Source organism: Coffea eugenioides, chromosome 11, assembly GCF_003713205.1.
Source record: "Coffea eugenioides isolate CCC68of chromosome 11, Ceug_1.0, whole genome shotgun sequence".
In the NCBI taxonomy this organism is placed as follows: Eukaryota; Viridiplantae; Streptophyta; class Magnoliopsida; order Gentianales; family Rubiaceae; genus Coffea; species Coffea eugenioides.
Genome location: NC_040045.1, coordinates 711259 through 783347, shown reverse-complemented (window position 1 = coordinate 783347; position 72089 = coordinate 711259). Strand labels below are relative to the sequence as shown.

Below are 72089 nucleotides of genomic sequence, written 5' to 3'. Positions count from 1 at the left end.
TAGGGACTTCACCATCGAATCTTTTGTATTTCATTTTTCCCTTTTGCTTTTCCGTTTTCTTTTCTTTGATCTGGTGAGTTTTCCATGGTGAGTAGCGTCAGCCCCCATACTCAAGCAATTCAGAAATACAGCTAAAATTTTCCAGCATCAGAAATTTTCTTGACAGGGCCATTGCAAAGAACAGAAGTCAGGACTTTCGATTTTTGTAATGGGGTCAGGTATGGTGTTTTAGAAAAGTTAAGGCTTGAAGGCAGATTTTAAAAATGGTTTGAAGAATCTGAGATCGCATTGTTGCGCCAACCCTATTTTAGGGTTAAATCAGAATTTTGCCCCAGTTTATGCTCAATTGAGGCTTTTTCTCTTTCATTTTCTTTCTTTTTTGATTTTTTGGCTTTCTGCCATTCTTTGAAATTTCACAAAATTTGCCCCAGTTTATTTTTTGAACCGAGGTTCACTTTTCTTCTTTTGTCTTTCGATTTTGTGGCTTTTCACTTTTTCACTTCTTGAAATTTTCCTTTTTCAACTCAACTTGCCCCAGTGAGGGGTTTGCGACTCTCAGGGGTTGCCAAACGAAGTATTTCATTCTAAAGGCTCAAAAGGGATAACTAAGGATAGAATGTTTGATTGGAAAAGAAGATGGCCTGACTTTAATTCCGTTCCCTACATTAACTCTGAAAAGAAATTTTCATTAATGGGAAATTTTTGGCATGTATTTGAATTAACTGACTGAGGAAGACCCTTGTTCATCCATATTTGCGAAACATAGGCGATCCACGCGGACAAATCTCTTCCCCCCTTTTTTTTTGAATTGGAACCCAAGTGGAATCGATTTTCCCCAATTTGTAGTTCCCTCTTTTCTTTTGATTTTTGCTTTTCTCTTTTTTGAAAAATTCCCAATCTCCCTCCCCAATGTGGGGTGCGATCACAAGTGCATTTGAAAGGAACCACCTATTTGGCTCAAATGAGGATGCAAGGGATAAATAGTGTTTGGATTGTAGAAGCGATGGCCAAAGTATCATTCTTACACTTCATGACAACCAGAGTAACGAAATGCTCATTGACAATCCATTCTTCTTTTTGATATTTTGAAAATTTTCCAATGAAGGATAGTGATCATCAAGGCGTTTATTTGGAACGAAATTATTCTTTTATAAGCTCAAATGGGAGAGCAAATGATAAAAATCTGTATAGGTAGTGAAACGAATGCTTGAAGTAACATTCCAAATTTTCCAAACAAATAAGGATAATGCACATTTTTGCTTTCACTTAGATGTGATTGAATCGGATTAGTCACCGCGGACATTTTCAAACAAAAGTTGCCCCAATTTGTAATTTATCAATCAATGTGACTGATTTTATTTTGGAATTAAGTGAAGGAGAAAGGTATCTCATGGGCCCTCTGAATGACCTCTTTCAATTTTTGAGCACTCTTGTTGTGTAGCTCGGGTCACCAATCTGGTGTATACATTTGTGAGTTTTCAAGCCAGAGGTTGAAAAATCTCAATTTGAGCTTATTTCTTAAAATTCACCATGAAATCTCTTAATGAGCCCAATAAAGAATGAAATGTACATGAATATACACAAAACAATAATTGTCCAAAAATTTTATTGCTGAAAAAGTTTGAAACAAAATTTCTCGTTCAATTATGATACAAATGAGAAGAAAAAACTTCTAAAGAGCTCCACATATATATCCCTTTTGTTTCCTTCTCTTTTGACACAAAAATATATTAACAAGTCAAATATACAGAAATTTCCTTGAAAACAATTATGAACTCTCTTAGAAGCTCTTAACCTAGAGCTTTCAAATGGATCTTTCAGGTTTCCATTGTTGGATCTGCCCAAGAATCAAATAATACTTTCCAAACTTTATCGGATCAAAAATTGTTATCCAATATAGGGAAATATTTTCATCTTATTGCAACATTTTTTTATGAATGCAGGGGAGGGGGGAAACAAAAGAAAAATACCCCGAGTTAGTGAACAAGAATATAAAATCGGTATGTATGTCCTATGGGGGAACCCTTTTATGCCAAGGGTAGGCCTAGCATGAAGATGCAATCCTCTGAGGTAGGCACCATACCATACCTGATGGATCTGATCAACTCATTGAGTGAAAAATAATTTTGAAAGAATTTGGTCAATTGGAGTGACGAGAGATTTGTCAAAATGAGGACATCGTCCGAAGGGATTGACCACTTTGGATCGAGACAAGAACTTGCAAAAACGCACGGGTTTGACCTTGACGAACTTCCTATCGAAAAGATGGGAATTCGTTTTGACAAATTTTCTCAGTGAGTCAAAACTCCAACTGATCAAATGACTGGATGCAATGGATGCTTTTCTCAAAATCGACTAGGTTTTCCATTTTGAAATTCGACATTGAAATCCTAATTGGTCAAATGAAATTGACAATTTATTAAAAAATCGACCGGATTACCCTAAAAAGGGAAACAGGTCAAATGAATTGAATGAAATTTAATTTATTCAAAAATTAATCAGATCACCCTAAAAGGGTAAATTGATCAAATAGATTGAACGAAACTTGATTTATTCAAAATCGGCTCGGTTGCCCTAAAAATGGGTAGATTGGCCAAATGAATGAAATTGAATTAGTGATTTATTCAAAAATCGTCCGAATGACCCTAAAAGGGTAAATTGGTCAAAAGAATTGATGATTTATTGAAAATCGACCAGGTGACCCTAAAAAGGGTAAGTTGGTCAAATGAATTGATTATTTATTGAAAATCGACCAGGTGACCCTAAAAAGGGTAAATTGGTCAAGTGAATTGATGATTTTTCAATGAATTGGCAAAATGGATTGGTTGAATTGTCCGGCCATTGGTTATTTCAAAATTATTGAGGTGCATTAGTCTATGACCTTCTAAAAATCAAATTTTGGCCTCAATTTATTTACCGTCTCAATAGGAGGAATCATTTGCGAATTTCTTCAAATTAATGTCCTTCATGCAAGGGATTTTTACCAATTTTTCATAAAATGGCCAAAAAGTGATTATTAGATGCTCATATTCCAAAGATCACTCTATGAAAATGATCGGATCCTACCTTACCTTGTGCACTACCCCTTTGGATGGTACAAAATGTAAACGTGCAAGTCTCACTGGATTAAGTATCCGAAACACAAGGTGGCTTATTCCTAAACACGGGATTCCCTATGTGGCATTCCCTTTCTATGGTTTGTGCATGATGCCATTTTATTAAAGCAGTAAAATATGCAATCCGAAATGAAACATGACCTAAAAGGACCTTTTATACGCCAAGGTAGGCTTAGAATGCCATGCAATTATTAATCTATGAATGCAATATACCAAAATCTTTAAACGTGCAATAACCTATCTACGAGGGTAGGTTCTAAAAGAAGGTCATACCAGACCTCTTATTTGCTAGGGTTTGTGAATGCAATGGGGACACAAAACCAAGAAAGGTTAGCTCAGCCAGATAAATACACATAACACATTGGCAACGAAATCAGCACAAAGAAATAAAGCAATAAAAGGGAGAAAGGGGTTGGACCCCTCCCCTCGTGAATAGTGTCCCTAATAGGGTAAGGTCGACTCTACCCTAGGCAAGCTAAAATGGATGCATGAGGTTAGGGTTCACTAATGCATCTAGACTCGATAAGTCATAGGTCCCCGAGCCTTCAGACTTGGAAACCAAGGGTCATCACTCCCAAGGTTCCTTGTCGGTGGCTCGAGCGATTCCCCAGACGTTGCTACGCACACGTCGTGTTACGGCTACCCGTCTGGGCGAATCTAAAAAATCCTCAACCTTCGACTAAAAACTAATAGGTTATCAACCTAATGTTTAAAGCGGAAGATCGAGTGACCCCTCGGATCATGCTACGCACACGTCGTGATACGATCACATGTCCAAGTGGGTCGCCTAAAATCCTAATAAGGTGGAGTGGCGTGACAAGCCACTAAAAGAAAAATAAATGAGGGGTAAAAAATAATTAAAGCGTATGCGCGTATGCTAGTGCTCGTTTGGAGGGGAGGGATCAAGAACCAACGCGAGGCTCTAGGGTACATCCCCCACCCAAATGCAATGCAAAGCGCGAGATAAAACGAGTAAAATATACATCCAAACAACCAATCATACATACGTGAGTGGGGAGTAGTTTGGTACGTGCGCGAGGCAAAAAGTCCTAAAAAGGAAAAATGCAACCCTAATATCCAAACGCTATGCATAAAAAGGGTAGAAAAGGGAAAAGAATGGCCAAATCAAATGCTCGGACCCACTTAGGAAGTCCCCAGTGGAGTCGCCAACTGTCGCGCCCCACTTTTCGATTCGAGTTGAATGTGTGAATGTGTTGTGTGTGTGAAGTGTAGTGTGAACGTGTGCAAAATGAAAAGTAAAAAGGCCATGGGACTTTGGAAAGCGACGATTTGGCCAAATGAAATTTTAAAAAGGGTTTTTTAAATATGAAAACGGAGTCGCCACTTGGTATAGATTTGGGGTGTACCAAGTCACCCAAAAAGTGTTTTTTAAAGACAAAGTAGTAAAACCCTTTTTAAAACGACTCCTAGTCCACGTAAGCCAAAGAAAAAGGTTCGGGGGTCACGTTTGACAAAGGGGAAGGCAAGGATAGAATCCAAGGCACCCCTTTGACCTAGCCAAGGCTAGTTGCGCGACTTAACCAATTTTTCCTAATTTTTCTACCCAAGGTATGTATCGCGTATTGGATATGTCTATATGAATGCAAAAACCTAGACCTAGGGGGATTGGGGGAAATTTCTCTTCAAAGGTTGAGTGGTGCCAATCACATTAATTGTGAAGCCCAATAATGATCCTTTTGAAGAGGTCACACCTAAACCCAAATGACGTGAAAAATGAGCGGAATGCATGCCATGTGAAAGTGTGAGTTTGTGAAGTGAGAAAAATGATAAAGGTAATAAGACAAGAGTGAAGGTGTGCAAATGTAGATGAAAGTACTCGTGTGCGAGTGAAGACAAAATGCTCGTGTGCAAGCGAAGATAAAAAGTGTTCGTGTGCAAGTGAAGGCAAAAAAAGTGTTCGTGTGCAAGTGAAGGCAAAAAAAGTGTTCGTGTGCAAGTGAAGGTGATAAAAGGTGCATGTGTGCAAATGAGACAAAAGTGAAAGTGTAATGATAGAGTGGATTGAGAATGCATGAGCCTAGGGAATTCATGCAAATTGGGTACGGGGAGACCTAAATCGTGACTTGATTTTCCCTTTGATTAGAAGGCAAAACTAGCGTGCTAAGGCTATTGAGTAGCCACACTCGCTCGTTTCCCTTATCGGAAGGGGAACACTCAAGCAAAATGAACCCTATAGCTAGTATGGGATGCAAAACCTAAAGTGACGGGAAAGGGGAATCGAGGAGCATGCCAGATGATAAAACTAAGAAAAAATGCATGATATGTAGTGAACAGGCAAATAATGCATTAATGAAAATCCAAGGAAAAATCCTATTGGGTCTAGCGTTGGACTAGCCCATCTATGAATTCCGACTAGCGTTGGACTAGCGGAAACGTACATTCATCCATTCCATTCATTCATAGTTATGAAAGCAAGTAGACATGCCAAAACGCTCGTAAACACGTAGCACGTAGCACTTAGCATGCTCGACTAGATGCAAGAGCCTACTAAAGCAATTTAACATGTAACAACAAAAGCAAGCAACCAGGGGGAAGGGGAAGTGGACCAGATGCTCTCCGAGCCCTATCTATTACAAGCCAGGAGGTGTACACATACCCCATGAAAGCATAAAGGGAAAGGGGAAATGGACCAGATGCTCTCCGAGCCCTATCTATTACAAGCCAAGAGGTGTACACATACCCCATAAAAGCATAAAGGGGAAGGGGAAATGGACCAGAGGCTCTCCGAGCCCTATCTTAAATAAAAGTAAAAGCCAGTAAATGCATGCAAGGAGGTAAGGAAAGCGGAGTAGACAGGCATATTCACATAACAAGTAAGATCACATAGGAGAGACAAAAAGGGATAAAAGAAATTGTACCTCCCTTGAGTTGATGCCTTAAATTGAGTGAAACCACTTATTTACCCTCCAAAAATAATAAATGAGTCAAGGTACCAATTTATTTATCAAATAATCATAAAAAATAAAATGGCAAACTTGAAATTGAATCAATTGAATCATGTAAGCAAACAACATTCAAGAAGTCAAAAGAAGAAAGGACTTGATTGCAAAAATGAACAAAGTTTTGGGGTCAAAATTAAAGAAAAATAAAGTTCAGGGACCTAATTGCAATTACATTAGGGACCCAATTGAAAGGAATGGAAAGCTTCCAGGGCCACGGTACAGTTAAGGGAAAATGCAGGGGCTGATTTGCAATTTCGTTTCTGGTTTCTTCATGGACCAGGCTATTGGGCCAGTTTATTTATTTGTTTGGGCCAAAGCTTCCCAGCCCAATGGAAATCCCAAAGCAAAAGGGAATGGGCCGTTTTATTATTTGTTTGGGCTAAGATCACTTGGCCCAACCAGAAATCCAAGGAACAGAGAGTGGGCTAATATATTATTTTGGCCCAAAAATAAACCAAACAAACAGATGGGCCATGACCCTCTAGCCCAAGCCAAAAACCCCAAAATCATGAACTAAATCCACTTTCTAAAACCCAAACAACAAAAAAACTCTTAGCCCACATTACTTGTTTTCTTGGACCCAACATGATAAAATCAAATAAAATTATTAAACCTCAATTATAACCTACAAACAAGATTTTGGGTCACAGCAAAACAAGGAGGGAACTTGGGGTCCAAGTGCAATAACAACAGGGATTTGATTGAAAGAATTATGAAAGATTTAAGGTCAAATTGGAAAGGCTTGAAACCTTGGGGGTCAAATCGCTAAGAAAAGGAAATCGAAGGACCGGAATCATGAACTTAAACCAGTAATCATCCTCCTCAATCGGGCTAAACGTCTGCTGTCATCTTTCTTTGCAGAGGGAAAATCAGAGAATTCAGGTTTGGCCATTCCCAATCAAAACGAAAATCACACAAGCCCCTTCTCACAGTGTCAAGATTCAATGCGGATTCATACCAATGATAGAGTAAGAAAAACATGAAGAGCAGCAAAAGAAAACACATCAACATTTTCACAATTCTGTTTGAACTGGTCTAATTTATGCGAATAACAGAAATTGAAACAGAAATCGATTTGTCTTTGAAGCTAAAGTCTCGGTGGGGCATTTTGTCAAACACCAGATGGGCACACAAAATTGTAGCTAATGTCTGCTCAAATGAATCTATAACCCGCCCAAAATTTTATTAGCAACTCAAGAAAACACAACCTAATGAATCCAGAGAGCATTCATGCCCGAAATTGTACATAATCAATGAGAAAAATGCAACAATAACTCTCTGCTTTGAAAGTCTTAAAGAATCAGAAAAAAGGAAATCGAACATAGAAAGCTGGCTTACCTCATTTCCTTGGTGAGAATCTGCTGGTGGCAGTGGAGGATTGCCGGTGGTGGTGGGGAGTTCCGGTGATAGCAGCGGACTGGGGAACGGCAGCGGCTACGAGCCTTCTGCCAAGTCTTTTCCTTTGTTCGAAATCATTCCTCAATTTTCTTTTCATGCTCTGTTTTTTCCAACCTTGAACCTCTGCTTTTTCTGTCCGAAACCTCCCTCAAAACCGCAGCTCTCTGCTCTCTTTTTCATCCCAAAGCTACAGACCTCTCTTTCAATCTCCGTTTGGTTTCTTTTTCTTTTTTCGTTTTGCCCTGGTTTCATTCTTTTTCTGGGCAGCCCACTCAGAACCTAGCCGCTGTTGGCTTCTCCCTTTTCTCTGTTTTTCATTCTCTTTTTTCTGTTTTTACCCGTAATCTCCCTCCCTTTAGCCGTCTCCTCGGTCTCTCTCGTTCAGTACCCCAAAGATCCTCCCCATTTCTCCTCTGATTTTTCCCTTTGCTTGCCCGACGGTTTCTTCCTTGCTAATCCCCTGTCCGCCGCCTCTTTCACCCTTTCTTTTTGTTTCGTCTTGTTTTCTTTGTCCGATCCTCCTCTCCCCCCTTTGCGGCTCTCAATCTCTCTCTCTATTTATCTGGGACCTCCCCTAAACCCTCAGCCATTCTCCAAAATTTGCAGCTAAGGGGCTGCCCAGCCCCCTGTTTGCAAGCTGCGTAAAAAACGCAGCTTGCATGCCGTGACCTTTTTATTTTTATTTTTTTAAAACTAACTAAGAGTTGATAATAGTAAAAATAAATAACAAAACAATTTAATTAACATTGGATGAAAAATAAATAAGCTAGAAACAACAAAGTGCAAATTCCAATTTTTCATTTTCCATTTTTCAATTTTTCCTTTTTAACATAATGAAACTAAATCCAAAACAACTAAACATATTTTTTTGAACGCTTTTCTTTTTCCTTTGAGAAAATCTACACTAAAAATGGCTAAAATAACTAAAACTAAAAGTAAATAAAACTAAAAACTAAAAAATAGAACAAATAATAATAATAATAATAAAAATGAATAGTAAATAAATAATAAAACACCAAAAATTTGGTGTCTACAGACGTTGGACAGGGAAACGCTCCTTGCGCAAGTGTAATCAGACCCAATCACCTGGTTCAAACACCACGCGACGCTGACTCTTGTTGGCATGCTTGAGGTATTGCTGGGTTCGAGTTTCAATGTTGTCCCTCGCCTGCTGGTGCAATGTCTGGACAAATTCGGCCTTCTTCTTGCCATCAAGGTTAGCATGCTCAGACAAAGGCAAAGGTATCAAATCCAAGGGGGTCAATGGGTTAAAACCGTAAACAATCTCAAATGGAGAAAACTGTGTAGCACTATGGACTGTACGGTTATAAGCAAACTCGACGTGGGGTAAACACTCCTCCCACATTTTGAGATTCTTTTTAATGATGGTCCTGAGCAAAGTAGACAAGGTGCGATTAACAACCTTAGTTTGGCCATCAATCTGGGGGTGACTGGATGTAGAAAATAGCAACTTAGTCCCCAACTTCCCCCACAAGATCTTCCAGAAGTATGAGAGAAACTTAACATCCCTATCAAACACAATTGTCCTAAGCACACCATGCAAACAGACAATTTTCTTAAAAAAAAGATCAGCTATGTGAGTAGTATCATCCGTCTTATGATATGGAATGAAATGGACCATTTTGAAAAATCGGTCCACAATGACAAAGACGCTATCATGGCCTCTTTTACTCCCAGGCAAATCAAGCACAAAATCCATCGAAATGTCAACCCATGGTTCGGAAGGGATAGGTAGAGGTGTATACAAACCAAAGGGTTGGAGCTTGGACTTGGCACGGTGACAGGTGATGCAGCGTGACACCACTCGCTCCACGTCTCGCCTCATGCGTGGCCAATAGAAATGTTCCTGTAAAGCATTCAGATTCTTGGTGACACCAAAGTGTCCCATCAAACCACCTCTGTGAGCCTCACGGGTTAGTAACTCACGAACAGAGCATGACGGAATGCATAATTTATCATGACAATACAAAAATCCATCATGTTCGAAGAACTTACCCTGACCCGACTTAGCACAAGACTTGTAGATATCAGAAAAATCAGAGTCGGTATCATAAAGTTCCTTGATAAGGTCAAATCCAAGGAGTTTAGCATCAAGTAAAGTAATCAAAGCATACCTCCTAGATAGTGCATCGGCAACGACATTGGTCTTGCTAGCTTTGTACTTGATCACATAGGGAAATGACTCCACAAAGTTGACCCACCGCACATGTCTCTTACTCAACTTGTGTTGAGATTTGAGATGCTTTAACGCCTCGTGGTTAGTGTGGATGACGAATTTCTTAGACCGCAGGTAATGTTGCCATGTCTCCAGTGCATGAATCAAAGCATAGAGCTCCTTATCGTAGGTAGAGTAGTTCAAGGCGGCACCATTCAACTTCTCGCTAAAGTACGCGATCGACCTTTCCTCTTGGATCAACACGGCTCCAATTCCTACACCAGAAGTATCGCATTCAACTTCAAAAGTTTTATCAAAACTAGGTAAGGATAATAAGGGTGTATGTGTGAGCTTGTGTTTAAGGAGTTGAAACGCCTTCTCCTGAGCTTCCCCCCACTCGAACTTCACATCCTTCTTGATAATGGCGGTCAGAGGGACAGCAATAGTACAGAAATCCTTCACGAACTAGCGATAGAAACTTGCATGGCCGTGGAAGCTCTGAACTTCACTTATGGTCTTGGGTACGGGCCACTCATTGATGGCTTGAATTTTGCTCTCGTCTACTTTAATGCCATGTGCACTAACCTTATAACCAAGAAAAATAAGTTCATTAGTGCAGAAAGTACATTTGTCAAGGTTAGCGAATAACCTCTCCCTGTGCAAAACATCAAGGACAACTCGTACATGTGCTACATGTTCCTCAGGACTCTTGCTGTATATCAAAATGTCGTCAAAATAAACAACAATAAATTTACCTAAGAACGGGCGAAGCACATGATGCATAAGGCGCATAAATGTACTATGAGCATTAGTCAAACCAAAAGGCATAACTAACCACTCATACAAACCATACTTAGTCTTGAAGGTTGTCTTCCATTCGTCCCCTTCCTTCATTCGAATTTGATGGTAGCCACTCTTAAAATCAATCTTGGTGAAAATGACTGTACCATACAATTCGTCAAGCAAATCATCCAAACGAGGTATAGGGTGACGATACTTAACTGTGATAGCGTTGACGGCGCGACAGTCCATACACATCCTCCAAGTGCCCTCTTTCTTTGGAATGAGGATGACGGGAATTGCACATGGGCTCATGCTCTCTTGAGTCCAGCCTTTCTCTAAGACCTCGTCCACTTGCCTCTAGATCTCCTTAGTCTCCTCAGAGCCCATCTTATAGGCCGGTCTGTTAGGTAAGGATGCTCCAGGAATGAAGTCGATCTAGTGCTCGATCCCTCTAAGTGGTGGCTGACCACTGGGGATATCATCTGGGAAAACATCCTCAAATTCCTGTAATAAAGAAGAGATTTCAGGGGGTAAGTCATTGAGTGCTTCATGAGAAAGTAAAATCACCTCTTTGCAATATAAGACATAAACAACTTACTTGGAAAAAGTAATTTGCGAACTTCCCTATTCTTTGCAAGCAAGCTAGGGCGTTTACCCAATCGACCAAATGTACCAGGGTTTGATGTCCTCTCGGTCGGTGCTCTAATGATTGCCTGAGAATTGGGTGACTTCTTAGCCACCTCTCGTTCATGCTCCTGTTGCAAACGCAGTTGGTCTTCATGCACCTGCTGAGGTGTGAGAGGAACAAGTGTCATCTTCTTGTTGTGGTGCAAGAAGGAGTACTTGTTGGTAAAGCCATCATGAGTAGTTTTCTTGTCATATTGCCATGGCTGTCCCAACAAAATGTGAGAAGCTTGCATGGGGACGACGTCGCAAAGGATCTCATCCTCATACTTCCCAATCTGGAAAGGCACCACCACTTGCTTGGTGACTTTGATATCACCACTCTCATTGAGCCATTGCAAGTGGTATGGGTTAGGGTGCCTCAACGTGGGCAAGGAAAGATGATCCACCATAAGAGTACTTGCCACGTTGGTACAACTACCCGCTCCAATGATTAGACTACATACTCTTTTCTTGACGTGATATCGCGTGTAGAAGATGTTGTCAGATTGGGCCTCATCCACCTTCTTAACTTGGGTTGCAAGAGCCCGACGGGCTACTAGAGTAACACCCATTTGCTCAGTAGTGGCCTCAACCTCTACCTCGGAATCTTCACTCTCTTCAGTCAATGGAGGCATCTCGGCGAACTCGTTCTCGTTGTCAGATAGGACATTTTCGTTCGGTAGGACGATCATGGTACGCCGATTGGGGCACTGGGAGGCGATATGCCCAAATCCTTGGCATTTGAAGCACTTGTCGCGACTTCGTGGCTTGGAAGAGTCGAATGAAGACCTTGGAGTTGTCTTTTGGATCTGCTTGGGTGGCTTGGTCTTAGGGGTAAACTTGGACACCCCTGGATTAGGCCGTTCCCACTCGAATGTCGGGTTGCCCCTCCACACAGGCATGGCCGAGAAGTTAGGGTTACGAGGGTTACCCCTCCTCTTAAGTCTCCTCTCAATCTTGGATGCCTTGTCAATCAACTCAGGCATATCCACGTAGTTTTGCAGCTCCACCAATTCGGCGATCTCAGGTCTCAAGCCATTAAGGAATCTCGCCATGGTAGCCTCCCTATCCTCCACAATGTTTGCTCGGAGTATGGTGATCTCTATCTCCTTGTAGTAGTCCTCCACACTACGGCTTCCTTGTACTAATGTCTGGAGCCTCTGGTATAGGTCACGATAGTAATGGGTGGGTACGAACCATTTTTGCATAGTGGTTCGTAACTCCTCCCATGTACTAATTTGCCGTTCTCTATTGCGGCGCCTGCTAGTACGCTTTTGCTCCCACCAGACAATAGCGTAATCGGTGAATTCGAGGGTTGCCAGTTTGACTTTTTGTTCATCTGTGTAGTCCTGGCACTCGAACACCATCTCGATTCGCTGCTCCCATTCTAGGTAAGCCTCTGGATTAGACTTGCCTTGGAATGAAGGAATCTTGATTTTGACCCCCTTTAATCCATCATCGATTCTTCGGTAATCCTGCTTGGGCCAACGGATGAAGTCATCTTCCTCGCTATTAAAAGCTAGCTCCTCGCGAGGTGGCGCATCTCGATGGGCAGCATTGGACCGAGCTTGAGAAAGCTCTAAGCGGTCCATCCGTTGGTGTAGGGATGTCATGGACTCCTGAAGCATGCGTTGGAACTCTCCCATCATTGCTTGGTTGCGCAATTTGGAGTCAAATTTGGATGCGTCGATCTCCTCCGACATGATATAAGAAACCTGCAAAAGTTAGTAGCAAAGCAAGTATAGATATGGTTGCCTCACTCACTTCCTCACGTGTATATGCTCAGCTCTCGTGTATGTCACTCAAAGAGCACTCGAACAATCTTACCAATGCTCTCAAAATCTCTTGATAGCGTACCTTGAAGAAATTAGAAATCCTCCCAGGCAAACAACCAACTTCCAATTTTGGAGCACGAGAATGTGGCAATCCTCAATGGAAAAGAGAATAATGGAATGATTGACTCGAGGGGCAATGAAATGGCACGACTCAAATGAAAGGAAACAAGAAGACTAAGACACGGAAAGGAATTGAAGAAAATGACACGACCTAAAGGAAAGAAAACAAAAAAATACTCTTCTCTTTTCTTTTTTTTTATTTTTTTTTAAGAAACGCAAACTGCCAGGCTTGTTTAGTAGGTCTGGATGGCCTTTCTAAAGGCCTGGAATGGTGGCGGCTAGCTAAGGATAGTGGCCGAAAAGAAAAAGAAAGAAAAGGCTAAGGAAACTCCTAAAATGTAGGAGTAAGTAGGGCTAAAATGTAGGAAGAAGTTTTCCTAAAAAGCAGGATAAGAATGGCAGCTGGAATGGAGGTGAACAGGTAGGAGGAAATGTTGCTAAGATGTAGTAGAATAATCCCTAAAAAGTAGGTAAATAGGCGGCTTCAATATAGGAAGTGGTGAGAAATTTTAGGAGAAAAATTTAGGGTTGACATTGGAAGCCTAGCAAATAGGAAACCTTCACAATTAGGAAACTAATTCCGTTTAGGAAAAAGCAATAAAGAGTCACAGCTGACTTAAGGGTAATAATACCCTAATAGCCGTGCGCCTTAACCCCCTCAAACAAGCTGAATTTCGATTTTCCTTAGGCACAAATCACACAAGGCCGATTTAGGTTGGCTCAAGAACACGAATCAAAAGAATGGACAATCAACAAGGTGACACTAACAACCCTTCTCAGGCTCCCCCCCAACGGGTTATCCAAGATGCTCCCACAAAATTTACTCCAAAACCACGAAAACCTCTCACTACCGCAATGGAATACAAGAGACCTTTTAAAAGAAGAGCGAAACAAGTTCCTAAGACTCAAAGTGCTCAAGAATTTCAAGAAGTAGTGGATCAAAACTTTTGAACTTTGTGTTTGTTTTTTTTTTTTTTATAGTTCGGACCATTATGTAGCACTTCAATTGGTTGGCAATAAAATTTCTGGAATTTGCTTGGCCGAACAAGTGTTTTGCTTGCTGTATTTTTTTTTAAATAAAAACGGCAAAGTACAACAATGGATAGCTAGAGTTTCCCTCTTTTGGAACTTAGCTGGCCACTTTTTAATTTGGGTCTGGCCGACAAAAGGACAGCAACGAGCAACTTAGATTTCATGCAACTCAGATTTCACTTGCCAAAGGACAACTCGGATTTCATGCAAATCAGTTTTCATGCACTACAAAGGACAACCAATCAGATTTCATGCACTTGCTAATTTACACCAAATACCCCTAGGCTGTTTCCAAACTCACGACTATCACGATGACTTCAACTTCCTAATCAACGGTGTACACCCAACACAGTCCACAACTCACGGATTACAAGGACAAAATTCAGACAGCAAGGGAAACAAAGGTATGGCAGCCGTTCCTTTTCTCTTCTTCTTTTTTTTCTTCTGACTTTGCTGGGTTGTGCACACAACTCAAACTCACAACTGCTAACTCGGATAGACCACAACTAATAGCAAATAACGGAGATCGCAACCTGGACAGGCTACTACTCACGGCAACACTAGATGCAACAAGAGGGAAAAACCCTAACCGCCGCAACTAGCTTTCCTTTTTTTTTTTGAGCAAGACACGACTGACCAATCCCCAAACACAACAATATAGACACCGAATTACGAAGAACTCAGGCTGGAAAGGTCGGCCAGCAACACACAACATGAACATATTGGCAATAAGAACACACAAGACAAGGGAAACACACGCGGACAGATTGAAGACAATCACGGGCTGATATTGACACAACACCAGCAAGAGCAACGACACAGCTAATGGAGCAACAAAAATAGAAATTTCGACTCGAAGATAAGACAAAACAAATGCGACAAAGCTTGGACAGATTAGAGACACTTGAACAGATTTTTTGTTGACTCCAAAACAAGACAAACAATGGCGGACCGATTGTACAGATTAGAAACGATACCAAAAGAAAAGAAAACAAGGATATACGTGATACCTTCAACTAGCTCTGATGCCAGCTGATACGAACGGTACCAACCTTGTGATGCAACCCGTACAGAAAGGTTTGGATCTAAAAGGTAGTGACTCACGTTGAAGACGACGAACGCAGCGGATCATCTAAACCCGTTGATCACGTGGTCAACGAACCTTGGTATTTGTAGAAGACGCCACAATCTAGCACGGTTCTAAATTGATAAGTCAATTGAATACCTAAGATATGAATATAAGATATTCAAGGTGCTTCAATGAAGTTTGAGAGAACTCTCAATGTAATTTTATTAATCATCAAAAATTGAATGTAAAACATCACTTAAGGCTATTTATAACCTTGATTAAACCCTAATAAAAGCTTGGAAAATACAAGGAAATTCGGCCAGCCCTTGGGCTTCTCTTTGGGCCGACACTAGCGAGACCCCCGAACCAACTCAGTGTAGGGACTAACTACATGGTCCCCATGGCCTGGCCCATTGACTCAAAGACTAACAACGACTAAGGTCCAAATCACAGGCTAGTTGGACCTCTTTATTACACTCTACTATCTAAGGATGGGCCATGGGCCCTTGGCCGAATCTTGGGTAACTAATCCTCATGAATGGTCGCAAGTAAGATGACATCTCTAGCTTTGTTGAGGCCCTCAATGGCCTTTGGCTCTCCACTTGACTCTCGGGCCGCACGAACCAACATTTGTAGTGTTTCATTTAACCTCTTCGATCGAGCTCGTGTCATAGGCCCCAATGGCACCTTCACGTGCTCCACGTGGATAGTGCTCTCGACCTCCGCATCACAACAGGTGGGAGGTTGTTCCCCCGGGACCGCTTCGCGCCCCCCCGGGTCATCTTTTGCCCGCTCCTTTACTAATGGCGGTGATTTTGACCCGTCTACCTCTGTTCCGCCTCCTCCACCCCAGGGGCTGACGACTGGCACCAACTCCTGATGCAAGTTGAGAGACTGGAGACTCGGGTGACCAACATTGATGCTAACGTGCATAGCATGGCGCAGAATTTGGCAGCATTTATGCATCATGCGGGTCTTGTTCCTCAATTTCTGCCTAACCCGCCGCTATTTTGACGACTTAAGGGAAGTACCGTTGCCCTTTTGCTATTAGATTATCACATTGAGAGCAATGTGTGATTTAGGTGTGGGGGGGAGAATCAACTGTGGTGCTATTATTTTTAGTTTTTGGGTTCTAGAGGTTTTTCCTTTATTTTTAGTTTGTTTTTATCTATCTTGCGTTTATTTTCTTCTTTTTCATTTTTTTAGTGATCAGCTCTTATATGAATACCAAGTTTTGACGTTGGATTGTTGGCTCTAATTCTGCTATTGCCAAGTTTTAATAACAAAAGTATGTCTAGTTAAGGTGGTTGGGTCCAAGAACATCTCTTTGGTGAATATAAGTAATTGCTTGACTCTTATAATTTTTGGTTAACTTTTCTAGGTATAGGGAATGATTGTTGGCATTTTTATGTGAATTGGTCCGGTTATTACCTTTAGTTCTCCATGTTTGAAGAAATGAGGCTAGCGGCTACTGTTTTTGTTTGCTTTTGCTGTGTTATTTTGAACTTTGTGCTATTTGGCTGTGAATAAAAGTAGACTGTGCTCCGCTAGTTGTTACTATTGAGTAACCGGGGATCTTCACCTGAAGTATCGATTCTCGCATCAAAAAGTAGTAATTGCTATGAGTACGTGGTCGTATAGTGATAGGAGCTGAGTAACCGGGCTCCTTCATTTGACAAATGTTGGGGTTCGCGTCAAAAGGCTCCAATGGCTAGAGATTAAATCTTTTATTACTATTAAAAAAGGAAGAAAAAAAGGAGAAAAATAGAAAACGTGATAAAAGTGTGAAGGGTGTGTTAGTGTGTGATAAAAGTCAACTTGCCAAGTTATGGATTTAATGTTGAAATTTTGGTTAATAGCTGGACCATTTGCTGATAAATGTTGAGTGATCATTCCTTTTCCTTAGATTAGTTTGCCTTAAATTGCAGGATGCTGTGATTTAGAAGCTAATCAGGGTGATGTTTCTTGGATCTTAATCACTGATGCTTGATATATGTTTTTCTTGGTACCTTGGTAATATGATAGTTGGAGCAATAGCCATTGTCAAATTTTGGTGTTTGATTGCTGTTCTCATACTTGAGAACAAGCATGATTCAGGTGTGGGGGGAATTGATAGGGTGTTAATTGTTAGTTATTTTATTGTTAATTTTCCCATTTGTCCTTGCCAAATATTGCTTTAGTTATGACATATACTTATATTTGGTATTTGGACCCAATTTCAAGGAGTGTAGCGGAAAAGTGCAAAAAGAAAAAGGAAAACCTTCTTGAAAATTTCTCCATACATGGGAGGCTTCTAAAGGCTCCACAAACCTGGCCCACATGGAGAGAAGAAATAGACTTCCTTTTCCTAGTGCTGATGAAGAGTTGCTGACTAGGAGTCTTCCTATAAAGAGGAAACGAAAAAAGTAGAAGTCGGCAGAGCTCTCTTTTTGTACCCTTTCTCTCAATTCGGCAGGCACGACGTAGAAGAGCATTAGTCATTGTTTAGAGACAAACGTACAGAGACTTGAGTGATTGTTTAGCAATAGGATAGTTTTCTTTCCTTTTCCTTTCATGCATTCCTGGTGTTCGACGATATTTCCAACTGGAGAAACATCTTTTACTTCTTGATTATCTAGCGAAAAACGTGATGGCTTTGCAATCAATTAATTTGCATAGAGATTTACTTATGCGGCGTGGTTAAGCTTTTCATCTTGTCAAGGTTCAACGCAACGACGCAGTCGCGAATATCTGTGAGATCGAATTAGTTTTCACGTGTTTCTTAATTTGTTAATATTTGCACGTTGTCTACTTGAATTTTCTTGGGATTATTTTGTTAATTGGATGTCAAGGGCCTAATGTTCAATGTGATTTATTAACCTCCTGCCAAATTAGTCAATTAAATCCGTAATTGTTTAATCGATTAATATCAGTGGCAACTAGTATTTTTACAGACTAGGGGGATGTGCAATCTGATTTAAATAACCCTCGTAGTGTGTTATTGATTGGGGTTAGGTTTTTCTAGTTCTTAATGCAATTGGGAATTAATTCCTATGGTCGTATCTAGGAGTATTTTCTAGTTAAGGGTAATCAATAGTCGTACCTTAGTTATCAATAAATTAAAGAGAAATTGGTCGTCACAGCTCGTTGGCGACTATAACTAACCTATTAATAAATTAAGTAAATCTCCCTTGCATCAATGATCGGATGAATGGACTGTGTCTGAGTAGTTGTGTCCTTGGCTAGAATTGATCTATTCTTGATTTAATTCCTGTTTACATTCGTGCTAGTTAATTATTCGTTTTAGTTGAATTGGTTAATTATTTTTAGCCTTATTCTGATAAAACCCCCCTTTTATCAATTGGAACCTCAAAGAGATAAATACCCCTAGTCCCTGAGGAGATGACCCTGCTCGCCACTGTCTACTAGTTAATAAATTTTGTCAACTAATTAATTCTGATATATCGGATTAAGCAAATTCTTCGGGAACAGGGTGAATCAAGTAACCCATTGCACACCTAGAGTCCCTGCTCCAGTACTCAGAATTGATTATTGACTGTTTTTAGTAGTAGTTAGGTTTTATTATTATTATTGCACAGGCTCGACACCTGTCAATTTTTGTCCCTAGTACCATCTGATTTATATTTAATTTTATACACCCATTTACAACCAATTGCTTTCTTTCCTATCGGCAAGAGTGCAAGATCCCATGTATGATTTGCAACTAAGGCATCAAGTTCAATTTGTATGGCAGACCTCCACTTTTCATCTTGACCAGCCTCAGAGTAAGTAGAAGGCTCAGTCTCGATTAATAAAGCTGCAAGAATAAATTGATGGGGAGGAGAAAAACGATTACTGGAGAGGTAAGAATTAAGAGGATAGGGAGTACCTGATACTCTTGAAGTGGAAACTGAGTTGGAGTCGGAGAAACTATTAGGATAATCACAGACATAGTCTTTTAGGTAAGCAGGTGGTCTTTGGATCCGCAGTTTTTGGCGTGGTGGAGAAGTCTGAATCTCTTCAACACGATTATCCATAGCAGAGAGCTCATGATTGGGAATTGAGGAAAAAGTGACATCGAAATTATGCACTTCATGACTAGAATTATAAAAAGAATCAACACATTGATCATCATTGTCAAGAACAAGCGAGGGAGTGTTAGGTGTTAAGGCGGAAGACAACGTCGAAGATGATGTACTAGAAGAGATTTTGAAAGGAAAAATTGTTTCATAAAAGCATACATCACGGGAAAAGAAAAAAATTTTTGTCTCTAAATCATAAACTTTGAAACCCTTTTTATTTTGAGGGTAGCCTACAAACACACAAGGCCTTGACCTGGGTTGAAACTTGTCCAAAAGTTGTAAAGGATTAACAGCATAACACAAACAACCAAATACTCTAAAATGATTATACATTGGTGGCTTGCCAAAAAGCACTTCAAAAGGAGTTTTACTTCCAAGTGCTGATGTGGGAGCCGATTGAGAATATATGTAGCAGTTAAAACACATTCACCCAAGAATTTAATAGGCAAGTTACTCTGAAATCTAAGAGCATGAACCACATTAAGGATGTCTCTATGTTTACTTTCGACGACCCCGTTTTGTTGACATGTACCAACACAAGAAGTTTGATTAACAATCCCTTTATTTCTAAAGAATAATTTCATGTCATCTTCAATAAGTTCTAGTGCATTATCGCTTCTGATTTGTTTAATTTGAAATCCAAATTGAGTTTCAATCAAAGAAATTTTTTTTTGAAAAGCATGACAAGCTTCATTCTTGTGTTTTAATAAATATGTCCAGACTGTTCTAGTACAATCATCCACAACAGTTAAGAAAAAGTGAGCCCTAGAACTTGAAGGTATTTGATAAGGTCCCCATATATCAATATGAACCAAATGAAAAGGAGTCACAGATTTATTAATGCTTGGAGAAAAAACTTGTCTAGAAGCCTTTGCCAAAGGGCACACAGTACATTCTTGGCAAATTTTATCAAAACAAATATGAGAAAAGTTGGGTATTGATGCCAACCAATCGTGTAAAGGATGTCCTAGCCTTTGATGCCAGAGAACAACGGATCCTGAAACTGTATTAGCTTTGCCATGATGAGACTTAGCATAATCTGTGGTGAAGTAGTAAAGACCATCCCGTTCCTTACCTACCCCAATCAGTTTCCTCGACGTAGGTCCTGAACAACACAAAAATCAGGAAAAAATAGGGCAACACAATTGTGTTCTTTGGTGAGATGACTGACAGAAATAAGATTACAATGAAAACTTGGAGCATGCAAAATATTATGCAAAGTAATCAGGGAGTTCAAATGATGACTACCATATTCGTAAAGTTGTTTCATAGTGCCATCAGGTAGGAATATATTAGTGGATTTTTTTTTTGATTTAACTAGGTCAAACAAGAAATTTTTATCACCTATAAAGTGATGAGTAGCACCTGTGTCTAGTAACCAAGTGTAGCAAGAGGACGAGGAATTTGGAGTTAAAGAATGGGTTACGTTACTAGCAAAATTAACTGAGCCAGAGCCAGAGTTTTTGTCACTATTCAACAATGAAAAAATTTGCTCATACTGTGCAGCTATCAAACCACTATCTGAAGTAGTGGAAATTGAAGAATTTGTTGTATCATCCGAGCACACATTTGCAGCAGTAGGATTTTTCCTTGAAGACTGCCAATTATTCGGATACCCTATAAGCTCCTAACATCTATCTATTGTATGGCCAGCCTTATTACAATGATCACATCATAATTTGGGCTATTTCGAAGATTGATTTCCATTCTGATGTGGTTGGCCTTGCTGTCGCCGAACATGAAGCATCTCAGAACCGTATTGAGATGGTTGCTGTCTAACAAAACTAGATCATGGCTGCTGCTGCTGTTGCTGAACATAGAAAGCTCCTACCCCATCAGAATCTTGTGGACCAAGAAGACTCAGTTGCTTCTCTTCCGTCTTAACCATGTTGAATATACAATTAAGTGAAGGAAGAGGCTCAGTTGCCAATAGTTGAGATCGAATGATTTTAAATTTTTCATCCAATCCCATCAAAAATTGGTGTGAACGCTCTTTATCCCTTTCAGCAAGCCATTCTTTCAATCCCCAACATGAGCAATTTGGAAGTTTTGAATAGGCACTCAACTCATCCCATAAGGCTTCAAGTTTGGAGTAAAAAGTGGTCACCGAAGCTGTTCCTTGAGTAGACAAAGCAATGCCCTTTCTTATTTCATAGATTCTGGGTTCATTGCTTTGACCAAAACGTTCTTCCAAATCCACCCAAAGTTCCCTAGCCGAGTCATGATAAGTGATCGAATCATGCAGATCCGGACTAATTGAATTGATAAGCCAAGAAAGAACTAGCCCATCACATTTACTCCAAAACAATGCTTCACGGCTTCCAACTTTCGGTTGCAGCAATTCTCTATTAACAAATGAGATTTTATTTTTCCTTCTCAAAGAATTCAAAATATTTCATTTCCACCGTTGATAATTGTCACCGTCAAGCAACGTTGGGACCAACGAAGCATTGGTGTAATCGGCAGAAGTCAAAAAATATAGGGAACTTGGATCACGGAACAAATCACCAGTCGATGAGTATCTTGGATTCTGTGATTTGATTTGCTCCGCCATTATTCCAAGAACATAACAAGAAGAAACAAAAAAAATCAAAATATGGAGAGAAGAGCAAGAAGGATCATTGTTCTAATACCATGATAAAATGTGGCAATCTTATTCATAGAAAAAACTAGTAAGTGCCATGTACAACTAAAAGTTTATGGAAAAATATATAACAGACTTCTAGCCTAACGTACGTACTGGAATACAACACTAATTCTATCATTATCATACAACTAGTTTTATATAAGAATACAAAAACTAATTCTATCTTAATCATATAGTTGTCGCAAGAGATAACAAGCTAAGGAATAAGGACGATGTACGCTAACAGGTTTTTATGTTCTCGCATGAGTTGAGTGAGAAAACCCAACGGTGGATACAAGTAGCCAAGATTTGTGTAGGCACCATTTTTGGAATAGAGAAGTGTTTCTATGAGAAAATTTTTAGAGATCTGGGATTATCTGAGGATTCTGCTGCTAACGGTTTTGTGCTCATAATAGAAGGGGCTCCTTCCGAGTTGCTCGACTTTCCAGACTCTCTATTAGCCAGTCACTGATTGCCCCAATGACCAGATATTTTGTTGCCCTTATGTCATGAACTAACCAATCTAATTCCACATCTGATAGCATATTTTGACCAAGATGCATGCCCAGCGAAAGCCATCTGCAATTTTGCCGCTAAGATTACGCTTGACTGAAATAGCAAATGACAAATAGCCTTTCTGCTACAGAGAAACAAGTCATGAACACGACAAGATTTGACTCTGCCGTCTGACCTCCTTTTGGCAACTATTATTAAGTTTCTTCCAATCAGATCTGTTAAGTAATCCTCCGCAAGATCCTTCAAGCTCTTTGAACCTTTCTCCTGGATAAACCCTTTGAAGGAAATTAAACCAATCTATTTTAATATTTAGTTTTCTAATTCTTTTTGGTGTTTTATTTGTTTAGTTTCTATATTAGATTAGGAAATCTAAAATCAGTTTCCAAGTAAGTTTTGGTTTACAATTGTATTTGTCTTAGAAAGTTTTAGAATTTACAAATACTGTTAGTCTAGTAAGTTATTATTTGGAAAGTTGAGTTGAATCTAGAGAGTGGGTTTGAAATAAAGTCTCATAGTTGTAATTTGTAAGTTGTAGTGAGCGAAAGCTACGACTTAGTATTATTATTGTTGAGTTTTGAGTCAATTAAATTATTGAGAATTTATTGAATATTTATTCTCCTCCTCTTTCCACATATTTTTATGTGTCAGAATTACTTCCGCTTCACGTTTTTTTTTGTGTCTACAAGTGCTATCAGAATCTAGGCTTTAATCCTGGAGATTGTGGTTTGTTCGTGAAATTAGAGTATGGATCCATATTATTTAACCACACTGTGGCATTTTTATCTTTGATGGTAAAAACTCTTTTGAAATTTGGAGTTATATCATGAAAAGGTTTTTTTGACTTATTGGAATTTAGAATATTATCCAAAAGGGGTTCACGGAACCTATACGAGGCATATGGAATCATCAGGTGATGCAATCAAAGAGTTAAAGAGGAATAGTGTGACAGCCCCACCTTCCCCTGAGGAGGACCAAAGGGTTCGGCGGACCGCCTGCCCAGCTCTCGCCGGGATTTAGTCATACCTCAATCAAATTCGAAATAAAACCTCAAGATCAAATGAAATAACAATCCAAAACTTAAAGTGAAACTTATATACATCGTTGTCTCAAAAGGGAGTGCAAACACCGAATACAAAGGTTCTCAATCCTTCATACATCTAGCCCGTGCCAAGCACTAAGGCGAAAACCATTACAAAAATCTGAAACTAGTCTAGGCTAGTCTATACCGAGCTCTCGTCCTTGCTCGCCTTCCCCTATTAAGGAAAACAAAACTAAAGGGATGAGCTAAAACTCAATGAGGTTCCGAACACATAATCAAACAATAAGTTCAATGCATTAACCATAAATAACCAATAATTCAAGAAACATTTACAATGGAAAGCAATACTAACACATTCATTAAAAAATACGTGCTCACAGGGAGCCATTCATTCGTTCATTCTCCTTTCATTCCCTTATTCCTCCAATCATTTGAAAATGCATTTTGATAAGTAAAATCCCTCATTTGCATTGACATTCGTTTGTTCATTTCATTCACCCTCTCCTGGACGTTGGCCAGGCTCCACCAGACTACAAGGTAATACTCGAGTATACCAAACGTTCACCCAGGGTCACCAAATCACTCGACCGAGTCCGCTTCTGACTCGAGTCGACCGGCAACGAAGGGCAAGGGCCTAGTTCAGCCAAACGGCTTACATTCATTCGCAACTAGCATTTAATTATTTAATCATTGAAAATTTCACATTCATTTAGGTCGAGTGTGATAAAGTACACACTCGCCTAGAAAACTCATTTTACGCAATCATTGAAAACATTTAACATGTTGTCATTCGTTCATAACAAGTCATATAATAAAAAACAAGCCACATAGTCAATGAAAATATAACAAACAAGGAACACTCACCTATTTACGTAAAATAACGTCCAAAATATCCTTCCGGATAATACCCTCAATCACCAAGGAATCCTAATATAATCAAAAGAAGACATTATGCTTCAACCATCAAAGATGTAAGTGATTCAAAGAAAATTTGAATACGTACTAGTACAAAGTATAAATATGATTTTGGTAGTGAAAAGAGTACATTTAAACCAAAGGACATAAGTAAAATATTTGTAAAACTTATGCTCACTTGTAAAACTTTAAAATCGCTATTTGAGTCGAAGTGGCAAAGAAAACGTATTTTCATTAGTCGTAAATTTTATTTTTTCAAGGGTACAAGTTTTGGCCGAATTCTAACTTATATACCTCGATAAAAGAAGACGTAAATATCCTAGATGGTTCACGTGGTATTCGCTCTCAAGCCTTACTCAGGTCGTAAGTATCTCTTTCTAGTCCTCAGGCGTAAATTTGGGCAGCACGCCCTTTGTATTTACCTATTTTCCAGTCATTTATGACTTCATTAATTTCCTCAATCAGTCCCAACATTACACACAACATAAATAGCTGTTCAATAGGCTCAATGTCATATGATTACCAAACCAAGCTAGAAAAATTGACCGGAAATGAAGTTGAAGGCCTAAAATCAAAGGCAGATTTGACGTCACTTAGCGTATCGGACACAATCGAAGCTACGCTTATTGGAGTAGGGTGAAATTTATACTGTTTTGAAGCTAAGACAGAGTGCTACAACTTTGATGAAGACTACTCAGTCCAGTTCATAGTGTATCTAGGTCAAAAGTCCGGATTACAGAACCAAAATCTCACATTCAGGCTAGTTAACCGTATTATGCGTAAATGATAATAACTCAGGCTACCGAAGTCCGATTGATGTGATTCTAGGGGCGTTGGAAAGCTAAGACATAGAAATACAACTTTCATGTTTTGGCTAAATGCTAAATCAGTACGGATCATGGTGAACAGACACGGTTAGTTGGTGAAATGTCAAAACTGCCCATTAGACTAAACCTATGAGAGTCAGGGGTATTTTTGTCTTTTCATAAGTTACGTTACTCTGATTGAGCTGAAATTTTGTAGGCACCTATAAAAACATCATTATTTACAACTTTCATGTTTTATGCTAAGTCTAATTCAGCCTCTAACATGGTGAACTAGAGTTGGGCAGAACAGGGGAATAATAAAACTCAAATCTGGAATTTGAACTTTTCCTCTAGAATTTCATATCCAACAAGTATTCTATCATCAACCCACCAATTACTAACTCAATAATATCCATTAAGAGGTAGATAACCATAATCAAGGCTGAGAATATAAACCCTAGCTCCATATTCCAACATATCATTCCAAGCTAACAAATTTACCATCATAAGGCAATATTAAGAGCTTCTAATTAAACTTTAACAAGATTAAATGCAAGGAAAGGATAGGAAACCATAATAACTCACCAAAGCTGCTAGCAAGAGAGAACCACAACCTTTCCCTCCAAAGTTTCACCACACAAAGGCTCTTAGGTACTAAAGGAAGGATTTAATCGGTTTAGTTTTTCGGATTTTCACTCAAATTAAGCTAAAATCAAGATGAAAATTGAATGGTTTCTTCCCTCTTTTCTCTCTCACTCTCACGGCTGGAATGTGCAGAAATGGTGGCTGATTTGAAACTTCAAGAAGGTTAAGATGATAGGAATTCATTTGGGTCAAAATTGGACAAGTGTCACCTTTTGATTGGAAGTCAATTTTGTTTCTTTTTCCTTGATTTTCTGGTCAAGAATTTCGGCCCTTTGAAGAAGATATTTAGGGCCAATTTTGCTAAAATAAAAGTGAGAAGATTAAGGTAATAAAGTAGTGTTCAAGTGGTGCACTCATCCGGTAACAAACGGTACCCGTCGGTTCAACCCGTTTTTCCTTAAATCGCGTATACCAGGGTTTTAACTTATAATTCACTAACTTATTATTTTCACTTCTAATCATACTCTTAATATCATCTAGAACTCACTCTTAATCACCAAATTGGATACACACTCCGTACCGAATAATCATACTACGAAAAGACGCGAAAACCCTAATTTATCATAACGAAGAAAGTAAAAGGAAACCCTTGTTTTTATAATTAGTTGTAGCTATTGGGGAAGTGAATGTATACTAAAGTTATTTTAAAGTAACAAATTCCAAATTAAAGGGAATTTTCAGAAAATATGAGGGGTTTTACAATTGCATAGATTACAATTAGGGTTTCGGTTGAAATATGAGAAATGTAAGAAAACCGACTAGTCACAAGTGAAAACTAGGGTTTTGATTAGACTTTAGGGTTTCTAGAATTTAGGGTTTCTAGTCTTTAAAACAAAACAATGTCTTAAACTAAAAATAAACTAAAGAAATCGTAATATCCTCTTTGAGACTAAACAACAATAGTATCCTAAAAGTTGGGGTATCACAAATAGACAGTTGGATTGTAAGGTATTCTACTATCTTAACACTCAACTGCAGTTGCATGTAGTGAATAAATTCATACATGCAATGACGGCAAAAGAAGGTTGAAAATTTTTAATTAATTCTTATTGTGGTCATGGTGAAAAAGAAATTTGTGACAAGAAAAAAGAAACAGAATTTTTTGATGAGTCAAAAAAAGAAGAAATTGCAGAAGTTGTAGGTGCACATAAAGATGAGGAATTTCTTCAAAAAGAAATTTCGCAAGTGGTTGATAAAGAAAGCAAAATTATTAGTGAAATTACTGATGTAATTGAAGATTGTGGTAACGTAGAAATTGTTAATTTTGTCGGGATTGATGAATTTTTTGAAAAGAAAAATCAAATGATAAACTTGGTTAAAAACAATAGTGAGGCAGACAATTAGTTGAGTTTTATGGGGTAACTAAAACTAATGTGGTTATTGGTATGGACGAATCAAAACAAGTTCATGATGGTGTTGAAATTTTTGGCAGTGAAAAGTATGATTTCGTGATTTCAAGAAATTTTCTCGATCGACATGGATGAATTGAACTATGGTGTATGCAATGAAGCATGGGTGAACATGTTTGACTTTTTGACAGAAGTGATCGAGCCAAGAAATTGTTTGAGAAATACAAGTTTTGTCAACTACCACCCGTAAAGATGAAATTGAAGATCACTTGCAAGTTGGAGTTCCGCGTCATCTATACAACAATTGAATTTTTCATGGAAATTTAAACTCATGATGGCATTGGAGATGACAACATCAAGACTTTGGTTTAAGGGAGGCAATGAAGGAAATTAAACCAATCTATTTTAGTATTTAGTTTCCTAATTCTTTTTGGTATCTTATTTGTTTAGTTTCTATATTAGATTAGGAAATCTAAAATTAGTTTCTAAGTAAGTTTTGGTTTACAATTATATTTGTTTTAGGAAGTTTAAGAATCTATAAATATTATCATTCTACTAAGTTATTACTTGGAGTTGAGTTAAATCTAGAGAGTGGGTTTGAGAGAAATTCCAATAGTTGTGATTTGAAAGTTGTCGTGATTGAAGGCTACGATTTAATATTATTATTGTTGAGTTTTGAGTCAATTAAATTATTGAGAATTTGTTAAATATTTGTTCTCCTCCTCTTTCCACATATTTTTATGTGTCAAAATTACTTCCGCTGTCCCCATTTTTTTTGTGCCAACACCCTTCCACCATCCATAGCCATGTCAAATTTTGAACTGAAATCTCCTCGTCTTCTTGAAATACTACAAGGCAAAGAAAGCATGCTTTGAGCCAATTTGGCAAATTCTTGTAACTCAGTTCTAAGATTTGCATGCATCGTCTCTGAGGATCACTGGTAATGAGTGGATTCAAACTACGTGCAATTTGTTTCCATGATTCTGGTTTCATGTTTCTCCATTTAAGGAGACCTGCAATTGCAACAAATGAAAGAGGCAGCCCTTGACAGTTCCTGGCATTGTCCTTCTCGACTTCCCATAGTTCCTCAGAGCAGCATTGTTTAGGAAATATCTTCATTCTTTGTAACTCCCACGTTTCATCATCAGAGAGTGGACGAAGATTAAAAAGATTACTTTCTAGTGTGACTTTGAAAACCACACCAGAGAGACTACTGGTTATCAAAATTGTACTTCCATTTTGGTCATTTGGGAAAGAGCTCTGTAAGTCATCCCATGCCCCAATATCCGACATGTCATCCATAAAGATAAGGTACTGATTTCTCCCCAAGCTTTGACACAACAGCAATTCCAAATCTTCATCTTCCATTGAATGGATATTATCAACAAGCTGTATAATGTGGCTCAAAATTTCAAGCAAGAGGTCTCTTTCGGTGTATACTTGTGAAACATAACACCATGCACGAGTATGGTAGTACCCGACAATTTCAGGGTCATCATACACTTTGTTAGCCAAAGTTGTTTTACCGATTCTAGGCATTCCAACAATGGAGATAGCATCTCTATGCAGTGATCCTCTTGTAAGTCGATTAACTATTTGCCTTCTGCTGATCATTGAGAATCACCACATCGTCACCAGTTCCAGTGGCTCTAGTCTGTGGAATCTCATGCCTTGTAGTCTGCACAATATTCTAGACTCCCACATCAAAGGCCTTGCTTTGAAATGTTTTGACCTGAATCTTAATGAGTCTGATCTCTTCTGAGATGTGAAAAAGCCACAGAAATTGGTTCCACTAATCACCATTTTTGACTGCCGACGAATCAATGACAGACTCTGCCTCATACGCCACATGAATAAGACGTGTACAAAGTTCCTTCGATCCTTCATTCTCTATGTCTTTCTCTATGAAATATATTAAATAAGATACCAAGAACTCAAAATCATCGCCACTCCCTCCATCCCATTAGAAGTGTAATACTTTCCTTTTTTGTCCGTCCCAAAATTAGTATTACTTACAAATAATGGCAATAAAACTTTCACCGATTTCCATTGATACCCTTAAATCTTACAGCAAGATTCTTTTATTTTAGTGGGCCCCAAAGTTCACCTATGAAATAGAGAATTTCCATTTGATGGTGTGTGAGTGTCATGTTAGATTAGAACTAGCAGGATTCATGCATTGCACTTTCACCAAAAGAACTTGAAAACATATTATAGGTATGGGTCCCACAATCTTATTACCACTCTATCCTACCTTCAATAGAGCAACACGTCAGGCTACATAGCTAATTCAAGCAGGGCATTCTTGGAACATAACCCATAACCTTTTGAAATCTGACCACTGTTGAAAAAATGTGAGATTCCCAAAGCACGACCAATTTATTGGAGTGGAGGGAGCATATAAAAAGTTTAATGAGTCTTGGCAGGGGAGTGTAAGTGTAAGCATATTTTGATTTTAGTTTTTGTTATATTTAAATTACCCTCATGTCTTTTAATTAAAGTTATTTGCATTTCAATCATAACACTAATAAGAAAAATGAAAAGTTTCAATAAATTACATCTCAAAAATATTGGTAATTAAAGTTAAAAACTGCCCACTTACAATTATATTAGCCAATCATTTTCTTCATCTCCAATTATTATATTCTTGTATGTGATAATTAAAGTTAACTATATTTTATATACATATTGGTTTAGAAGAAAATCATAATTAATAAAAAGGCAAAATATTATAAGCAGTTATTGAGAAAACAAAAGGTTAAATTGATGATTAAATTCACTATATTATATCATATGGTCTAAGAAAACTTCAAAAAATTATCGATAATTATTAAAAATATAGCAAAAAGGTTACAACTACTGAAATTGATAAAAACTTATTGTATCCAAATCATAACGTCTTAGTATGTATTTTACTCAGGTTTTGTTGTATACACTGATTTGATAGAACATAGAAAATTTCCTCTTCATACTATCACAATCCAAGCAAAATATGCAACATGATAATCTTCCATCTCCAGAGTTCAATAAATTTTTAATTGCTTTGTATCTAATAAACATTTTCTACAACTAGCAATGCTTAATTTTGCTCATTATATAGTTTTTTAGTCAATATTATACCAATAACTTAGTTTAAATATGATAATCATCCATCTTCAGAGTTTTTATAATTATAGAATGCACAATAAACTTTTAATTGTTTTGAACACAATAAACTTTTTGTACAATTACCAATTGTTTAATTTTGTTCATTATATAATTTCTTAGTTTATATTGTGCTAATAATCAAAGTTTTGCACAAAATTTAATATATTAAAGGTTTTATATTTTGGAAAAATATATTCACGTGCAAAGCATGCACTTGAGGTATTACTGGTCCTCAGAAATGGTTTGAATATGATGGGTCAAATGTGCGACTAAATCACGATTCGACTTCATCAGCTGTTTTAATTTTTGCTGTAGAAACTCAATGAAGCATGGTGCAGGATTCTTGGGGAAATTTAGTATTGGGACTTGAAGATAAAGCTCTTCACACTTTGCCTTCAAAACATCAACCTTTTTGAGCATATCAGATAGCCAAAGACCAATTTTATTCATAGGTTCTCCAATGACTTCATCAGTTGGAAAAGAATTATAGATAGATGTTAATCCAAAAGCCAATTCTTCCATACATTTCAAGCTGAGTCTCTCATTCTCTGTGATTTCTTTAAACTGAGTGAAGACAATTTCTATCACCATTGTGAGTTCCGATTTGGCACTTCATAAGGAACATGAAACTTGCATGACCTTCGAGCAAGTTTGATAAAAATTCCTTGATTTTTATTTCTCTGTCCCAATGTACTCTTGGAACATTGTAGCCAGACTCCTTCTCCTTTGGAAGGAATCCATTGGTCCAGCATGGAACCGGATAATACGTACTTTTTCTGGCTTTAGAAGACTTTGTCGATTACTTCCCTCTGTATACTGTTTACTAGCCGGACCCAGCTGACTTGCTTTCCTTGGCTCTTACTCCTGCACTCGGTGTAGTATGTTCTACTACTGAAAATGAAAATTGGAACCATGGTTTGCCATATCGGCCGATATCGATACCTATCGGCCGAGTCGTAATTGGAACGAAAGGAATCGGTACAATAGCGATCTCCGAATTGCGGATATTATCATATTCATGACAACTTTCTCTAACTCGACCGATATTGGCCGATTCAAATCCGTGATGCATGATATCAGCCAATATATCCGAATCAATTCGGAGTCGACTCGAATATTTGTTTAAATTATGCATTTTTTGGTATTTTCTAATTTTAGTAATTTTTTTCAAAATTTTTGGAAAATTTCATTTGTTATAATTTTGGAAACTGGGATGTGATGTGTGCACGAATGGTGATGGTGATGATCAAGTGCGAGTTCCATTGAGCCCAGTGACACATGCACGGGTCAAGCTCTTCAAAGAGTCTCTTCAAGCCCTTGTTCGAAATGTTCAAAACCAACAAGGGGTCCATAGGAACATTGAAGGCTTGGAAGTTGCTAAGCGAGTTGTTTACACATTGCTCCATGCCCATGAGTGCCCAAGTGATGACCACGCCTGAGCTTAATGGAGTGGCCGCATGTTAGTTTGATAGTTGGCTTTAATTCATTAGTTAGTTTTTCAATTTTTCAATTAAAGGTTCGGCCCACATAGCCACAAGCATGGCCGAACTCTCTTTCCTAGTTTAGGTAGATTTAGTAGTATGACAATCCTTGTTCCAATCGGATTTGGCATTGGTTGCTAGCCTATAAAAGGGTTCATCTTGTACGAACAAAGGGTTACGAACTTTGACAATAAAATTTACATTGTTTCTCTTACAATTTCGAGAGTTACATCCATACTTGCTTGGCAAGGGTTTTGAGCAATCCGCGTGACGTCCTTGATTGTTCATCCGGCCTATCTACTTGAGTAACCACCTCAATTGGAGTTGCCGTTCTACCACTTTCTACCAAGTTGCATTGTCCCTCTTGGTCTTAGGTTCCGCAAATCCCAAACGGTTGATCATACTTCTAAATCATTGGGCAATCGTGCTACGTGTCTCGGAACAAGTTGACCGAGGAGCGTATGAATTGGCTTCAGAGTTGGTTGAGGTATCAATCCGTTATATCCACTTTCTTGTTCTTGTTTAGTTCATTCTAGGGTTTATTGTAGTCCACTGCCGTGTTCCTTGTTGCGTCTTGAAAAAAAAACAACAAAAATCTGCCAAAGTCTTGTTTCTTCATTGCCGTAATTGCTGTCCGTTTGAGTCTTCAATTTCTGTCCGTTATTGTGCCTATTCGTTGTCTTGATATTTGTCCATAGATGTGTTGCCGTTTGGTTTAAATCTCTGTCCGAAGTTTATCCCGTCGTTGCTTAAAATTTGTGGCCGTGGTTTTGTGTTGTCGCTTGGCAAAAACAATATTCTGTCCGTAGAGTCAATTTTGTCCAAACGAAGTGGAGTCGCAAGAGTCCATTGTCGTTGTGTCTTGCTGTCCAAAATCTGTCCAATCTTGTGTCTCGTGTTATCCAATTTGTTTTACTTGTTTTCAAATCTGAAATTGGCAAAATTTGTTGGTATTTTGTGAATCTTGAAAGGACCTCCAAAGAATCTTGAGTTTCTTGAATTTCTTGACCACAACCTTGGAGTTCTTGAAGTTCTTGATAACCTCCTTGAGAGTTCTTGAAGGATCTTGGAGTTCTTGATAATTATTGTTTGTGTGACTTGGCCGAAACCAAGTCTGGAAAAAGAAAGAAATTCCATTCAGCCAACCCTTGATTTGTGTTGTGTTTGTCCGATCTAAGTCAAAAAAAAAATAGAAACGAAAGAAAAGAAAGAAAAGAAGAATCGGCAAGAAACAAAACAAGAGAAAAAGGAAAGAAAGGAAGCAACCGAATTGTTTTTGGGAATTGGAACCAAATCTAATTTGTGCAATCCTTCTTGGAGTAGAATTTGGAAGTTCCTAAAAGTTGTTACAAGAAGAAAAGATTTTCCAAAAGGTTTCCAAAACTAACTTGTTTCCAAATTCAATTAGAAAACTAAGTGGACAGCTTGGATAACTCTCCTATTCCCACTTGAATAAGTCCACTCAATTTAGGAAACTAGGGTTTTGTTCATTTCCTTTTCACATTAGCGCCACTTTCCCAAATCTGTCCACCTTTAGGAAGCATCCAAACCACACCCCACCGTGTCCAAATTGTTGCCAAAATTTGTGTCTTGTTCTTGGTTACTCTTGTGCGAGGCTTGGTGAACAATTTGAGGACTTTGTGCGGCATTTCTCAACTGCTCAAACTAGCAAAGTAAGGAATTTTGGTATGATTAGTTGAGGGGAAAATGCCGGTTTTCATCCCTAAACTTTGGGGTAAGGACACATTTCGTCCCTCAACTTTTGGCCTCAACACATTTGATGTCTGAATTAATAATTTTTGACCAATGTTATCCTTAAACGGCTATTTTGCCCATTTTTAAACGGACAGTTAAGTATTCTTTTTTTCTTTGTCTGAACAAAAACAAAATCAGGTAAGTATCCAGCTGTCTCCACTTTCCCTTCTACGAAACCAACCTGAACTTGATTTGCTCTCTTCTAACCCTTTTCTTTCACTTCGGCAACAACCAAATCGCTTTTGTCCAAGACTAAGCTTTCTTTGCAAATTTCTCCGAGAGTAAACCCCCTCTTCCAAATCAAATTCTATCAACAAATCGAGAAGAAACTAGCATAAGGCAACAGCCAGCGTTGTGGCTGCATTTCCATAAAATGAGATCGAGAAGTCTTGAGTCGTCATCATCATCAACATCAAACAACAACACCCGGCTCTGTGGCTGTGGATTGCGGGCAAAAATGGCAACATCATGGCGGGATGATAATCCTGGCAGACGGTTCTATGGTTGTTCAAGATGGCCTGTAAGAAAATTTTTATTTTTATTACTCTTTTGGCCCAAATTAATTGTGCTTTGCTGATGTTTCTGAATGGGTTTATATTTGTAGAGACCTGATAGGTGTAAATATTTTGAATGGCATGATGAACCAATTTGTACAAGAGGAAGGATGATTATACCGGGTTTGTTAAGAAGGGTGAATCGGATGGAAGAAACAATTGCAAAAAGCCGTAGAAGAGAAAAAATATTGATTGGCATCATCATACTATTGGCTATGCTGCTGATTATGTCTATTATTATGAAAAAGACTGGACATGCAATGGAGCGAAAGTTAGTGCTAAGCTTGGAGTGAGTTATTGAATTGGAGCTGCTAAATCTGTTCATTTTGGTTTTTGTACTGTTTTTGATTGGATTAGCAGCAGTAGAACTAGCATTGGATGGAATAAGATTATGGTGCTTATGATCAGAGAAACAAGGATGATAAAACAGAATGAGATGATTATGATGAGGCTTTTGTAGTTTTTTTTGTAGATTTCTTGACGAAGATAATCCTGAGCAGAATGATGGCACGACCAGATGAAGATGATCCTGTAGGACTGCTTGTTCCTTGTGTGTGTGTGTGCGAAGAGATAAAGCCAAAGAAAAGCATCCAAGCTCAAGAGTGAATGTTGTTGGTTTCAACAGCCACTAATTATGACACTAGAATGTGAAGGTTATTTATTATCTGTGTATCATTATGTACATTTAGTCTTAAACTTAACCACTATATGTAATGAGTTAACGTTTTGTCATTTACTTGGGGTACTAGAGTTTTTCTTTTCTTCCATATTATATTACTTAGTTTCTCAAGTTCAATACGTTTGACCTGTAGAATTTGTTATCACTAAATCAAGGGCTCTTGATTAAAAGCCCTTGAACAAGAGAAAGCAAGAAAACATGAATCTCATATCTCAAAAGGGAGAAAAATTACTATTAAGAAAATGTGTAATTAAGTTATAGACCATTAATTTATATCAATATATACGCAAAACCAAACATGACAAAAATGGCAATATCTGATCCTCAAAATATTCAAAATACTCCAAACACATAATTAAAGTGAGCAAATACTCAAAATATACTCTCAACATTTTGTCAGTTTTTTCAGCTGATGAAAGAGTAAAAATGGCAATATCTGATCCTTAAACGAGAGAAGGGATCACCACCATAAACAAAAAGGTGACCACCACCAAAATAAGATATCAGCATCAAAAAAGGACAATTCCTACTGTCAACTTCAGTCCATAATCTACATCAAAATAAAAGATCCATGCAAGGCATCTACTATGAACATTTATAGTAGTTTGTTTTTCCCCTTCATTCTTGAAGAACCAGCAACTCGTTTGGTAGCAGCAGTAGCAGCAGCAGCAACTTCCATGTGGACAGATTTGGCTTTGACAGGCATCTGCACTTTCTCTTGCTCTTTTCTTGAATGTAATGGTTGGCTGTATTTCACTTGAGATCTTTTTAGACCGAAAACTTCATATAAATTAGGAGACGCTGGGACAGAACTTGTAATAGGAACATCTTCCAAATGATTAGTCCCCTACACCATCCAAATAAATAATTAGAAAATACTATGATAAGATAAACTTTGTTGTTGTGGTAAACATGTACCAAACTCACAGTTGAATTTGCAAACTCTGTTGCATCATGCATTGACCCATCTTGAACTCTACTTTTTGCATGTGGTCTTTTCTGCAAAAGAAAGGAAAACATTAGTCAGTGACTCAATTTTTATAAACTATTGAATAGAAGGTGAGAAAATGAAACTGTAACATAAAAAAAGTTGTAATGAAAGGCTTACTGTTCTTTTGGCAGACTTATTATTTGGATTCTTGTCAAATATTTGGGGAGTACATGTAACCAGAACCTCAGTGCAATTAGCTTCATTGCAGTCTCCACTGTCAACTTCATCAGATCTTGCATTATTGGCAGCTTCATTGCTCTGTATACCAGATCCTGAGGCATTGTTTTCAGCCTTTTTAAGCTTACAAGATCTCACGTTGTGACCTTTTTGCAGACAGTATTTGCATCTTATTACCTGCCCTACTCTACTCATTTTCTTGGCCTTTTTTTCCTTTTCTTGCTGGTCCTCATCAGCAGTCCTTCTCCTTTGTTTTTTAGGTCTTCCAGCTGTTTTACCATATAAAGGGGGTTTTGGACCATCAACATCAGTCTTCTCCCAATTTCCTTCCCCATTCATTGGACAAATAGCTCCTTCATAGCATTTTAGGTATGTCTCAACTGTATACCAGTTGGATAGATATAACATGGGATCCTTCTTAGCTAACCAAAGTGCAGCAATTGCATGGGGACAAGGAATTCCTGTCAGCTCCCATCTCCTACATGAACAAGTGTGCTCTTTAATATTCACAGCATAATGATCACCATATGAGTTGGAAACTTCATACAAGTCATCATTTGACTTGAAAGGAAAACACTGTGTTGCCTTATCCATTCTTTTTGTACTCTCTCAATGATTCTAGGACAATACAGAGAGTCTTTCCATTTCTGTCTAGCAATGTCTCTATTCTGCTGCATTCTTTGCATCATATACAACCTTAGTATTTCCAGCATTTCAATGATTGGCTTCTCTCTAGCATCCAAAATTTTACTGTTGAAACACTCACAAATATTATTCAATAGGACATCACACTTCGAATGGGTGCTAAAGTATGCTCTGCTCCATTGAGATGGTGGTTTATCATCAAACCATTTGGCAGCATCCAAGTCAATTGCTGCCATGTCTTCCATTTTCCTGCCAAACTCTGCTGGTGTAGTTGCCTTTGCAGCAGCCCACAATTCTCTCCTTAGAGCTTCACCTTTGAACCCAGAAGTAGAAAAGTTGTTGTGTAAGTGCTTTACACAGAACCTATGGGCTGCATTTGGAAAAACATGACTACAAGCTTGAATTAGTCCCTTTTGCTTGTCACTCATGATAGTCCATTCATAATCTCTCTCAATTTTCAAATCCTCTTTAAGCAACTTGAAGAACCATGTCCAGGATTCCTTGTTTTCACCCTCAACTGCAGCATATGCAACTGGAAAAATGCTATTATTAGCATCTAGTCCAACAGCAATCAATAGAATCCCCCCTACTGTTCCTTTCAAAAATGTGCCATCTACCCCAATCAATGGCCTACACCCACCTAAAAAGCCTTGTTTCACTCCATGAAAACACATATAAAGTCTTTGGAACCTTTGCTGCCCTTTTGGAGTGCCATCCACAGTCTTTAATATGATAGAGCTACCAGGATTAGATTTCTGAATTTCATGCATGTAGGCTCCTAACTTGCTGTATTGGTCACTTTCACTACCATGAATAATGTCCAAAGCCTTTTTTCTAGCCCTATATGTTTGTTTTTTTTAGAAGGAGCATTTGTTTTCCTTCATCACTGTTTTTCTAAAATACTCCATATCTACCTTAGGATTGGATCTAAACTCCTCACAATACTTTCTACCAACCCATCCAGAATTTACAAGTGGATTTTCATAAGTAAAGCCACATTTGTGAATGTCCTCAAATGTCCTAATTTGCACACTTCCTTCCTCACCCAATTTTTTAGCATAGATCTGCCAATTACAGCCTTCATTTCTGCATTTTGCCCTCAATCTAACCAAATCCTGCTTCACAAATTTACAAGGCCTCCCCTGTCTCACACTGTAGTTCGTAATAGCTAACTTGCACTCTTTGATGGTACTAAAATACATCTTTAATTCCAATTTTGGATTATCCATGTGCTTGGGATTGAACACAACAAACCTATTACTACCATTTTCATCATCAGACCCATGTACACTCTCAAAATCTGATTCAGAATCAGGGGCTACATCATCATCTTCAGGTTGAACCAAATCAGCCTCAACCTGTCCTTGTTTTGCCGAATTAGTTTGCAATTCCTTATAGTGCTCTACACCCAACCATTCAGCATTTTTATCTATGTTACCATCGAAATCAGCATCATCTTCTTCACTTTGATTATAATCAGAATCTAACGCTGAGAAGAAAGACTCACTGGATGAATCAGCTTCATTGTTATCATTCCCTCCCCTTTCATGGTCATCATTTGCAGTTTTATCTTTACCATTACTAGGACTTTTTTCATTCTCATCAACCTCATAAGGATCATAGCCAAGTTGGTGAACCAGAATTTCATGGAATGAGACTTCAAGGTACAAGATAATTTCCCTAATTGAACCAGCAGTCCTCTGAATATATCCATTTAATTCTCTACTATTGTCTATCCTTTTAAAGCTATTGTTCTCCCAACCATAGTACACTTTGTGACCAAAGACACCAGCAGCCTCAATCAATCTATCCACTTCAAAAATACTCAAACCTATACTCTCAACGTAATCAAGGACACATACATCTCCACCCTTATAATATGGTTGAGGAGTGTAAAAAATCAACCCCCCACAGTGACATCTTAGTGTAATCAGTGAGCTACCTTGTTCTGATAATTAAAAAAAATTGTATATATCAAATACTGAATAAGTAAACAAACCACAACTTTCATATTCTAACAGAATCGGATAAACCATATGTTCTAACCATTAAAAAAATTAAACTTTTCAAACAATGTCGATCAAATATTAACAAGATTACATCTACAAAACAGGGAAAAATGGCCCATATGTATCATATTCAAAAAAAAATGTCAAACTTTGTAGCTGGACCCAAACGAAGTCAATAAAATGGACCACAAGTTTAACAGAATCATACTTTTTATTATAACATAACCATCCAAAAGGGACCACAAGTTTATTATTCAAGCATAGATGTTCTAACCATTAAAAAAATTAATCTTTTCAAACAATGTCGACCAAACATTAACAAGATTACATCCACAAAACAACGGAAAATGACCCATATGTATCATATTCAAAAAAAATGTCAAACTTTGTCGCTGGACCCAAACGAAGTCAATAAAACATCATAAACAGACCACATCTACATGCAATGCCAAAAAAGGTCAAACTTTTCATCATTAAAGCTTTAATTAACAAATACTAAACCTGGACAGCTTACCATAAGTTGGGGGTGCACAATTTTCCAACTCTTTCTTTCGCACCGACATATTTCTCCACTTTCTTACTTTAATCACAGGGCAGCAGGTCAGCTTCTTCGATCTTCTTTAGTCTTGGAGGAATGCGATTTGGTTGTTGCCGAAGTGAAAGAAAAGGGTTAGAAGAGAGCAAATCAAGTTCAGGTTGGTTTCGTAGAAGGGAAAGTGGAGACAGCTGGATACTTACCTGATTTTGTTTTTGTTCAGACAAAGAAAAAAAGAATACTTAACGGTCCGTTTAAAAATTGGCAAAATAGCCGTTTAAGGATAACATTGGTCAAAAATTATTAATTCAGACATCAAATGTGTTGAGGCCAAAAGTTGAGGGACGAAATGTGTCCTTACCCCAAAGTTTAGGGATGAAAACCGGCATTTTCCCATTATTTGAGTGCATTTGGAGTGAAACACGAGTGCAAGTGAAACAGTTAGGGAGTGAAGTGAGGATATTTGTGAATTATTTTCTGGTTTGCTAACACTTGGCAGGGCAAAAATGAAAGACATGGAGCAAGCTAATCCAACCACAGATTACAATGAAAGCCAAGCTTAAGCGGATTAGTGAACAACAAATAGAGGAAATGCACAACCGCTTCGATGAACTCTCCAAGAGCTTCACGAGAGGCTCTCGCTCTAGATCTCACAACCGACATCCAAACGATACCAAAGGGGCAAATTATGAGGACTATTTGGCAAGTGAGGATGAAGAAAGTGCCGAGAGGCCTAAAAGGGACACGTCTAAGGACGTGCTTAAGGGACTTAAAACCAAAGTTCCTACTTTCCAAGGAAAAAGTGACCCTGAGGCTTACTTGGAATGGGAAGGCCGAATTGAAATGGTTTTCGATTGCTATAACTAGAGCGAGGAACAAAAGGTGAAGGTTGCCACTGTTGAGTTCACCGACTATGTCCTCGTTTGGTGGGATCAAGTACGGACTAGAAAGAGAAGAAATGGTGAACCGCAAGTCCGAACTTGGCGTGAACTCAAGGCCATGATGCGCAAGAGGTTTGTTCCAAACTACTATAACCGCGATCTCCATTCAAAACTACAAACTCTCACTCAAGGCAACATGAGTGTGGAGGATTATTACAAGGAGATCGAGATGGCCATGATGAGGGCTAATATCCAAGAAGATAGTGAGGCCACAATGGCAAGGTTTCATAGAGGGTTGAACTCTGACCTTCAAGAGGCCTTGAAACTTCAACACTATTTGGATATGAGCGACCTATTCGAATTAACCATCAAGGCCGAAAGGGGAAAGAATTGAGAAAGGGAGGCCGAACCAATACCATTATGAATCCGCAACCTTGGAGAGGAGGTCAGCCGAGGAGAACCTCCTATGAAGCTGGAAATTCGACAACACCAATCACTTCTAGCCGAAATCAAGGTAACTTCCCTAACCGAAATTTCAATTCTACCCCTAACAAGTTTGTTGATCTATCTAGGTCAACTTCAAAGTCGGCTCAAGAGACTCCTAAGCCTAGGAGTAGGAACATTAAGTGTTTCAAATGCCAAGGATTCGGACATATCCAATCTCAATGTCCGAATCAAAGGGTCATGCTCATAACTCACAATGGAGAAGTCGTTTCTGATGATGATGAATGTGAGGAGATGCTGACCTTGACCAAGGATGACTGCTTGGAGAATGACTCGGCCGAGGAAGAGTGTTCTCCCACTCAAGGGGAAATTGGTTGCTTGGTAGCACGACGAGTGCTAACCCCCCGAGTTAAAGAAGATGAGCAATTGCAACGAGAGAACTTGTTTTACACTCGATGTAAAATAAGTGGCAAAGTGTGCAACCTCATCATTGATGGAGGAAGTTGCACCAATGTAGTAAGTTTGCTAATGGTGGAGAGTTTGGGGCTTCCTACGACTAGACATCCACACTCGTACCGACTACAATGGCTAAATGAAGATGGAGAAGTGCGTGTCTACAAGCACGTACGTCTTCCTTTTTTAATTGGCAATTATATTGATGAAGTAGTATGCGATGTTGTCCCTATGCATGCCACTCGTGATTTTAGGAAGATCTTGGCAATTTGATAAGCATGTCACCTTTGACGGTAGGTCTAATAAGTACACTCTATTGCACAATGGTAAATACATGGTCCTAACACCTCTCACACCCGCACAAGTATATGAGGACCAAATTAAATTGCAAAGGGAATGTGACTTAGACCGTCAAAAGAGGAAACAAAAGACGGCCGAACCTGGAAATTGCTCCACTTCAAAAAGTGAGCATTCGACCAAGGGTAAAGTCAACACCCCTCGTGTTCCAAATGAACAAGCATTGATTAAGTCAAGTACTAAGAAGCAAAACATGATAATCAAGGCTAAGAATGTTAGGAAACTTGTGTATTCTGATAAGCCTGTGTTACTTCTGATATGTAAACATGTGCTTCTAAATGTTGATAAACTCGATAAGGCTTTTGTGAGGACCCGAAAATTTTCTTATTTTTATAGAATATTACTGGAATATTTAAATGATTATTCACTCATTTTCTTCGAATTATTTATTTCGACCATTTTAAATCCATTTATATGGAATGACGCCTTTTTATATTTTTAAAGCGTTTTGTTGAAAAATTCACTTTTCAAAAATTTGTTTAGTCCGGAACGACGGGTGCACGTTTTTCTAGGCTATACTTGAATCGGGAGTGTATTAATATTGGAGAATTAAGAACGATCAATAATAGATTAAAAAAGGTTAATGGAGGAATTAATACTCAATTCACGTGAGGACTCGTAAAATTATTATTTTTAAAACCCCTAATTTTGGCTCAATTAATTATCTATTTGGATTTTTGCCCCGAATATTATTTTCTATCCTTATTAGACCTAAGTACATGGTTTTATAGCTTCGTTATATTTTTAAAGTATCTCGTTTCAAAAAATTATTTTCTTAGAAGCTTGTTTAGTGAAAAAGTGAAAACGTGTCTAAACACTTTAGCCAATTGGGAATAAAATAAGTTCAAAAATTTGAGACATATACAATGGTCCTAAAATAGACAATTTTAGGTTTAAGCACACAAGTGGTAGCTAGTGGTACGATCGTTATAAGAATTTCTCGAAGGTTTCATTTTATTACGCCTAAATTGGAAATACGTGTTTTCACGTGCGCGCTTAATTGAGGGACTTTGGACAATTATTTTGGGACAATTAAGAATGAATAAAATTTATATGAATGTAAGTGCCCTAGAGGTTTAGTGCACTAGTGCAACAAACGTAAGAGAAATCGAACACAAAACGCGCGCGTAGGGCACTAGTTGTAATTGATTTGACGTATTTAATATATTAGACGTCAAGCGTCTTATGTACGCAAAGGAACCAGCAATCTCATTTCATTTCTGCAAAGCTTCATGGACGGCTAGACTGCAACAAAGAACAACCGAAACCTTCAACATTTCCTCTTTCAAAGCTCATGCAAATCACCACCAAATCTTCTCAAAATTTAGCACCACTTAGCCTAAGCCTTGGAGTTCACATCTAGCTAAAAAGGGGAGGATTTGCACGGCTCACTTAGGAGCAAGGAAGAACCGAATCTCTGCCTTAAACATCAACCAAGAGTAAGTCTTAATCTAGCCTTCTAACTTTGATTTTTGGAAGTCTAGCATATCTTTTAGCTCTTGATCTCTTATGGGTTGTTGTGGATGTTGGAAAATTGTTAAACGTGGGCTCTATGAACTCCCACTTTGGGTTGATGGCTGTGATGATGTTTGATGATGGTTTTGTTGCTGAATTAGAGCTTAAGGAAGTAGATTAAAGGTGCTTTGTTACCAGAAACGTTATTGAACTCTTGAAACAAAAAGTTCCCATTTTACCCCTGCTCTGTTCGGTCACTTTAATGCAGAAATTTGAGGATTTAATGGCTTGATTATGTTGTTTACATGTTGTAGCAGTTGTGTACAAATTTTCGTTGAAAAATACTGAGTTTTGGTGGGTCAAACGAATTTATTTCCAAAGCTAGTAATCTGGGAAAACGGTTGCCGTCGTAACCAGACCAGTGTTCGTGTTTCGTCCATAACTCCATACTCCGACGTCAAAATCAAGTGCCGTTAGCGGCATTTGAAACTAGACGTTCCCATGTTTCCAACGGTGTATAATGTACATTCTGGTTTTATGTTTGTGAGCCACACCATTCATCTGAATTCAGCTGTCCTGTTTCTCCGTTCTGCCGAAATGATTTGATGATGCTGCAATTTTAGGCTTAATTTCGAACCAGTTGCATGCCGAAACTTGAAACCATTTCTTCTGTGAAATTTTAGCCCTGTGAATTTATTTTCTAACACTATCAACCATTCCCAATTCCGAGTTAAATTGAGGGAGTTATGATCAAAATACGGCGACTGCCTCGTTTTTGAAACCTTAGATTTGGACAGATTGCCTTAAGGATTTTTCCAAACTTTGGTTGATTGATTAACCACCTTTCCGAGGGTATTTTTCCATGAAATTTGATAGAGAGATACCCTTCATATGGGAGTATTATACTGCAAAATTTGGTGTCAATCCAAGTCCGTTTCGGCACTTAATAAAAGGTCCAAAGTCGGAACCAAATCTGGAAATTTTGTAACAGTCTTGAATTTTTCCCAACTTTGAGCTACCGTATCTCGGTACTCGAAACTCCGATTCTTGAGCCGCTTGTTCTGTTCAAAACTTTACTTGCACTTCTAATCGAGTTATAAGTTTCAAGGGCCGGTTTGCAACGAGTGATTTTTGCCGAATTTCCAAAATTAGCAAAAAACCAACCCCGGCTCAATCCTGGTAATCTAGAACAGCAACTTTAGGCTCATTTTTGAATACCTTTCACTTAGATTCATGGAATGGTGTCTTCTATGGACTTTTAGTACTTTGGAAGATGATTCCAACGGTACCAAATTCATCAAGTTTCGATTAGTAGAAAGAAAGTTATGATTTTTCAAAGATTTGACCAAAAATCGAAAATTCTGAAATTTCAAAGGAAATCCGCGAAGGAACTATTCCACAAAATCCGGCCTTGAATCCGGCCTTGAATCCGGCCAGTTTCTGGCCGGATTGTCGGCCGGATTGGTGGCGAAGTTTGAAAAAAAAGGAGGTTAGCCACTGCCTCCAATCCGGCCGGATTGTGACGTGGCCAGCCCTCTTTCGATTTCGATCGTTCGATTTGCAATCGTTTTGCGCATACTCGTTTCCAACCAATGATTTTAAGGATAATAATCCGATTTTTACTCGAGTCCTGCACCCTTTTGAGAATCCAACTTCAAAGACAAGTCAAACGAAGTTTTCAAATATTTCCGAACCTTACCCGTGTCCAATCTTTCTCACCACTTGGGGACCTATAGTAATTATCTACTATTCGATGTTCAGGCACGCACGAGGACCTCCAAGAGGACCCTACCGTGGAAGTTTGAACTCTCCCTCCAACCTACTTGCTTGCATAACTGGTGAGTGTCAAGTGTATGCCTACTTGAACTCTAAAGACTTGATTCATGCTTGACTTACTTGATTACATGTTTAGCCTATCTGATTTTGGAAAAAATGGAGTCGAGTGTGTACTTAATCGCACTCGTCCTCATTTGAAACAAATGACTCATGCCTGACATGCTTTGCCTGGTTTATATGACCTGAAATACATGTTTAAACCTGTCAAATGCTTGAATATATGACATGGTATGCTATGATTGCATACGTCGATGGAGTGAATCTCCTCGACATTTACATGATACATGGGGGACGCCCAAACTCATAGGCCGACCTTGGAACTCGAGCCGGCATGGGCTTGGTCGGGAACCTTGGTAAACCATGAGATTTACATGATAAGCTTGATCTATTGAGAGATCTCGCTTGGCATACTCGTAAAGTATCGCCTTATAAATGTCGTGCGGGCCCGAAGTGGTGTATGGTGGACGGATGAGAAGTAAGTGGTGAACTACGGATATGAAAATATCAACCCGGTTGACGGAGAGTCTTCACGGGGAGATATACAAATGACATCGGCAAATGTGGAAATTTAGCTCCTGAGAGCTTCTATATCCTTGAATTGTTTCTGGTTACGCTTTGTTGGCGTTATTAATTACTTGCAAGCTATTACCTGAATTGTTATTTGGGCTTGTTATCTGAACTATGTGTCTGCATGTGTGTTCTTGGCCTCACGAGCGTTTTGCTCACCCTGTAGATTTGTTTTCCTTAACAGGTTTGAACTCGGAGGTGAAATGGAGAAACCCTCTTGATGTACTTTTGTTTAGGGCTTGTTATTACTTTTGGTTATGCCTTTGGTTTTGGAATTGTACTTTTGGTATGGAAATGTGACCCTGAAAACTGTCACAGTTGGTATCAGAGCCATATGCCGACAGTTGGGACCTTAAGTCCTTCGTCTGGAAAAGCCCCGAGCCTCTCGTTCGTGAAGAGTCACGAAGCGAAACTCTCCGTAGGGGATGCCCGCGTGCGGGTGGCAAGCTGATAGGTACCCCGTGATGTGATCCTTTGGACGAAATGTAATCTGTATTCTGACGTGTGGTTTGGAGAATGGATGACTATTATTAAGTTTGAATACTTCCGCATTTATTGTATCTAAGTTATTGGCTTGTGTTGTGTGGTCCGGCTATAAGTTGAATGGAATTGTTTGAGTCCTGGCGAGAGCTAGGCAGGCGTCCCGCGGATACCCTTTGGTTCGCCTTAGGGAGAAGTGGGGGCGTCACAGCTTTGCCTTCAAGTGTAGTTGCCTTGTTGCAGAAATTCGAGGATGTGTTCCCTGATGAGCTCCCTGATAGATTACCACCCATCCGAGGGATCGAGCACCAAATAGACTTGATTCCTGGAGTACCATTACCCAACAAACCCGCCTACCGAATAGGACCCGAGAAAACTGAGGAGCTCCAAAGGCAAGTTGATGGCCTACTAGGTAAGGGTTGGGTTAAAGAAATCTTGAGTCCTTGTGCTGTACCTATTATACTTGTTCTAAAAAAGGATGGTACTTGGCGTATGTGCACTGATTGTAGAGCTGTAAATGCTATAACTATTAAATACCGTCACCCCATTCTTAGATTAGATGATATGCTAGATGAACTTGATGGTGTTGTTATTTTCACCAAAATTGATTTACGTAGTGGTTATCATCAAATTAGGATGAAAGAGGGAGATGAGTGAAAAACGGCTTTCAAAACAAAACATGGTCTTTATGAGTGGTTAGTCATGCCTTTCAGGTTGACTAATGCACTTAGCACGTTCATGAGATTGATGAACCATGTTTTAAGGCAATTCATAGAAAAATTTGTCATTGTTTACTTTGATAATATTTTGATATATAGTCGCAACATGCATGAACACATGGAGCATCTAAGATTGGTACTTGACACACTTCGAAAGGCGAGCCTCTATGCGAACCTTAAGAAGTGCACCTTTTGTACTAACGAACTTGTGTTTCTAGGCTATATTGTTAGTTCACAGGGTATCAAGGTAGATGAATCCAAAATCGAAGCCATCCAACAATGGCCAACCCCAAAGTCAATCGCAGATGTGCGAAGCTTTCATGGCTTGGCTGGCTTCTACCGGCGATTTGTCAAGAACTTCAACACCATTGCTGCACCATTGACCTCGGTGACAATGAAAAATGACAAATTTCACTGGGGAGAAGCCCAAGAAAAAGCGTTCCTTACCCTCAAAGACAAACTCACACATGCACATGTTTTAACATTACCTAATTTTAACAAGACTTTTGAAATAGAATGTGATGCTTTTGGTGTAGGGATCGGAGCTGTACTAATGCAAGACAAGAGGCCTTGTGCATACTTTAGTGAGAAGTTGGGAGGTGCAGCATTGAACTACCCCACGTATGACAAGAAATTATACGCACTTGTAAGAGCCTTGGAGACATGGCAACACTATCTCCGTCCAAGGGAATTCGTGATACACACTGACCACGAATCATTGAAATTTCTCAAGGGACAAATGAAACTGTGCAAGAGACATGCCAAATGGATAAGTTTCATTGACACCTTCTATTATGTCATTAAGTATAAAACCGGTAAAACGAATGTGGTAGCTGATGTTTTATCTCGTAGACATTCCTTGCTAGTTTTTTTTTATGCTAAATTGCTTGATTTTGAAATGCTAAAGGAGCTTTATGTACATGATCTTGATTTTGGTGAAATGTATGCATCATGTGCTAAGAGCCCTTACGGAAAATACTTTTTGCATGAAGGATTCTTGTTCTATGTTGATAAGTTGTGTGTGCCAAATTCTTCTATTCGTGATTTGTTGGTTAGAGAGGCACACGGTGGCGGTCTCATGGGACATTTTGGCATTGTTAAGACTTTAGCAATGTTGCAAGAGCACTTTCATTAGCCACACATGCGGAGAGATATTGAACGCATGGTTGGTAGATGTGCTACTTGCCATAAAGTTAAGTTTAAAACGAATCCATATGGCATGTATACCCCATTGTCAATTCCAAAATATCCTTGAGTAGACTTGTCTATGGATTTTGTGTTGGGACTATCTAGGTCACAAAGGGGTAATGATTCCATCTACGTGGTAGTTAATAGATTCTCAAACATGGCACATTTCATCCCTTGCCATAAAACTGACGATGCATCTCATATTGCTACTTGTTTTTCAAAGAAATTTGCATTTACATGGCATGTTTCAAACAATTGGTAGTGATAGGGATGTAAAATTCTTGAGTTACTTTTGAAAAATTTTGTGGTCTAAACTTGGCACTAAACTCTTATTTTTTACCACTAGTCATCCCTAAAGTGATGGACAAATTGAGGTTGTCAATCGCATACTTGGGACTTTGCTAAGGGCTTTAATTACGAAGAATCTTAAATCTTGGAAAGAGTGTTTGCCGCATGTTGAATTTGCTTATAATAGAACTGTTCATAGTGCAACACACTACTCACCATTTGAGGTTGTTTATGGATTTAATCCCCTGACCCCTCTTGATTTGGCACCCTTACCTTCCTCTGAGCATACAAGCTTAGATGGGTAAAAGAAAACTGAATTTGTGCATAGGTTATATGAAACTGTTCGAGCCAACATTGAGAGGTGCACTCAGCAATACATCCAGCAAACAAACAAGAATCGTCGCAAGATGATTTTTGAACCTGGAGATTGGGTCTGGCTACACTTAAGGAAAGAACGGTTCCCTAAGTAACGCCAAAGCAAGTTGTCCCCAAGAGGCAATGGACCTTTCCGAGTGTTTCAACGTGTCAACGACAGTGCCTACAAGTTAGAGCTGCTCGGAGAATACAATGTTAGTACGATGTTCAATGTCGCGGATTTGAGCCCGTTCCTTGAAGAAGATGATACAGATTTAAGGACAAATCATTCTCAAGTGGAGGGAACTGATATGTGCACGAATGGTGATGGTGATGATCAAATGCGAGTTCCATTGGGCCCAGTTACATGTGCACGGGTCAAGCGCTTCAAAGAGTCTCTTCAAACTCTTGTTCGAAATGTTCAAAACCAACAAGGGGTCTATAGGAACATTGAAGGCTTGAAAGTTGCTAAGCGAGTTGTCTACACATTGCTTCAAACCCATGAGAGCCCAAGTGATGACCACGCCTGAGCTTAATGGAGTGGCTGCATGTTAGTTTGATAGTTGGCTTTAATTCATTAGTTAGTTTTTCAATTTCCCAGTTAAAGGTTCGGCCCACATAGCCACAAGCATGGCCGAATCCTCTTTCCTAGTTTAGGTAGATTTAGTAGTCCGACAATCCTTGTTCCAATTGGATTTGGCATTGGTTGCTAGCCTATAAAAGGGCTCATCTTGTATGAACAAAGGGTTATGAATTTTGATAATAAAATTTACATTGTTTCTCTTACAATTTCGAGAGTTACATCCATACTCGCTTGGCAAGAGTTTTTGAGCAATCTCGCGTGACGTCCTTGATTGTTCATCCGGCTTATCTACTTGAGTAACCATCTCAATTGGAGTCATCGTTCTACCAACTTCTACCAAGTTGCGTCGTCTCTCTTGGTCCTAGGTTCCGATAGCGACTCCAATTGAGGTGGTTACTCAAGTAGATAGGCCGGATGAACAATCAAGGACGTCACACGAGATTGCTCAAGACCCTTGCCTAGCAAGTAGGAATGTAACTCTCGATTTGGAAGAGACACAAAGCAAATTTTATTATCAATGAAGTCTTCCCTTTCTCGTACAAGAAGGACCCTTTTATAGGCTAGAAACCTAGGAGCCTAATCCATTTTGGTCAAGGATTGTTTGAGTACTAATTCTACCTAAACTAGGAAAAAGGATTCGATCCATACTTGAGCCTATGTGGACCGAACCTTTAACTGGAAAAATAACAAACTAACTAACGAATTAAGCCACGACTAACAATGACTCCATAATGCTCAAAACCGACTAACAAACTAACAACTAACAATCGGCCAACTCCATTAAGCACTCGCGTGGCCAGCACTTGGCACCTCATTGGCTTGGATCAATGTGTAGACAACTTGATTAGCTAAGTCCAAGCCTTTAATGTTCCTATGGACCCCCTGTTGATCTTGGACACTTCGAACAAGGGCTTGAAGAGATTCTTTGAAGTGCTTTGCCCGTGCACGTGTAATCGGGTCCAATGGAACTCTCACTTGAGCATCATCAATCGGGCTTGACGCAAGGTTGCAATCCGTGCACACATCAGTGCGTATCACCTGATATTCAACCGATATGCCGTAACGGATATGGAACAACCGAGACCACGATGCGACCTCAACCCGCGATGGCGAACCATGATTGGAACCCGGCTGGCTTACTTTCCTCTGCTCTTACTCTTGTACTCAGTGCAGTATGTTCTACTACTGAAAACGAAAATTGGAAGAAAATAAAACACGCAGACACACAGTAAGTCAGTAACCACCCATCAGAAGCTTACTCTGACCATCTTCTTCTTCCCCTCGCCCAAAATCCCCCCTAGCCCTGCCCAAACCGAACCTCCTCTTTTCTTTCAGACTCCCACGCCACGCTTTTTCTCTCTGCAATCTTCAGTATACAAATTGCTGCATACAACAGAGATATCGCCCAAAAGCAATTTTGATGCTCTTTGTTTGTTGCCTGCCATATCCAATTCCCTTCCATCCTTTGATGACAATTTCCAACCGCATTTTTGCATTTCCTAAGCACTTCTCCGAGCTGGCATTTCCGCAGCCCCTCCTGCAACTTTTTAGCAAAGTCAAGAGACATAATTACAGTACCGAGACGTTGGGACCTTGATTTCACCCGCCCAAGTATGAATTCCACAAAAGATATACTCCCAATTCACAGTGATGACAAATCCCAAATCCCGTTTTCGCACCTCAAGCACCTTTTCCTAGACGTATTATTCAACCCCAAGTACACCATAGGTGCAGATCAATTCTTGAAGAGTTCAAATAATTCAGTATCTCTTTCAGCTTCCATTACAGATAGCTCCACAATCACATTGCACTACGAAGACTACGAGGGCCATCACGCAGTCTTTAGTGAAGAAGGTATAAAAAGGCTTAGGTGTATAGCAGCAACGTTGAGCTCCAGAAATGAATTGGCTGATTGTGCTCAGATGTATACCAAGCATCGGAAGAGTGTAGTCAACCTGGTATGTGTGAGGCTCCGTGAGAAATTGAAGGTAGAAACCGTCTGTGTTTTTACGTTCTCGGATGAGTTGAAAGAGAAAACCCAACGGTGGATACAAGTAGCCAAGATTTGCGTAGGCACCATTTTTGCAATAGAGAAGTGTTTCTATGAGCAAATTTTCGGAGATCTGGGATCATCTGAGGATTCTGCTGCTAACAGTTTTGTGTACATAATAGAAGGGACTGCTGCTGAGTTGCTTGAGTTTCCACACTCTCTATTAGCCAGGGGCCGATTGCCTCAGAGACCAGACATATTGTTGCCCTTATGTCATGAACTAGCCAATCTAATTTCACATCTTATGGCATATTTTGACCAAGATGTATGCCCAGCGAAAGCCATCTGCAATTTTGCCACTATGATTATGCTCCGACTGATACAGCAAATAGCAAACATCCTTTCTGTTACAGAGAAACACGTTCTTCGTGAGCTTTCGACAAGGCCATTTCCTGGAGGAGGAATTCACCCCTTAACTAAATACATAATTCATCACATTGACCTGATTTATGTTCACAGGGAATCCTTAACTGAGTTAGGTTCCAATGACAACCGAGATCCTCCAGAAATACCGGGTTCACATGAAATGGATGGAGGGCTAGTTTTCCTAAAAAGGCATCTTACTCGAGTTATCGAGTTTTTACTGCAGAACTTGAAATTCAAGTCCAACTTCTATGGACAAGAATCTCTGCATTGTTTGTTCATGATGAACAATGTTAACTCTGTTTCTGAGAAGATTAAAAGTTCCAAGGAGTTGGAAGAACTTATTGGCACTCACCTGCAGATGAAATTAAGAGAAAAAGTGGAGCTGGCAAAGACTGATTATTTCCATAGAAGTTGGGGCGAAGTCTGCACTTTTTTAAAAGGTGAAGGATTAAAATCATATTTTAATTGTGATTTCTTTCCTGGAAGGTCTACAAGAGCTGTGAAAAAAAAGTTTAAGACCTTCAATAGTATGTTTGAAGATATTCTTCAGACTCAAGAAGGATGGATAGTACCAGATCTGCAGCTGCGGATGAAACTTCTTGAATGCATATTGGCTAAGCTGATTCCGGCCTATAATCACTTTCTTGAGCGGCTAAGCCGAGTATACAAAGTGAAGCGTGTGAGTGAGTACATAAAATATTCTGTCAAGGACTTGGAGACCAAGGTGCTGGATATGTTTCAGAATAAGTATTGAAGATTTGGTTATTAATACTTCAACTCTATTAGATGTCAGTTTGAACAAGTTATATGTATTAGCTATCGCAATGTACTTCTCACCAAATAAAAGTCCTTCAATCGTATGTGTACTGTTTATGAATGAGAATCCACTGTATGTCTTTACTAGACTGTAAAGTGAGGATGAATTTCTGTTCTCTGGGAGGAGGGAGGGGGAGGAAGAGGTAGGAGGAGGAGGGAGGAAGTAGGGGAAGGGAGAGGGAGGAGAGAGGAGGAAGGAGGGGTGGTGACGGTGGAGCAATGAGGAGTGGACAAGGAAGGTGGTGCTGGTGGTAGGTGAGATAAGAAAGAATTGGTATTTTTATTTATTTATTTATTTAATTTTGTTATGTGTATTTGAGATTGCTAATATTTGGAGGTGTTTTTAGAATATTAATTATTTGAAAAAACTGTCGATCCAAGCAAAGTTCTAGTTTTGTCCTGGTTCCTGAACACCTTCACTTCCTCTTGAGCCTACATGATCAAGTTATCTAAATCAACCTATGAATCCCAGAAGTTATGAGTATCAAAATATATGTTGAAAGTTTTGTAGTTATATATTTGGATAATTCTTTTTGCTAAATAATATTTGGCTTGTATCATAAATATATTTTCTAATCCATCTTTTTATATTTTTAAATAATTTTTGATAAATTGTAATTTTGTCATTTATTTTATAATTAATTTCTTTTTATTATTTTATCAAATTGCATTAAATTTATATTTTTGCAGAGGTGGAATGAAATATCATAAAAAAGTGCAAATTTGTCAAGTTATACACCTTCGGATTAGTCAAATTAATTTTGACGGTGGTCAGCCGAAGAATTGGAGTAGTAAAAAGAGGCAAGAGTCCAAACAGAGGTGACTTTCCTTATCCAGTGGTCAACTGCGGCAGGAGACAATTGTGGGGGAACGCTCCTTTTTGGCTTTTTCTTCTATCCGCAGTTTCCAAAGAGGAGGAAGTCAGAAGGGACTAGGAGTCTTTTTCCTTTCTTTTTGGGGAGTAACTGCATAGCAGTAGGGATTGGAGAGGAAATTGGCAGACATTCTTGACTCCTTTTTGGGCGATTGACTTTTTCATCTTTTGTGGCTTTTCTTCCTTCATATGTCAAGACCAAGGGAAACAATTAGTCATCTTTGGGACTTAGTAGTTTTTTTCATTATTATCATGCGTATCCCATCGATTTCCTTGATTCGAAATTGAAGATAATGTGTGCAACAATTACTTCTAGAATTTTGCGTGGATTTTTCTCAATGGGAATGAGCTAATCTCTTTTTCTAGTCAAGGAACAACGGAGGCTTCGATTCATTTAAAAATTGGAAGATCAAACTAATTTTATTTATTCCTCTTATTTACTGGTATTTGCATACTCTCTATTTATAGTGCTTATGGTTGTTTTGTTAGTTAAATATCTTGGGCCCGGATATTGAATTAATTTAGCAACCTAATGTTAATTGGAGCGTTGAATCCATAATTATTAATTGCTCTAAAATAGTGGTAACTGGCATGATTGGGGAATACGCAAGCTAATCTAAAATAACCCTGGTAGTGTGTTATTTGGTTAGAATAGGGCTCCTCTAATACGTCAGGCAATTAAAAAATTAAATCTTATGAGCGTACCTAAGTTTGTTTCTCAATTATAATAGTGATTAACGGGCGTACCTTAATCACCGACACAGTAAGGAGTAGTTGACTGTCATCGCGTGTTTGGCAGTTATAACTTATTTATTAGTTAATAATTGGAACCACCCTTGCATCGATGATCAATTAGGTGAATAATTGCCGAAGTTGCTTCTTGACTAGAGCTGTCCAATACTGTTTGAGTTTTTACCTTATTGTTATTTTTTTTGGTTTTCTACCTTATTGTTATTTAATTCTTATTTAACTGCAATATTTGATTAGTATAGCTTATTGCTAATTTTCCTAAAATCCTCCCATAACTGGAACTTTAGTAGAAACGAATTAGTTCCAATACCTGTGGATTTGACCCTACTTGCCCCATATACAAATTAACAAATTCTAGCGAATAAATTCTGGTATATCAGATTAAGCAAACTCTTCGGAGTCAGGGTGAATCTAGTAACCCATTGCACATTTAGAGTCCCTGCTCCGCTACTAGAATTGACTCAAAACTGCTTTTGTTGGTAACTAAAATTATCATTATTATTATTGCACAGGCATCGACACCCTGTCACCTTTTTATTTCATATATATCACATCACAAAAAGTACTATAATATTTATTTCAAATAATATTTCAAATAATACTCTATCCAAGCCGTCTGAAAATTTCTCCTTATTTTCTTCTTTTCTTCCTAGAACTCTTTTGCCGTCTTCCCCTCTCTCTGCATTACACTTTACAGAGAACAATTGCACATTAATAGAGTGGGGTTCAAGCTTTTATGAGATTAATTGACCGTAGCACCCTCCAGCTCCATAAAACATCATACTTTTTCAAATTTTCAAACAAATAGTTGCGTGTTGATAGGGGTATCGGTTGGCCTTTCATGAGATTGACTGACCCTAGGACCCTCAAGTTTCATTTTATTCAATCAAGAACTTCTACAATCGTCAGTCGTAATTGCACTCTTAAGTATATACAGAAATAACAAATATGGACATCATTAACACGGCTATTGAATACAAATTTCAGTAGGGCAAATTTCACCTTACCCCCCTGTGATTTAGTCTTTTTTTACATAATCCTCCTATGATTTCAAAAACTATATATAACCCTCTCATAGTTTGGATTAAATTGTCAAAATGACAGGAATGATAATTCATAACGGAGTCACCTAAAATATCAAAAATACCCTTATGTAAAGTTGAAAATTATTTATTAACCAAGGGCGGTTATGCGTATATTTTGAAAACCATAAGGGGGTTATATTGTAAAGTATTAAATCATAAGGGGGTTATATAATAAAATATAAAAATTATACGGGATTAGTGTATCATATATTTATAAGGGTAATTACGACATTTCTAGAAGTTCCGTTACGAATTACTATTTCCGTCATTTTGACACTTTAATCCAAATTATGAGAGGGTTATGTAAAAAAAAACGCTAAACTACAGAGGGTAAAATGTAATTTACCCATTTTAGTAAGTAAATGAATTTGTCAAGTTTTTGCATGTTGTTGTGTTAGCATTTATATATTTATTATTTTAGTGTTTACATTTATCATGATGGCAGTCACATTATAGATAATTACAAAGATCTCTTAACCCTCTTTTTCGAATGTCTATTCCGTAGTGAAATGTGAAGTGTGAACTTGAGACTTGAAAGTTGGAATACCAGACGTGGTGAGGTTTGATTTGACAACCGCGTTGCACTACATTGAGTTACATGTTAAGAAGAAACATTTTTAAATTAAAAATTTAAAAAAAAAAAAACTTGGAGCAAAGCTGTGATGGTTGCCAGTTTAACTGTCCTGGAACGATTTTATGCATTTGAACAGAATATAAGAAGTTTTTTGGATTGCATTTTTTAAAGAGATTTTGAGAAAAAATTACTTTAATATTTTTAGAATATGATGTATGTTGATGTAAAAAGTTCATTGAGAAGTATGTAAATGGAATATTCCTGAAAATAAGAAATTTTTTCCAAAAAAATAGCAATCCAAATAGGGGCTAAGTATTTTGTTCAGCTATTTTAAACCAATTTGAACATTGTATAACAAAGAATAATTTTTGTGAACCCCAATCATGACATTAAAAAATGATATACTCCATATGATATGGACTTTTCTTTTTTTTTTTGGGCGACCATACTTAACCTTGAGGAATGGTTGCTACCTGTAGTTGTCTCTACATAAGGCAACAAAATGAAAAAATTAATTGCATCACTAAAATATTTTTCAATCACTATGATTGAAAAAAGAAGTGCTACACATATATATTTTTATAATCAATTTTTTATTTCACATATATCATATCAAAAGAAGTGCTACATTGTAATTATAAAAAAGTTTCTAAATAATCTTCTATCCAAACACACTCGGACATGAAAGACAAAGGGGCTCGTTTAAATTCCCTTTTCATTTTTTTTTTGAAGCACTTTCCCGACCACTTGCTTCTTCTAGTTGAATGAAATCTTTATCTAGATACAGACAAGAATTTAGCAACAAAAGTTATCTTAATTGTCAAATTAGCAAATATCTTTCAATGAAATCTGAAATAAGCTCAGTTACACAACTTTCTAGTATCTTTTTTTTTTTTTTCCAACAAATGTCAACATTTTATAGCTATTAACACTTGATAATACAAGAGCTAATCATAAAAAGGGTAACTACCCCCATATCCTTTCTTGCTAGATCTATTAGCCACGTTAGGAAGTTATTTTCCCATTCAATATTCTTAACTAGTTTGGCAGCAAATTGTGCCAGGAAACGGCTACAACCATTTCCAGCCCTAGAAACAAAAGAGAATCTGCAACATTCAAACTCCTGTCTAAGGTCACCAATGTCCTCCAGAATTGTTTCTATGCAACTGTTCTGAACATTGCTTGTGTTGATTTGGTCCACTACACCTTTACAGTCGGTTTGGACTTCTATGTTAGTTCGACCTGCATCCTTTGTCATTACTAGAGCACTTCTAATAGCTAGTGCTTCTTCTTTGCTTGCTTCTTCTCTCTCGCGTTCAGATATTCCTTTCACTTTCACAACCTTTCTAGTATCTAATAAGTGAATATTATGTCTCATTTAGATCATGTATACCCCTATGGCTTTCCCAGTTTTCAAATGCGATGAATGTGATTAAATTGTTTGCATTTCTTTCTAGTGAATTTCATAGCTTATTTAATTTTTCTAAAAATTTTCCTCAGCACAAAAAAAAAAATTTATGGACTGATTGAAAGCTGGAGAAAGTCAATCTTGAAAATTAAACATAACAAATATATACATATAATTGGTTGCAGCATTAATTCAAGTATTATCTTTCTGAGCCCAGAAGCCTTGTTTACTATAAAAAGCAGATCATCGTCATGTAGTTTGTGAATTACTTAATTCCTGTAGCACGGGCTTCATTCCATGGGAATGAGAATTATTGCATACGATATTTTGGACGAAGAAATAGCATGTACAGGGAAAATTTTGATTTTCTATATATTTTTTTTCTTATGCAAGGGGAGGGACTAAAGATTTTGTGTAAGTGTAGTGTGTGATGACCAGTTTAGAATTTTTACCTTTATACTTTACTACGCTAGTTTAATACTAAAACAATGAGAGAATCCAATGTTTAGAATACAATCAAGTACATGAGGATTCGTTTTCCTTATTTTAGATACAATATTGTAAATGAGTAATACTCCTTATTTGTGATTTATCTAATATATGTTAGAGGTCAAGTTCGTGACCTCCTTATCTATTTTAAATAAAATTTAGATTGGTATGTCTCATTGAACGCGTTTTTACAAACAATACACACACACACACACAAACACAATCACATATATATATATACATATATATATATATGTGTGTGTGTGTATACGTGTGTATGTGGATTAGAAATCTTTCTTTTTATTTTTTTTTGTAAGATATAGAGAATCACCTAAAAATATCTCTTTGTTCTGCTTTACTCTCTGTATTAAAAAATTGTAACACTTAACCCCTTTCATGTTTTTCTACTTTATTTGAGATATACTTCAATTTATGAGTTTATTTATTTTTTTAATGTTTCATGGAACTAATTCGTGCCACCAAACTTGTAAGCCTCCTGAACTTGACATTAAAAAAAAAAATGAGGAGCACTTGCCATCAAATGTTGTGGTTAACATTGACAAATCTTCAGCAGTAGCGATAAAACGGGATATGCCTACTTATTTGAGATATTTGTAATATTTTAGCACCAAGATTTTACGGGAATTTCATTCCCAAGACTTGAAAATTGCTATCCTTTATTCTTTTCAAGTATGCCTACTTTTTCTTACCAAAAAATTTAAAAATGTAATTGCTGTCATTTGTTTCGACAAATCTTCAATTGGAAACTTGTAATTGTCTCAAGAAGCAGCACTTGATTTGTGTTGCTTTTCAAACTGTTTTGTCATTTTTGGAGTTTCCAACTTTCTCTGCAAATATTATGAACTTTCAAACATGTCGTTTAGGAACTCAAAAGCTCAATCGAGGTTGGGGTAGCATTATATCCTATTTTTAGATTGACAACAAATAGGTTGCTATTCTTATATGTTGAATTTCAATGCATTTTCTTGAATCATCCGTCTCATAAAAAAAGCTCCAATGCAGAGTAATTTAGGATTTCATTATTCCCTAAACCTTAAACATTATCAACAGATACATGTCGATGATCATCGTAATTAATAAGCTCATTAGTTAGAGGTTGAAAATTCTTTCTCCCAAGCTCATCAATAAGCTCATCGTACTAATTGTTACTTCTTGTACGGTAGTTTGAAGAGACCATTTAAGCTGAAAATTTAGCTTGCATGCTCTACCAATGGTGTATTAATGTAGGTGATTATATTTAAGGAGGGGTTAAATCCATACCCCTCCATCATAAATTCACACCTTGTACAACTTTTAATATTAAGAGCATAAGTTATCAATGCACATAGTACAAGTCACTGTTAATGCATTATCTACAAAAATTTTTAAAAAAACTTCTATAGTAAATTGCAGTAAAATTTTACATAAACACCCAAAAAACTCACTTGTCAAACGGAGCTATTATTGGGCACTGCGATCCTCATCAAAGGACTTGATATATTACGGGTTATCGATTCAGAAACTTTTATTACGTGTACATCTCAAATCATAAACTACATAGAGAGGTCTTTCCAATTGTCCATGTTCGACAGAATCCGCTTTTTAATATTTTTTTTTTCACTGCTTTTGAGAATCTTATAACAAGAAAATCCATCCAAGTATTAATAATAAAGAATAGAAAGACGATAGCTAAGGAAAATATCAAGTTAATAAGTCCCACTACCATTCTAGAAGAGATACAAAGTCGCCTACCGCCTTTTGAACGGTCATATCAAAAGAGAAACCTAATGTAAGCTCTATAGATAACTAACCCCAAATCTTCATTGGTCATTGTCAAGATATTATCTATAAGCTCAATAATGTGCCATAAAACTTCAAGCAACAAGTCTCTTTTTGTGTGCACTTGTGAAACATTGCACATTAGAGCATCCACAATGCTATTACACTTTGTGGAGTGTAATCCACATGCCACGTCAGCATTCCACTTTCTCCTCTTTTATTACACTTTCACTCACAATGGATTACACTCCACAAGGTGTAATAGCATGGGTCCACAATTAATCAAATATTTATTTTAATAATGCATAACTCATATCCCATAAATAAATAAAGTAATTTTTAAAACTAATTTTGTTATTTTTAAAAAATAAAGTACTAACTTTCGTTAAATTTTGTACATTTTGAATTTTTTTATTTTCTAAAAATGATATTATTAATTTTTAAGTTTGAATAATATATCTTTTTCTATGTTTCAAAAATAATATATTGTTATTTTTTTAAAAATAATTATGTAGGAAATTAAACAAATATTTGATACTTCAAATGCGAAGATATCATAATAATCCATACTTAATTAATAATTCAGAATGTAATTAGTTGAACTCCATAACATAATATTACATAAGTTAAATCAAATAAAATACAAATAATAACAAAATGAATACTAACAAAATGAAAATTTGACCGATTACACGCATCATATGTATGATGCGTGTAATATTCATGACACGGCTCCAATGGGGAGCCGTGTCATGGAGGGGTGTAATGGCTCCCCATTACACCCCCATTGGAGATGCTCTTACACGAATGTGGAAGTAATATACAACTTCAGGATCACGATACACTTTATTGACCAGGGTTGTCTTACCTATTCCTGGCTTTCCAACAATTGAAATTGTATCCAGCTGTGATGATTCCCCGGTAAGTCGATCAACTATGATTTGTTGCTGATTATTTAGCACCACTACATCATTTATTTTAAAGGTACTCGTCTGTGAGAAATCACGACCCATAGATTGCTTAGCACTTTTGGCTCCCAATAAAATGCCTCCTCTTGAAATGCAGCTACCTGCTCCTTGAAATATCTAATATTTTCTGAGACATGGTAAAGCCATGACAAATTTTACCTTTCAGATCCATTGCCACTCAGAATTGAGTCAACAATGAATTCTGCCCTATAAGCTGCATCTACTAGAGTTGTTGCCAGATTTTCCATTCTGGATGTGCGAAGTCCTGTTCCTCGAGGAAAGATATCAAGAATCCCAGATTCTCCAGGATTTCCTCAATGTGTTCTTTGAGAAAGACCATTGAATCAGAGTCAATTTTAAGCAACTCTTGTAGCTTTATCAAGAGAATATCAATGAATCCTAGTCCATTAATCTTGGGGAACTTGATATGAGGAAGCTTGACATCAATCTTATCAATTACTTGTTTTGTTTATCTCTATCAAACTTGAAATCAGATCGCTCATTTCCTTCATCATGCATCCTGTGAATTTGACAGAATTAAAGGAATGACAGAAATATAAAATCCCCCTGGCCACTGATTCAATATGCATCAAGGTTGGTCCAAGTCCCTGAAGACGAGTTTCCCAAGCATAATTGTTATTGATGCTATAAGGAATTTCAGAGTTCCAATTTGATCCTTCACTGGGAGAATCAAAACATCATTACTGCCTATGAGATCCGTTAAATATACTTCTGACTTGAATACCAAAATCCTCGGAAGCAACCTGAACAGCACATTCCTTGCCTCATCGCTGGTAAGAATTTTGGGATCAAAGAAGCTTTTACATGAATCCAGCTCCTTAGCTCGTTCTTGAAAGTTTTTAAATGTCTACTCTATCTCGACATTGGCAATAACAAGACGAAGCTTTTCAAAATCAAATTTACTAATATGGTACAACTTCAACATGTCTTTCAAACCTGTAACATAAATGAGAACGTTACAAATCTAACGTATTGGTAGGATAGAACAGTAGTAGTAGAAAGAATCAAGACTTGAAGCATTTCATATCCTTCTGCCTCCACATCAAAGCAAGACCTTGAGAGTCACTTTGGGCCCCAACTAGTCTGGAATCGAGCCAGGTCGGACCCAAAACGGGTAGCAAGCTCTCTTCTCTCCATTCACAAGAGTCAAAATCCGAAATCTTGCTTAGGGAATTGAGCCCCTAAACTATTTTAATTGTTTGCTTTTGATTAGGGGTGGCAATTTTCGACACGACCTGAAAACACGACACGAACCTAATACGAAATTAATGGGTTTGGGTTGAGATTTCGGGAATTCGGGTCAGAATCGGGTTGGACCCGATGAACCCGAAAAGAAAACAGGTCGATTTCGGGTCAACCCGTGGTGACCTGATATGACCCGTTTATGAATTAAAAATAATTTAATAAACATAAAAATAATTTTATCTAACTAAACTAAGTTATTTTTTTTTCAAAGGCATTAATTACTTAATCCTAAATGAATTTATTTAATTTGTGTGAAATTGAAATTATTATATTTGGACAAATAATATATTATATTATTTTTTACTTTTATACTGTTTTAATTTATTTTATATTTTGTTTGGGATAAAACACTTTTACGGTGTTTAATTTATTTTAGATTTGGTTTGGAATTATTTATTTAAATTTTTATTACTTGATTATGTAATTAGTTTTGTGAGAAATTGATTTTATTAGAAATTACAGTGATAAATTAATAAATTAAAATTAAGTTTCGGGTCATTTCGGGTCGACCCGCCAACCCGTCAACCTGAAATTTTCGGGTTCGGGTCAGCACACCTGACCCGTCACGGGTTGGCGGGTCGAGTTCAGGTCAACAGATTTTCTGGCGGGTTGACCCGAACCCGACCCGCCAACCTGATTTGGACCCGAATTGCCACCCCTACTTTTGATCCCTCATTTGTTTAAAGTCTTAGATTAGCCCCACAATGTCAAAGAAGTGTCACACTTTAATCCTTCAATCCATTTTCAACCTGAATTTATCAAATTTTGCCCCTTAAATCCATCAGCTTTAATGGTAGAGATGGACCGAAGGATCAAAAATTGACGTTCTTTATTTTGACATAAGAGGTCGTGGTCAATTTTGACAAGTTTACACCTTTGCTTCCTCTTAAGCCTATGTAATCAGGTATCTAAATCAACACATGAATCCCAGAAGTTGCGAGTATTAAAGTATGGATTAATCTTTTTTATTTATATTGACAATGTACATACAATCAATTTTGGATAAATAACAACTATACAAAATTTGAATTTGAAATTCAACTTTTGTACATGTATTATTGATCCAATGGTGATAGTGTATATATTTAGTGTACATAATATTTATTCAGTATATATTTCCTGAATGTTTTGTGGTTTATATTATGGGAAAATCGTTCAAAACGTCCCTCACATTTTGTAAAATGACTTTTTTTGTCCCTTACTTTTAAAAGTGTACTTTTACGTCCCTTACAAATTCACATTGATCAAATTTAGTCCTTATCTAGGTTTCCGACTAGTTTTTGGCCGGAATTCATCACATGCAAGGCATGTGATCATTTTTTAGGGGCAAAATTATCAAATTAAAATTTACATAATCCATCTATAGTCCCTTACATTTCACAAAATGAATCATTTCATCCCTTACATTTCACAAAATAAATTTTTTCATCTCTCAGATTTCTCAAAATGAATTTTTTTATCTCTCATTGACCACGTGTACGAATAGTTTTTATTTTTTTAATTCATGAATATATCTATTTGATTTCATATAAACAGTACAAATAATATGTAATACATCTCTATTTGATTTCACCTAAACAAATCGATATATACATGGGTTTAAATCTAATAATTTTGTTTTAAACATATATATATATATATATATATATATGATTTCACCATCTGAATCTATTCAATATTTGTAGTCTTTTCTATTTTAGTAATAATTCATTTATTGAGTTGTTTAATAAGAGTATCTAATTAATCGGTGTTAATTCGAATTCTATAGTCATGCTAACAAATTGCAGTTTAAATCTGAAATTTTTACTCGCTACCTTTAAGACCAACAGTTGAATTTCTTATCTTATGACTATTTTAAAATTTGAAAGTGTCAATTACTTACTTCTTTTTGTCATACTTTTCCTTTGTTTATTTTTTCTGTCTAAATTTAATTCGATATAAACACTTGATAATGTTTAGAATTAAATGTTTTCTTTGTTTTCAATTTTCGAGTAAAAGGAATGAACATGAGTGAAAAACTAACAATTTTTTTAAACCCCTGTATATATCTATTTTAATTTCACAAAAACAGTATGTTTAGGCGAAAATTAAATAGAGATATATTACATGCTATTCGTATTGTCCATGTGAGATCAAATAGATATATAAATTAGTTTTAAAAAAAGTTATTCATACACATGAACAATGAGAAATGAAAATTTTTATTTTGTAAAATATGAGGGATGAAAAAATTCATTTTGTGAAATGTGAGGGACGAGACAATTCATTTTGTAAAATGTGAGGGACAAAAAAATTCATTTTGTGAAATGTGAGAGACTATGGATTGAATTATGCAAATTTTGATTTGACAATTTTGCCCTTAAAAAGTGATCACGTGATCACATGCAAGACACGTAGTGGATTCCGACAAAAAACTAGTCGGAAACCTAGATAAGATTAAATTTAATTAATATGAATTTGTAAGGGACGTAAAAGTACCACTACAAGAAAATTGCGTTTCTGTGACAGGCGAAAGTCGTCACTAAAAATTCAGAAGTCGTCACAAAAAAAGTCAGTGACGACTTTTACTGCTGTCACAGAGCTGTCACTAGTTCTATGTCACAAAAGGGGGTCCATGTGACGACTGTTGAAAGTCGTCACAAACGATTTCGCTTTTGTGATGACTCTTGTCGTCACTCATTGTTGTACATTGTGTGACGACTTTTATTGTCACTAAGCTGGCTAAATTCTTGTCATAGTCAACCCTTGGAGTTGTCACATTATGCTTCCGTTCAGTGACGACTTTTGTTGTCATTGTTTTCCATCCATAAAAAGTGACGACTTTCTGGTGTCACTAGTGAAACTTGTTGGCAGTGACAACTTTTTTATTGTCATTTATTTTTTTGTAAAAAGCAATAATCTAATGTTAATTACGCAACATAGCTGCCAACAATCACAAAACGTTCATTGAGTAGCAAGGAGAAAAAAAAAGCCAACATACGAAAAGAAAGCCAACATTCATTTCCAATAGAAGATCAACCCAAATACATATATATATAAATGTTGCCTCAAATGAGTCATAAACCATGCACCATCCAAAATAAGCCATTCAGTTACAATACTAGTGATTTCCCATCCACAATAGAGAGTAGTAAAGTTCTATACAAAAATATGAGCACGATTCCCATCTAGAACAAAACATGAGCACGATAGGCCTTGTAGTCTTCAAATCAAAAACCATCTTCACAGCAATGACTGGCTTCTTCTTCTTGGGAATCGTGTTAGAACCTACACGTTACCAAAATTGAAGCAATGAGCACTGGTGTTAAAACTGGAACTACACTTCTAGATAGGCACCATATTATAAAAACTAATGTCACTCTAATTTGAAATTATAGCAATCTAAGTAAATTGCTTAACACAAAAATAAAGTGAAATTATAGCAAATAAGACATTGAATGTATATTCTGTGAAATATAGAATAACAATACAAACACAATAAATATCTGCATGTTCACAAATATATATGCAATAACAATAACAATAACAACAATAAAATCCTAAAATCATTGAGAGCCTAGATGATCGTGAACCACACAGTATATCAAGAAAAAAAACACACACACACACGCACAATCACAGGTGCCTCTTTTTCCTTAGCACAAAAAAAAATTCTGATACAGAAAAATTTAGATGAGTTCGACAAAGAAAAAAGTGGAATACATCCCAACATTCAAACACCTTTGCTTTAAAAACACCAAAGTTTTGGTTGCAACATCCAGCACCTCAATGGCTGTAATTAAACATGAACAAGATTTCAAGCACCTAAATCAGCCTCAAGCAACTCAATTGCATTAAACAGGAATCAGATTTGGTGGAACCAGATTTCAAGTGCCATCAAGCAACTAAATTGACATCAAGCAACCCAATTGTATTAAAAATGAATCTCTATTTTGTAGAACCAGAATTCAAGTGCCTCAATTGTAATAACTATGAAGAGCAAACAATTTATTTATACCTGACACAGAAGTTGCTTATTTGTGCAAGTCTTTCAGCTGGTTAGCTAACTCATCATACAGGCTTCTTGTTTCTGTTTGTTGCTGTTGCAAGGTCTTAATCAACTCTTGCTGAGCAGTGAATTGTTGAGTTACTTCTGCAGCTCATTTTTCTGCTTCATCTGCTCTTTTTCGGCTGTCCTCAATCTCATGCCTCCAGCGTTCTACCTCAGCAGCTTGCTTCTTGGTTGCACTACGACCGCGGATGTGTCCAGGTATGTAACCAAGTTCTTGCTCGCATATTTCCTTGCTAGTCATTGAAGTTGTAGCCTGCAATTCCCTCATTTTGTCCTAGGCAAGTAAAAAATATGATCATTATGTAGCTGGAATGGATGTCAATAATTTAAAAATCCATTATCCAAGTGAAACAGCTCACCAAGATCTCTTTTGCTTTGTTATTTACCAGCCCCCCTGACTTCTTTGACTTTCGACTTAACTCAAACATGTCTATCTCTGAAAGCTCGACATCTTCTTTCCTTTTCTGTCCAAATTTTCAATTTTTTCATTTTCAGTCATATGACAAAAAGGATGTACATGTACAAGTGTTGGCTGGGTTTCAGATTACCTTTTCCTCAACAACTCTTGCAAGCGATTTTGTGCCAACAGTAGTGTGGCAGTCATTTTTGGCACGATTTTGCTTGTTACGTTCACTAATTTTCTGCCACAAATTAGTGAAAATTTTAACTGACAAAGATTAGCAAATTTGTGAAGTGAAATCTGAAATTTAATAAAAGGATAGGTTATTTTGACAAGCTAACCTTAAATTCATCATTTTCAAAGTAGCTGACCAGCCACTTCCAATCTTCTTCACTCACACCTTCAGGAACTTGCCTCAATGCTTCTTGCCTTGATTCAAAACTCTGGAAATACTTGTGAAGCCGATATCGATGGTTTCGATATTGTGTGTTTAACTGCCTATTAATAGCAGTTTTTGAGGTGATGTGCTCTGGAAATCGAAAGTCATCCTACAATAACAGTGCAATCTACTTAAAACCAAGCAAATCTATGTGAAAATGACATATTAAATCTAAGGAAGATTTGAGTGCAAAAGTAGTGCAAATCTAAAGCAGTAAAATGTCTCATACTTTCTGGATGAAATTAGAGTATTAACAGGTCAACAAATACCGTAACCGTGCTGTATATGCCTTCTCGGTCACCGGGATTGAGATGGGACCACTTTGGAACATTAAGCCTAGTAACCTTCCTAACAACACAACCCCCTTCTGTGATGAAGTATTGAGAATCCTTCCCAACAATCTGCCGAATACAATCATCAATTTCAATGGTGAGCATCTCATTAGCCTCCCTTTTTTTTGATAATGATAGATTTCGTGTATGTCCTCTTCTTCTTGCTGACAGCAGCATAGCTATTAACAAATATCAGTCCATACATTACTTTGACCACATTAACAAAGTCAGTCATGAAATAGAAACTTGGTTTTTAATTTCAGCCGTGAAAATGAAGTCTAACTTACCATTTTCTTGCTCATTAGAAACTGGAATAGTCTCATTTTCTCCGGATACACGAGACTCAGATGTCTGAGGGTGTATCATCCTACTCTCACTAGCAATTTCTCTAGGTGAAGAAGTTGGAGTGACAGATATTGCATTCTCTGAGGATACACTCTTGGATGCACTTCTTGGTTGATTGCTTCCAACTGAATTAGGTATTGCAGGCTGTTGTGCACCTTGAGCTTTTCTCTGCAGCATTTGGCCTCGCTTTCCTGGTCCAGCCATCTAAAAGTAACAAGAAGTTAGTGTTACAGCATAGTATAATTTAGGAATAAAAACTAGTTAGCCGGAGTTAAAGAGATTAAATTTAGTGTCATGTAGTCCTCATCAATTTCACCTATTCCGAATCGATGTCATTATCACTAAGAATCTCCTCTTCGTCTTCCTCATTGTTAGACTCATGTTCATTCACTTCATCATCATCATTAATGAAGTCTTCAAAGGTGCCATTTGAGCTATTTTTTGACTTCTCAGCATGTACAATGGATGAAGGTACAGCCTTCGGTATCTCATTGTCTTCTCTTGAAAGTAATGGTGGATTGTCGAGGTCTATTATAATAGTGAAATCCCCAGTTGCTTCTTCTTGATATATTTCCTCAACCATTGGTTCTTTTTCTAAATCTTCAGGAACATCATACAAGTGCCTTGGACTGAACCTCTCGACGACAAACCAGTTTTTGCCTAGTTTCACGTCTTCAAGATAAAAGACTTGTTGGACATGTTGAGGGAGGACATATGGTTGGTCTTCATACCATTTTCTGGACGAATTGACACTTGTGATACCCCATTCTTTGTCCACTTGCATCCCAGCACTATCATCGGTCTTCCACCAGTCACACTTGAATACTATAACCTTTTTTTTCCCGAGCCAGTATCTTACTTCAATAATTTGTTGTATCACACCATAAAAATCGATCATATTGTTACCATGCTCACCTCTAACTACAATACCACTGTTTTGAGTCTTTCTTTGCCTTTCCCGATTTTTCGTGTGAAACCTATACCCATTAACCATGCAGCCCGTATACATGCAAACTCGGTTGTCTAGCCCAAATGCTAATGCTCGAAGCTCACCATTGGAAGCCTCGCTGCCATACATAACCTAGTAAGGACAATTTCACCTAAATCAGTAATTTATTGTATTAGAGATAAAAAAAAGTAGGCTGTCCAAATGACACTACAAACATACACGCTGTTTAACCCATTTTGCAAATTCTCTATCGTGCCTTTGGTCCACATTTTCAGCACTCTCTGCCTCCAACTCCATTTTATGCGCACTATAGACAAAAACAATCACCTTGTATAAATTTGCCTTTGAACATATCAAAATATAGAACAAAGGTACAAGCTTTAATTAACATTAAAAGCTTACTTTATATAGTCCTCAAGCTCATCACAATTGTTCAATATAAATGTATGAATTTTTTCCAGCTCTGAGTCAAGGAAATTGCCCCTTTTGGGCCCTCCAAATGGACGACCAGGGCATGAAAAAATGGACAATTCACCAGTATTATATCCCCTATCATTGTTTCGTTCAGGCTTGTTGAATATCGTATCAATATTGTCTAGGTACATAGAGCAGAATGTCAAGCATTCTTTATCTATGTACCGCTCAGCAATGCATCCCTCTGGCCGGGCCTTATTCCCAACATAACTTTTCAGCACTGCCATATGTCTTTCTCAAAGGAAAATAAAAGAAATTAGAAGATTGCAGTGGTCTTTAATAAAAAAAAAACTTACAAGGCTATATGTACAACTCTCTACCTCTCAAATGGGAACATCCAACGATATTGAGCTGGACCGCCAAGGATAGCTTCAGCAGGCAAGTGAACCATCAAGTGCATCATTATATCGAAGAAAGCTGGAGGGAACAACCTCTCTAATTTACATAAGATGACTGCAATTTTTTGGCCTAACTCCTCCAGAACCTCTCTATGTAATGTTCTAGCACATAATTTTTTGAAGAATTCACTTAACTCGAATAGCACTTGCCGAACTTCTTTTGTTAAACTTCCACGGATTGCAAGTGGGAGTAGCCTTTGTATAAAAATGTGGAAGTCATGACTTTTCATTCCAGAAATTTGAAACTGGCCATTCTTTATACATCGGCAAATGTTTGAGGCAAACCCATCTGGATATTTGACAGAATTCAAGAACTCACATACTTTTTTTTTCTCCTCCTTGGTTAGGCTGTAACAGGCATGTGGCATGATATAAGAGTCGCCATTTGGAATCAAATGTAGCTCTTTTTTCAAACCCAAATCCTTCAAATCTTGACGACACAACCAGTGGTCTTTGGTTTTGTTTTCAATATCCATAATTGTGGCAATGACAGCCTCTGAGACATTTTTTGACACATGCATTAAATCCAAATTATGCCTAAGAAGGAGGTCTGCCCAATATGGTAACTCAAAGAAACAACTTTTCTTTGTCCAGTTCAAACCACTCTCAGAACGCTTGCGTTTCTTTGCATTGGATTGCGCCTTGGTCTTCCCAAAATTTACCTCCATATTTTGTACCTGATCCAAAATTTCATTTCCAGATAAAGGTGCAACAGGATTCCTAAAGTCCACATTGCCATCGAAAGGTTTTTTTTCTCGCCGCCAAGAATGGTCAATGGGTAAGAAGCGGCGATGACCTGTGTAACACAACTTTTTTCGGTGTGGTAAATGTACGCAAGTTGTCTCAACCATGCAAATAGGACATGCTTGATACCTTTTCGTACTCCATCCGGACAGCATTGCATAAGCTGGAAAATCATTTATAGTCCATAGTAAAGCTGCCCGGAGGTCAAATTTCTTGCCACTATATGCATCATATGTTTCAACACCAAGCCACATTTCATTCAGTTCATCTATTAGAGGCTCCATGTAAACATCAATCTCATTTCCCGGGGATTTAGGCCCAGGAATTAGCATTGATAGGAAAAAGAAAGGATCTCTCATACACTTCCAAGGGGGCAGATTGTATGGCACTAGATAAATAGGCCAGATGCTATAAGCACTAATCATGGTCCCAAAAGGATTGAAACCATCAGTTGCAAGACCTAACCTCACATTTCTAGGATCAACGGCAAAGTCCGGATGCAACCTATCAAAGTGTTTCCATGCTTCACTGTCTGCTGGATGCCGCATGATGTTATCATCATGCACACACTTTTCTTTATGCCATCTCATATCTGAAGCTATTTCTTTGTGGGTATATAATCGTTGCAGCCTAGGTTTCAAAGGAAAGTAACGCAAAACTTTGCGTGGAACTCTTGAACCTGCCATCTTGTAGCGAGGTTCTTTACAATTTAGATTTGGACAAGTGTCAAAATTTTCATTTTCCTTGCGGAAGAGAACACAATCATTGACACAAGCATGGATTTTTTTAGATTTAAAACCTAAGTCTCGAATGAGCTTCTTAGCATCAGCAAAAGACTTGGGAACTGTGGCTTCAGGAGGTAGTGCATGCCTAAAAATTTCCAGCAATGCATTGAAGGACTTTATAGTCCACCCGCTCATTGTTTTCAAATGGAGCAAAGTGACTACAAAGGATAGCTTTGAGTAAAAATGATTCCCTGGATACAGCTCCTTTTTTGCATCTTCTAACAATTTAAGAAAGTTATCTGTGTCACTATGATTCGCATTTAGACTATCATCCGTTGATTCTTCCCTACCAGCCCAATTGTCCCCCCATTGTGCTGTCCCAATGTCGTGCAACATGTCATTTAAATCTTCAGTATCACTATCCTCCTCTCCATCCCCATGTTTAGTACTATCCCCACAATTTTGGTGTCGAAATTGTTCCCCATGGTGTATCCATCTTGTGTAGCTTTTACGAATGCCTTGAGTCAATAAATGATCCTCCACAACTGTTTTAGTTTGGTTACAAAAATTATTGCATTGTGTACATGGGCATGGGATTTTCTGATTTTCAACTTTTTGAGAATATGCAAACTTGAGGAAACTTTTTACTCCGAGTTCATAAGCCTTGTCCTTCCTATTGCTAATCTTCATCCAAGTTTTATCCATGTCCTAGATATAGACACATCAGCCTTTAGTACAAAATACTTTTCTAATATCAAACTAAAGAGAATAATTTGTTAACTAGCCTTTTCAAAAATTAAGGCTACAAGTCATATGAAAAGCAGCCATAAAAGTAATATGAAAATTCATATAAAAAGCCATGAAATCAGTATCGTATATCAAGAAAAATAATATGTAAAATGCAACATTTTAGAAGCCCAAATTGCCTCGGATAATGGCAAGGAAATGAAGCCTTTCGGGGGCAGGACAGAAGCCATTGGATAATGAGCTAACAAAAACAGGGGAAAATTAAAATGTAGGTTCGAAAATGGCAAGGAAATGAAGAACAAAGAACAAACTTCAGTTGAACTTACCTGAGAAATGTATAGCTTTCCCCAATTGCCTCGGATTTGCTGGTGCTAAAGAGCTCGAAGCGGTTGCGGGTCAATAGAGGGGAGAAAGGGCTATCGTCAGTGGTGAAGGAAATGCTGAAGAATAAATTATGGTGCTGGATAGCTCGGACTTCAGCGGCTGATGGTGGTGGATAGCGGCAGACTTCAGCGGTTAACGGTGGTGAGCGGCATTTCGACGCGGTTGCGGGTCAATGGAGGGGAGAAAGGGTCATCGTCAGTGGTGAAGGAAAGGCTGAAGAATAAAGCTCAAGTTGCTGGGTAGCGGCGAACTTCAGCGGCTGATGGTGGTGGATAGCGGCGGACTTCAGCGGCTAACGGTGGCGAGCGGCATTTCGAATCTACGGGAAGGAAGGGTTAGTTCACCATAGGAAGGAAAGACTGAGAATGAAATTTGTCTAAGTGTTGGAAGAGAGAAGCGGCGAGACTTTTGTTTGTGTGTGAACAACCAAAAACGACGTCGTTTTGTAGAGATTTCAGCCACCCGCCTCGCGCCTCTTTCAGATTTCAGACTGGCGCTCTTTTTTTTTTGGCATCTAAGCACATCTTTGAGATTCCAGGATTCACACCTTTAGCTTCATACATTTTTTTTCTTTTTTTTTTCCCTGGTCAAATTTTTTTTTCAGGTTTCTTTTTTCATACTTAATCTCTTTTTTTTTTCCTTAATCTCATCTATAAATATCAAATAAATTATTTGATATTGGTTTCTTTTTTGTGCATGTATATATATATATATGTGTGCTTGTTTGTGTCTATATACATCTTTTTGGGTTTGGACAACTCAATATACAAATTATTTAAGAAATTACCTTACAATAAAACTTACACAATAAAACATGTTTCAAAAATTTAACATGCATAGAATTGCTTATATACAGTATAGCACTTCTTACTCATGCTTATCCTACTCTTTGTCTATTACTTAGTTTTTATAATAAATTAAAAGAAACATGTAAATATTCTGTTAAATGTGTTACAACTCTCAATCTTATTACACGACAGATATTTTACTGAATAATTTTAATTTCGTATATACCCATTCCATATGAAAATAATTATTACTTA

The 72089-nt window shown here is 37.7% G+C and overlaps 4 protein-coding genes across 4 annotated transcripts; 1 reads left to right on the top strand and 3 right to left on the bottom strand.

Moving 5' to 3' along the window:
• Positions 1 to 10871: 10871 nt before the first annotated feature.
• On the bottom strand, positions 10872 to 12805 carry LOC113751355. Its single transcript, XM_027295335.1, has 2 exons — positions 11057 to 12805; positions 10872 to 10940 (listed from the first exon to the last, which is right to left on the bottom strand). Exons 1-2 carry the CDS (start codon positions 12803 to 12805, stop codon positions 10872 to 10874), a joined length of 1818 nt encoding a protein of 605 aa, XP_027151136.1.
• Positions 12806 to 27793: 14988 nt separating this feature from the next.
• Positions 27794 to 28669, bottom strand: LOC113751352 (putative late blight resistance protein homolog R1B-16). Its single transcript, XM_027295330.1, has one exon. It carries the CDS (start codon positions 28667 to 28669, stop codon positions 27794 to 27796), a length of 876 nt encoding a protein of 291 aa, XP_027151131.1.
• Positions 28670 to 50246: 21577 nt separating this feature from the next.
• LOC113751344 (exocyst complex component EXO70B1-like) lies at positions 50247 to 51803 on the top strand. The gene has a single exon (XM_027295320.1). The coding sequence runs from the start codon at positions 50247 to 50249 to the stop codon at positions 51801 to 51803; it is 1557 nt and encodes a 518-aa protein (XP_027151121.1).
• Positions 51804 to 68364: 16561 nt separating this feature from the next.
• Positions 68365 to 70620, bottom strand: LOC113751338. Its single transcript, XM_027295313.1, has one exon. It carries the CDS (start codon positions 70618 to 70620, stop codon positions 68365 to 68367), a length of 2256 nt encoding a protein of 751 aa, XP_027151114.1.
• Positions 70621 to 72089: the final 1469 nt, after the last annotated feature.

Coding starts and splice junctions, on each gene's coding strand:
- LOC113751344 (XM_027295320.1), top strand. CDS start 50,247: ATGAATTCCACAAAAGATATACTCCCAATTCACAGTGATGACAAATCC.
- LOC113751352 (XM_027295330.1), bottom strand. CDS start 28,669: ATGATCAGCAGAAGGCAAATAGTTAATCGACTTACAAGAGGATCACTG.
- LOC113751338 (XM_027295313.1), bottom strand. CDS start 70,620: ATGGATAAAACTTGGATGAAGATTAGCAATAGGAAGGACAAGGCTTAT.
- LOC113751355 (XM_027295335.1), bottom strand. CDS start 12,805: ATGTCGGAGGAGATCGACGCATCCAAATTTGACTCCAAATTGCGCAAC. Junction 10,941..11,056: donor TGCTTGCAAAGAATAGGGAA/GTTCGCAAATTA, acceptor TCTTTATTACAG/GAATTTGAGGATGTTTTCCC.